The following is a 72,089-nucleotide window of genomic DNA, read 5'->3' as shown; positions in this document are numbered from 1 at the left end:
GAGAAGAAAAAGAGAGCACAAAAGAAGAAAATTCAGTTGAGAGCAAGAAAAATGAAAAAGAAGAAGAAAGCAAAAGTGAGCAAGATGAGGGAGAGAAACCATACATCCCACCTGAGCCTTACAAGCCCACCCTTCCCTACCCTCAAAGATTCATCAAGCATAAGCTAGACAAACAATTTGGCAAGTTCCTTGAAGTGCTAAAGAAGTTGTATATCAATGTGCCATTCACTGAGGCACTATCCCAAATGCCAAGTTATGCCAAGTTTTTGAAGGAGATTCTTTCCAACAAGAGAAGGCTAGAAGATTATGACACCATCAACTTGGGAGAGCAATGTAGTGCTATAATTCAAAAGAAGTTACCTCCCAAACTCAAAGATCCGGGTGTGTTTTCCATTCCTTGTCATATTGGTGATAATTGTGTGGCAAATGCCTTATGTGACCTTGGAGCTAGTGTCAGCCTAATGCCCCTTTCAATATATGAGAAGTTGAATATGGGAGAGTTGAAGCCCACAAATATGTATCTTTCATTGGCTGACCGTTCAATTAAGTATCCGGAAGGCATTCTTGAAAATGTGCCTATCAAGGTTGGGAAATTCTACATTCCGGTGGACTTTGTCATTTTAGATATGGAAGAAGACACAAAAGTTCCTATCTTATTGGGAAGACCCTTTTTGGCAACAGCTGGTGCATTAATTGATGTAAAGGGTGAGAAATTGACACTTAGAGTGGGAGATGATCAAATGATATTCAACATCAATCCAGCCATGAAAAGGAAACATGAAGAAGTTGAGTCTTGTTTGCGGGTAGACATTATTGATGAGATTGTTCAAGAGCATTTCAGAAAAAGCTATCCACAAGACCCACTTGAAAATTGCTTAGTCCATGGTGGGAGCATTGATGATGACAATCACAATATGGCTGCTTTTGCACAACACTTGGAGAGCTCTCCACCACATCCAGAAGCCACAATTTTTCAGCTTGAAGAAGTGCAAAATTTGGAGATTAAACCACCATCATTAAAGGTAGAGGATGCCCCAAAGGTAGATCTTAAACCTCTTCCTTCCAACATCAGGTATGCTTTTCTTGGACCCAATGGAACATATCCTGTTATAATTAATGCATCTTTGACTGATATTGAGAATGAAAAATTATTGAGAGTTTTGAGAGAATATAGAAGAGTTTTGGGTTATGCAATTGATGATATAAAGGGAATTAGTCCAACAGTTTGTATGCATAGGATTTTCCTTGAGCCAAATAGTAAACCTTCCATTGAACATCAAAGAAGATTAAATCCTACAATGAAGGATGTTGTGAAAAAGGAAATCCTAAAATTACTAGCTGCTGGAATTATTTACCCTATTTCCGATAAAGGAGTGGATTAGTCCTGTGCATGTTGTACCAAAAAAGGTGGGGTGACAGTTGTTAAAAATGAGAATAATGAATTGATACCCACTAGAATCAAGTATGGTTGGAGAATGTGCATAGACTATAGGAAGTTGAACAATGCTACAAGAAAAAACCATTTTCCCCTTCCTTTTATGGATCAAATGTTAGAGAGATTAGCCAAGCATTCATTCTTTTGTTACTTAGATGGATATTCTGGTTTCTTTCAAATTCCAATTCATCCTGATGACCAAGAAAAAACTACCTTTACCTGTCCCTATGGCACCTTTGCCTATCGAAGGATGCCATTCGGATTGTGTAATGCGCCTGGCACATTTCAAAGGTGCATGATGGCCATTTTTTCTGATTTTATTGAAGAAATTATGGAGGTTTTCATGGATGACTTTTCAGTATATGGAACTAATTTTGATTCATGCTTGACTAATTTGTCTAAAATCTTGCAGAGGTGTGCTGATAATGATCTGGTGTTGAATTGGGAGAAATGTCACTTAATGGTCCAAGAGGGGATCGTTTTAGGGCATTTAATCTCAAATAGGGGAATTGAAGTGGATAGAGCTAAAATAGAAATTATTGAAAAAATGCCCCCTCCAACCACTGTCAAAGGAGTGCGGAGTTTTCTTGGACATGCCGGGTTTTACCGGCGATTTATTCAGGATTTTTCTAAACTTGCTAAACCCTTAACAAATCTTTTGAATCATGATGTTAAATTTGATTTTAATCAAGATTGTATGGTTGCTTTTTGCAGGTTGAAGACGGCCTTAACAACAGCTCCTATCATGCAACCCCCGGATTGGACTTTGCCATTCAAAATCATGTGTGATGAAAGCGAATTTGCTGTTGGAGCTGTCCTTGGTCAGCGAAAAGATAGAAAACCTTATGCCATTTACTATGCAAGCCGAACCCTTGATGAAGCTCAAGTCAATTACGCTACAACTGAAAAGGAGTTCCTTGCGGTAGTATTTGCACTCAATAAATTTCGTTCTTATTTGGTCAACTCAAAGGTAATAGTTTTCACTGATCATGCAGCAATAAGGTATTTAATGAGCAAGAAAGAAGCTAAATCTAGGTTGATTAAATGGATTTTGTTACTTCAAGAATTTGATTTGGAAATAAGAGATAAAAAAGGTGTTGAGAATGTGGTGGCTGATCATCTTTCTAGGATAAAAACTGAAAATAAAGATGATGAAATTGTGCCAATTGATGAGTTTTTCATGAATGAGCAGTTGTATGTGTTGAAATCTGCACTTCCATGGTTTGCTGATATTGTGAATTTCTTGTCTTGTGGTGTCTTGCCACCTGATTTATCTTGGCAGCAAAAGAAAAGATTCTTGCATGATGTTAAATTTTATTTTTGGGAAGAACCTCTTTTGTTTAGGAGATGTAATGATGGAATAATTAGGAGATGTATACCAGAGGAAGAAATACATGATGTTATTTACCATTGTCATTCCTCTGAATATGGTGGTCATTTTAGTGTCTCAAAAACTGTTGAAAAAGTCTTGACATCAGGTTTCTATTGGCCTAATATGTTTAAACATGTGAGAGACTTTGTAAGCAAGTGTGATAGGTGCCAAAGGGTAGGCAACATTTCCAAAAGAGATGAGATGCCCCAACAATCCATATTAGAAGTTGAATTATTTGATGTGTGGGGAATTGATTTCATGGGGCCATTTCCATCTTCTTATGGGAATAAATATATCTTGGTAGGGGTGGACTATGTATCTAAATGGGTAGAAGCTATTGCTACACCTACCAATGATGCAAAAGTTGTGGTAAAATTTCTGAAAAAATTTGTTTTAACTAGATTTGGTGCCCCACGTGCCATAATCAGTGATGGTGGTAGCCATTTTTGCAACCACCAATTTGAAAAATTGATGAAAAAGTATGGGGTAAAGCATAGGATTGCCACACCATATCACCCTCAAACAAATGGCCAAGTAGAAATCACAAATAGAGAGCTTAAGCTAATCTTGGAGAAAACTGTCAACAAGTCCAGAAAAGATTGGTCCCTTAAATTAGATGACACTCTTTAGGCATATAGAACAGCCTTTAAAACCCCCATAGGAACTACACCTTATAGGTTAGTTTTTGGGAAATCATGCCATTTGCCCGTAGAGTTAGAACATAAAGCTTATTGGGCCATTAGAGCAATCAATTTTGATTTACAAGCTACTGGACACAAAAGACTTTTGCAACTTGATGAATTAGAAGAATTAAGACTTAATGCTTATGAAAATGCTAGGATCTATAAAGAAAGAACTAAAAAATGGCATGATAAGCATATCAAGAAAAAGGACTTTAAAGAAGGAGATTTGGTTCTCTTATTTAATTCAAGGTTAAAATTTTTTCCAGGAAAATTAAAATCAAGGTGGTCCGGTCCATTTAAAATTGTGAAAGTTTTACCTCATGGTGCTGTGGAAATTTTTGGTGAAAAATCGGGTAACTTCAAGGTAAATGGGCAAAGGTTGAGGCACTATTCAGTTGGTGAGCCAATTGAGAAGATAGCAACTTGCTATCTCTCTCATTCTCCATGAAATTTTGAGTGAGTATGGTCAAGCTAAAGACCTAAACTTAGCATTTTTGTGCATAACTCATAATTTTTCATTGATTCTTTATTTCTTTCATATATATATTTGTTTTGAGTTTTTTCTATACTCCTTGTTCAGAGTTTGACATTGTTCTAATTTCCTTGTGCAGATGGGATGCAATGCATTGCAAGCAAATGAGCAATAAAAATTTTTATTTTTAGCTTTAAATTTTTAGCTTTAAATTTTAGTTTTAAATTTGTTCACTTACTTTGCTGGTACATATTGCTGGATTCATTGCCCTTTTTGTTAATTTCAAGAGAAAATTTTTCCAAATCTTGTCATCTTGGTTTAACAAGGAAAATTATTTGAATGTGGATGTGTGAATAGGTGCTTTGAAAAATTATTTTTTATGAGTATTTGATGAACATAACAAATTGAACAATTAGAATTCATGTTATGAAGGTTTAATCATTTGAAATCTAATTTGTTTCAATTTTTTTAGGTGCTATGAAATTTGGTCAAATTTGGGCAGCAGTTTACACAACCCGCGACATAACCGGTTTGCTTGTGTCGTCGCTTGTGTTCGCTGGGCACAATTTTGGGCAGATTGTTACACAACCTGCGACATAACCGGTTTGCTTGTGTCACTGCTTATGTTCGCTGGGCACATTTTTGGGCAGATTGTTACACAACCTGGGACATAACCGGTTTGCTTGTGTCGTCGCTTATGTTCGCTGGGCACAATTTTGGGCAGATTGTTACACAACCTGCGACACAACCCCCCTATCCTTATGTTCTAACTTGTGTCGCCTGTTTGTTTTGCAGGATAAGAACTCCCTTCACCAGAATGGGCCAGCAGCTACCCCAAGCCCAAGCCCAAACCCAAAAGCCCACTAACCCATCTTGATGAAAAAAAAAAAAAAACAAAACAAAACAAAAAAACATTTCATGTCTTTATTTTTAGTTGCTTAATTAATTAGTATTTTGAACTTATTTAGTTAATATTTTGCTTGTGTTGTTTTTCCTTTACTTGAACCATTTACTTATTCAGTTTTTTTTAGTTCCTCATAAAATACATTTTTCTTTTATATCTTTAGTTCATTGCTCACTTGCTTTGATATGCTCCTTCGGAATTTACACTTGATGATTATATTTTTGCGCTTAACTCCCCTATTCCAAATTTTTGAGTTTAATTGATTTAATGGATTCCATTGCACTGTTTCTTTTGCAATGAGTGCAGCAGCTGTCCAAATTTTATCTAATTAAATTCGCTGCACTTCAATAAGGTAACAATTCTCATCTCAGCTTGTGTCACTTTCAACACAAGTTGTGCTATCGCTTATGCAACAGGGTAATAATTCTTTATCCACATATGAGCCCCCATTTTCTGCACATATAGCCAAATTATCCCATTCCTTGCAATTTTTTAACATTGAGGACAATGTTCATTCTGAGTATAGGGGAGAGGGTAAATTTTTTGCAAAAATTATTTTTCCTTTTTCACTTGCATATAGTGGCATACTCATTCATTACTTCATACTTGTACATATTCACATATATACACTGCATATAGCTTCATATATACTTAGTTATGCATACTTAGTTACATATAGGTTGATTATACATTTACACTCGTGCATTTCATTCATTCATTTAAAATTTTTGAATTTTTAAACCAGTCTTTGGATTCCATAAGCCACTTATTCAAGCAATCCAACTTGCCTTTAGATGGTTAGTGGAATGAAAGTTCCAGCTGGGTAGAAAGTCTTAAGCATTATTCTTTCTATTACTTAATAGCTGAAAATTAATATATTTATCTAGGTATGCAGATTCTGATTAGTTATTTTGAGTTTTGAGTGTCTGAATAAGCCTTTAAGGAAGAAAATGGTCCTTGTCGTCTCACCATTCCTAGAACAAGCATCTTAGATCTTTCAAAGCGAAATTTTTAACTTGCATTTGATAAGAATATGATTTAGGCATTCCTTCATATTTTAAACCTCACATTTAGCCTTAACCTACCTTAATTTCATTTCAACCCTTGCAAACCCCCTTGAACCTTAATTCCCTAATTTCTTTGGAACCCAAATCATTTACCTAGCCATTAAACCTAAACACTACCACCTATTTATGAGAATAATATTTTAGCAATTAAGTGCATAAAAAAATAATGATAAAAAAAAACATGGAGGATTGAAACATCTTGAAAAGTGCTAGAGTAATTGTGAAAAGTTGATAAAAAAAAAAAAGGTCACCAAAATATCCCAAAGGTAATTTTGGGTGTGACGTGAAATAGGGACGCATACAAAATAAAAAAAAAGTATAAAAAGTAGTCCCTTTGTATAATCATTGTGATAGCACTTGAGATTCATTGTGAATTTCTTTCCTCTTGATAAAAAAAATTAAAAAAATAAAAAAATTAATAAAAATAAAAAAAAATAAGAAAAAAAAGAAAAAAAAAAGAATATTGAATGCACTTTGAGTTTCATGATTAATATTATTCTCATATTTTGTTTTCCTTATTCCCTTTCTTTGTTAACCACAATTTTACTCTATTTAACCCTATTACAACCCTTAAAAAGACCTAATGATTCTTTGAAAAATGCTTGTTACATTAGTAGAGTTAGATCTTTTATGCTTGCATATGGGTTTGGCAATATAATCTTCCATACATTACTCACCATCTATTTGAGACACATTGGCTATCTATTTCATTTAGGTTTGTTTTGGCACAATTGACTCTTGTAGCTGGTTGGTATTTGTTGCTTGGGCTGATTGGTTAATTCTTAGCTATTTTGTAATTATTGAGAGTGATTGCTTCATTCTTTGTGCTTCGCTGGTGGGAACTTGGAATGTTGGTGGCTAGAGGTAAGTTGGTGGTTTGGATTAGTGATTTTTGTGTTTTCAAAGACTGATTCTATTCCCTTCCAAATGAGTTTTAATGAAATTTTTGCTTGGGGACAAGCAAGAGTTTGAGTATGGGGGAATTTGATGCATGCATTTTAGATCATCATTTAGGGATAATTTTTGCACATAATTTACCCTTGTTCATAGCTATTATTATAGATATTAGTATATATTTAGTCAATTTTACAATTTTCACACTTCTTAGTTTAATTTTTGGAATTTATTTGTTTTGTAGGTTAAATTTGGAGAAATTTGATGTATTTTGATCAGAGTAGCCATTTGGAGGAGATTAGAGTTGAATTGCAAAAATTTTTGAAGTTGAGTAAAAATGGCCGAGAGCGACACAACCTGCAGCACAACCGATTTAGCTTATGTCGCAGGTTGTGTCGAATCGTCAGATATTCAGGCAGATTGTTGCACAACCTGCAGCACAACCGAATTAGCTTATGTCGCAAGTTGTGTCGATCGTCAGATATTCAGGCCGAGAGCTACACAACCCGCGACACAACCCGCGACATAACCGATCCAGCTTATGTCATTTTTACTGGAAATGGCTGACGTGGCATTTCCGTTACTCTGGCTTTTTACCTCACTTTCTCTGGAACCTTCCCCCTTTTTACCCATTCTAGGGCAGTCCCCTCACCTATATAAAGTCTCCTTTATCATTTTCTTTCCAGGGAGAGAGCAAGGGAGGCATTTTGGGCAAGAATAGAAAGAGAGAAAGAGAGGAGCTCGTTCTGCATTTTTCCAGCAGCAGCTGCAGAACCCGTTTTCTGCACTCTCCAGCAGTAGATTCAGCTGCATATTTCTGGGTTTTTCTACTTAGATTTCCATTATTTCTTCATTTATACATTTGGGTTTGTCTTAGAACTATGAATAGTGAGTAGTTGTTTGATATTCTAGAGATGGGTTTGTAAATATTGTTTTGTATTGTGGTTTTGAACTGATTTAGCCATTTAAATGAGGATTGTTACATTTTGATTTATTGCTTGTGTGCTTGTTGCCTTGCTTGATGAATGGGTCCTCATTAAGTTAAGCTTTAATCCTTAATAGATGGACTGAAAAGTGAATATTAGGGATAGATAATCTTGCAATAAACTTCGTTTTCTTGGTGTTAGAGATAAGCTAAGAGGATTAAGGGGAACTTTCCAAAAATCAATTAGAGCTTTAATTGGGTTTTTGTTAGGTTTGAAATACCGTGAAAACAGGGTTTGATTTAATGAAAACCAACTTTGAAATGCTTGAAAAAGGTTTCAAAAATTTAAGAATTGATTTCCCTCAAAATTGCAATTCACATGTGTTTGGCTAAATTAAGGATGAACCACATGCAAACAATATTGAAAATCCAATCTCTAAAATCACTTTAATTTTTATTGAATTTAGATTTAATTCCTCCAAATTTCATAAATAGAAATTTCAAATTAAATTTTGGTAATCTAGTTTAATTAATTTTAGTTAATTGTTTTATTTAGCTTTAATTCCTCAAATACTAATTTTAATTCCAAATTTCATTTTATATCTTTAAATTTTGTTATTCTAATTAGCTTATACTTTTATTTCCAATTTAAGCACAATTCCCTGTGGGATCGATATCATTTTTTTTAAAACTATACTACTGTGACCCGTGCACTTGCGAAAATCACACACCAGTGTAAACGAACCGAGCCGAGCTTTGAATAATTCAAACTTGACTCATTATATTTTTTTCCAAGCTCGAGCTTGATGCGAGTTTTAATATTTAAGCTCGAGCTCGATTATATTTTTTTTTTCAAATTCGAGCTCGATTATATTTTTTTTTTTCAAATTCGAGTTCGATTCGAGCTTTAATATTCAAGATTGAGCTCAGCTTATTACATATATATTAAACTTAAGCTCGATTCGAGCTCGGCTCATATCAAACCCATTTATAATATAAACGAACTAAGCTCAAGTTCGACTCGTTTATAAACTCAAGCTCAAATTTGAGCTCGACTCAAACTTGTTAATATTATTATATTAAAATAAAATTTAATTTAAATAAAAGTAAATTAAAAATTAAATTAATTATAATTAAAATATATTTAATCTAAATAAAAATAAATTTAAAATAAAAAAAAAATACTAAGGAGCCCATTTGGGCTCCACATGTTGGCTTGCCAGCCAACTGAAAAAATGCATTTTAAGTTGGGGTGGGGAAGAGTTGTGGCTTCCTTATCCTTTCTATCCGATGTGGGACAAGTCCCACATAGGATTTTTGGTTTTTTTTATGTTTTTATAATTTATTAATTTTTATTTCTAAATTTTAACTTACTTTTATTTTATATAAATAATTTGCTATAATAAAAAGCCTAATAGCACAAATTTTTATCATATTTATTATTACATTTATAAATTTTTAAGGTTTAAATTCAATTAAAAATCGTATTTATATTATACACATGCTTAATCTAATTTCTTGGCTCTTAACTAAACTCAATAACATTATTATTTAATTAAAAAGATTACCATATGATACAAATTTAAGATATTATATGATATCAATATATTAATTATAATTATAATCAACTCAATTACATATGTATATATATACACACATAATCTAATCTCATGGCACCTAACTAAATTCAATAGTATTATGATTTAATTAAAAAAATTACTATGTAATATAAATACAATATATTATATGATATCAATATATTAATGACAATTATAATAAACTCAATTATACACACACACACACACACACACACATAATCTAATTTCATGGCTCTTAACTAAACTCAATAATATTATGATTTAAATTTAACATATTAACAATTTAATTTTTAGGGAATAAGTGGACAATATTAAGTATGAAAAGATTTAAGAGAGGGAAATTTTTAAAGAATGTATAAAGAGAAAGTGCTTGGAGAGAGAGAAGAATGATAATAATGGATAAATAATTTAGTATTAAAATTGAATATTAATTTTTTAAAAGTTTAAAGTTTACATAAAAGAAAACTAATCAAAGAGATTGAAAGTGAGACTACATATAGAAAGAAAGTAATAATAATTATTAAATATATTAATATTATTTTTGAAACTTAATCTTTTAAAAGTATAAAATTTTAATAGAGAAGGAAGAGAAGGACAGAGATATGTTTCATGTTTCAAATCACACTAACGCCAAAAGTATGTAATTTTAATTTTTTTGTAATTTAATATAAATAAAATAGTTCACAATAACTTTTATGTATTTATTATCTAATATTCTAAATTTATTCTCATATAAAAATAAATTTAAAAAAAAAAATAAATCTAAAGCATAAATAACTATATAATTATAAATATATTTTATATATTGTTTATATCATATTTTTAAAGAATATATTATTTTAAAATAATTATAAACAAAATAAATATATTTATAATATTATAAAATTATAATTATCTATATAAATATTTTTATAAACGAGCCTATAAACAAGCTTAATCACGAACCTGTTCAACGAGCCAAGTCACAAGCCTATATTCAACGAGCTAACTCACGAACTTATAAACGAGCCGAGCTTGAGTCGAATACTGCTGAGCTCGAGTTCAACTCATTTATTAAACGAACTTAAAATTCGAGCTCGAGTTCGGCTCGTTTAGAAATCGAGCCGAACTGAGTTGTGCTTTTATTGAGCCAAACCTCGAGTAGCTCACAAGCGATTTGATTCATTTACACCCCTAATTTTACAAACTCATTAACGTCTTATAGTTCATTAAACAAGAAATTCATATTATCATAATGCTACAATTAAATATTATAAAAATTGCGATAAAACATAATAAAAAATAAATTAAATGGAACCTTTTATAATAATTATAATAATAATAATAAATAAATAAATAAAACTAAATCTTTTAACTTTTTTCTAATTATGAATTATTAAAACAAATAAATAATAAAAGCAATCAAAGATGAATGTTAATTTTAACAAATAATTAAGGTAAAATTAAAAAAATATATATATTTGATTTTAATAAAAAAATTAATACTAACAAAAACAGTTGATGACAAGTACGCCTAAATTTAATTAATTTATTTTCTTATATATCCGTTTTATGATAATTATTTTATGATTTTACTAAAAAATAATTATTTTATTTATTACGATTTATGAAAAATTACTATTGCAGAGTTATTATTTTTTTTTTATCTTTATTTTCTTTAGTGTTAAAGGTAGGGTATACAGTTCATAAAAATTGATATTTTAAAAAATTGAATCAATTAATAAGAATTATAATTGAAAAAATCAATATTATCAAAACTGAATCAAATTGATCTAAACTTATTTTATCGTTTTTATAGGATTCTGTTTATTTTTTTTTTATTATTAACTCAATTGAAAACTGTATTAAATGGTACCAAATAAAATAATGAAACAAAAATTAATTTTATACATATAATTTTTTATATTTTTAGATATATTATGTATTTTTAATATAATTATATCTTTATATGTAATAAAATACATAATATATATAGTACATTAATGAACTATAAAAACTCTATGTAACACCCTCACTGTAATAATTCTGTACATTCTACTGTTTCGGTAACCGGTGTCGGTCTGAACAGCTAAAACGTCTGGAAAAATATTTAGACTAGAGTGAGGAGTAATAAATAATTCAAATACGAATAAGAAAATTTAGGAAAAATTTTAGAAATAAAACACAATCAAGTTAAATGAGCCGGTGCCCTAGCGATGGGTAACCTAGTGAGAAGTTGTGGTCTTCGCAGTTAGGAGCCCTAAACCCGGGAGAAAATTCATAAAATAATTTTTGAGACTCCAGAGAAGAATCATTGAGGTTTCGATGGCATTAGAATACAAAGAAAATGCTTAAGAAAATTTTTAGATCAGTACAGACGATTTTGGCTCAATAAGCCAAAGAGAGGGCATTTTGGTCATTTCGCCTTCAGAGACGATTTTTGACCAACTTGTCCAGTTAAGTAAATAATTATTATGACATAAAATGTGAATAAATATTATTAAAAATTGAATTGAAAATGAGTAGAAAAGAAAAGAAAAAGAAAATGAATTAAATGGGAAATATGACATCACATGATTTCATTAGTTAGGTTTCTACTAATCACAACTCAACAAGCCAATTAAAAAGAGTTAAATAAGGAAAAATTGGAAAGAAAAATCTGCCTTCTCCTTCTTCCCAAAAACCAGCTGGAACTCCCTCTCTCTCCTATCTCCATTGAATCTTTCCCTTCTCACTAAAATTTCCTTGTAAAAAACATCATAAAACCATAAGTTTGCTTCACAAAAACTGCTCCTTACATCTTGCACCATCCCTAGGCAGCAAAAAGAATGAGAGATTGAGAAGTTTTACTAGCTTGACAACTCTTCAAATTAAGGTTAGTGCCTAATATTTCATCTTTCTTTTTAATTTCTTGTTTAAGAACATGATTTAAGTTGAATTAGTAAGAAAAGAAATAAAAATTATGTATATATATATATATATCCCATGATTTTGGCAGCCATAGATGGGTTAGGGTTTGATGAATTCCTTTGAATTAAAAATGGCTTCATAGCTGCCCTTAACACTAATCTCATGATTAGGATAATGAAATGTAAGTTAATGCATGAATTGAAATGGTAGAGTTAGGGTTTGGGCATAAATTTGAGATTTTGTTTATGTATTGATGAAAAGAAGTTGTAATGGTCAATTAGTGACCATTTGGTCATGTTTGAGTAGGAAATTGAGTGAATGGTGCAAAGGGAATTGAGGTTAGGTATGCTGTCCAATGTACCCTGCAGGTCTGGATGTGAGTCCAGCATGTTTGGGTAGCTATAACTTGAGTTGTGTAGGTTCAATTTGTGCAAGGCCAATTGGACATTAAATTAGACACATAATGGCACAACTTTGATGAAGGAACTCTATCCAGAAACCAAACTTAGAATGCCCTAAAAATTGACCAAATCCGGGTAGCACCAATTCTGCCTGGGCAAAATGACCAAATGAACAGTGTTCATTTTTTTTGTCATAACTCAATGTAGAAAGGTCCAACTGACCTAAAATTTATATCAATAGAAAGCTTAGACAGTTTAGGACAACTTTCATGAAGGACACAACTTCAAATTTTGATCAGAACTTAATGAAATTGCCTACCAAACTCAAGACACCAAAACTGCCAGAATGGATTCTGCCAAGAAATTATGGGTACTTTCCTATCTGGCCAGTTATAGTATTTAGACCATAACTTAAGCTACAAAATTTCAAATGGAGTGATTCAAAAAGGAAATTAAATATGACACATAAATGAACAACTTTCATGAAGAGAAGTTTGTCAAATTCTTACTGTACAAATGACCAATGGAACAGTAACCTTAGTGCTTGAAATCTGAAAATTTTAAACAATCAACACTAAGCTTTGAAATGGTATTGGCAATCAATGCCAACAAAAATAAAATACAAAATGTGGTATCTTGGTGAACTTAGGCTTAATAAATCTATTATGAATTAAAAAGTCAACCTTTGAAGGGAAATGGTCAAGTGAATAGTAACCTCAATAATATTAATGCAAGGGACCAAAACTTAAATTGCAAATGATAAGTTGTATAAATAGTGTAATGAATAAATGGATCATGTTAATGTATGAATGAGATATTAGTTCTCATTATTGTAGAAAGGAAAAGTACTTTGAGTACAATGGTATAGAAGGATAATTAATGTGAATTGCGATCAAATGAATGTATAAAGTATAATTGGAATTTGTCATGAAATAATGAAGTCATAAAACATAATTTATTAACATTTAATGGTACTATGTGCCCATGTATTGCCTAGACACGTGTGTCAGATTGGATAGATTGGCATACCAATAGGGTATTATTTTAGCAGTATTGCGATAGGCTTTATACCCGCACTCATGGCTTTATGCCCATACTCATGGCTTTTTATGCCCGATTATGTGTTATCATGGCTTTTTAGCCATACTGACTGCATACGTGGTATGACGGCCCGAGGCACCGCGGTGTCCAGTGCCAACGACCTTTTGTCCAGTTTAGTCAGCCTGTCATAGGTTACCTGGGCAGTGTAAATTATTGAAATTATTTAAGCATATTAACAATTAAAAACATTAGAAAGTATTAAATAAAATGTGAAAAAGAGATTAACAATAGAAACATAACAAAAATATAATTTGCAGAATCGTAGAGAGACCTCAAATACAATACTCCTAGAATAAAATGTATATTGAATATTATTACTATAAGGCTATAAACTCAGTACTTCCAAAGAGAAACGAATTAGCATATAAGATAGTTAATACTAGAAATGTCATTTTAAATCAAATTGATACTTGAATATTTAGAATGCTTGATTCTTTCTTTATTTGTATACATTATTTTTTGTTATATTATTACACCACTAAGCAGAAATGCTTAGCGCGATGGATTTGTTTCCTTCGCGTAGGTACTGAAGGCAAAACTCAGTGGATATTAGACTGGGATTTTGAAGTCCAGATCTGCAGAAGTGTCAGAAGGGTTCAAGGTTGTCACCTCCTCAGCAATGCATGTAGATAGGGCCCATATAAGTCATTTAATGTATTTTGTATATTATAAATATTTTGTATGTTGTAATGTAAACTAAGAATTGTAAACTAAGAATTTGTAAGTAATATTTATGTGATATAAATTAATAAATTGATTAGTTCATATGTAATTAATTTGTATATCATGTAAATTGTAAATTTATTCAATTAGTTTGCAAATTATGTAAATTGATGGAAATATGAGAATTTTGATATGTGAATGGAGTATGAAGGAAAGTGGATGGAAATGAATGTGATAATTGAAATACATGGATGATATTGAAATATGATATGATTATGAGATTTTATTTTGAAAATACTGTTGAAATTTCAAGCAGGTGAATAGTGAAATACGCTAAATGATAATAGAAACAGGGGAAACTCCGCTAATTTCTCCATAGAAAAATAATTGATATTGAAAGATAATGAGAAAAAATTATTAAAAGAATGAAGTAAGATAATATAGGATGCTTCGGTACCGAGTGTGACTTGTCTTGCTCGACTACACTGTAAATGGGTGAGGGGTGTTACACTCTAATATTATATTTTTTTCTTGATTTTGATGCATGAGCAATTTATGTGCTTCAAATGTAGGAGAAATATTAGGACTTGCTAAAATATCCAAGTAATTTAATATTATTATAATGATTGATTAAATCTAATTGGCTATTATAATGTTTTATTAATATTTTTCAACAATTCTAATTATAATATAATTATAATTCTAAATTATAATAAATATATATAATTATAATTCAAAAAATCGTAAATAGTCAAATTCTATTTACAACAACACGCGCATATAGCTAAGCATAGAAAATATTAAACTCTAAGTTACTCTGTGCCATATTCTTTTATTAACAAATAAATATTTAATAAATTAATATTTTATTAAAATTCTTTTTTAACAAACTCTAATTAAAATTCTTTATATTGTTAATTATTATAAACGTTATTTGATTATTCATAATAATTATTATTTTATTTTTATTATTTAATATTGATTATTTATAATAATTATTATTATATTTATCCGCTCAAATTGATTTGTGATTGAAAATTATATTAAAAAATTATTAATGACAAAATATTCATATGTAAAATTTTAATTCTATAACTGTAATTATAGTTATAATTCTAATGTAATTATAATTTTAAATTTTAAAAGTTTAGAATTTAATATTGCACATTGATGATAAAAAAAATAATAAATCATGCATGTATTACGAAACTAAATTGTTATAAAATTATAATAATGTTAAAATTTTTTTAATTTCATTTTGATAATTTCTCTACATTGAGATTACATTGTTATCATTGGTATATTTATTTATTATATATTAATAATTAAATTTAATTACAACAGATATTTTTATAAAAATATAATCTAACTAAATATATAACAAATTTTAATTTAATAAATATTTTATAAATTTTAATATAATTTAATATTTTTATTTATAAATTTAATTAAATTAACATTAATATTATCTTAATTTAAATAATGAAATTTATTATTTAATATTTATACGTAAATTATAAAGAGAATAATTGAAAATGTATAGAGATAAATTTATCATTGTTATTATTATAAGATAGAGTTTTTAGGTAAAAATTGCTTTCAATTTTTATTATAATTTAATAATTTAAAATACTGTAATTTAAAAATTTTATAATTAATGGACTATTTATTTTTTAATTAAGTGATATTAATCTGATATAATATATTAAAAATTAGTAAAAAATTATATGTAAATAAAATTAAATTTCAAATACTAATAACGAACATAAATAATGTGCGTAGCACGTTAAATAAAAAAATAATAATATTTATAAGTTCAAATTAGCTTATAAGCTTCTATTGCTTATAAGCTAGTTTTCGTAAATTAAGTCAAATACCTTTCTAAGTTTGTTAATAAATCACTAATAGCACTTAAGTGTAAAAGTGCAAAAAAAAATGTCATAAGCCTTGAGGAGTGAAAGTTCAAAATTGTAGGTATTTTTTTCATACTTTTCCCCTTTATTTTCATAGGAGAAAATATATATGCTAATTAAAGGACAGTTCGTTAAGCAAGGATCTGAATGTTACACCACGCAGCACTCAACTGGGAAAGGTGGTGTTTATGGATTTGGAGTCATAATGTTAGTTAATAACAGTTGCAAAGTCTACAGAACATGGGAGATATATTGTGACGTTCGGCATCAGATTCTTGATCCTGCCATTGCATCAGCAGCAAAAACTAAAAGGTTTAGAAAATTTTGTAGATTTAGCAATCATGTGTGTTGAAGAATTAAGAGCCGGCATGCAGGCCTACAATGAGTGAGGTGGTCAAATAGCTTGAGAACATACTACAGCAGACTTGTCTGCACAAAATGGTATCTACTTGAGGAAGTCAAGACGGATCAAGCAAAAGGAGTTTCCGCAATGCTTTTACAGATAAGAACCTAGAGTCCAACTGGAAGTTTTCCATATTGTAGATAGAGCTTGAATCACAAGATTTTATACATTTTCTACTAGTATTAATTTGCTGCCATGTGGTATAGCTTGCGAACTTTTAGATATCGGATTTTTCTTGCCTAAATCTGATTCATCGTGAATTCAAAATATAAACATATGAGATTCATATATTTAATATATGGATTCTACTATATATTTTATATATTAGGTTAATAGTGAAACGGGTTTAAGCAAAAAATTTTTTTAGACATTATATTAAATTTAGGAAAATTCTTGCGTAAATTTAATCTATTATAAATTTAATATATATTATGCATAATAAATTTTATATATTTATATATTAAATTTATGATGAGTGTGAATAAGTTTGTCAGAGTTTATTAAAAGTTAAAGTCAAACCATTGAAAAGCCAATGAACAAAAATGTCTCTTTGTAATTTGAGCCTATGATATGATTGGTGTAACATTTGCGGGATAAAAGTGAAAATGATGTGATGTAATGCAAATTGTAGATATTTTGGCTGCAAAGAGACTGAGTATAGAGCTTAATGGATCCAGAGGATCTTGTACTGTTATATTTGATCAAACCATCATAAGATAAAGAATGCCAAGATATAATTCAACAAGAAAATAGCTTCCAATCAAGATAGAGAAAAATAAAACAAGAGAAAATGATTTCTTAACAATGATAGAGAGGAAAGCGAAGAAAGATTCAAAAGCTGTCACAGTCATCCACCACCTTCTTATCAAATTTTATATATGAAAATGCTTGGTTCAAGGCCTCTGATTGCAAGACTAAATAAATAATAACTATATGTATATATATATATATATATATATATATATATATATAAACCTGTCTCAGTTGCATGTATACTGCAGATTTTAATTGACATTCAGGGTATCAAATTTTGACCTCATCTAACAATTCAATTCGAATCTATCTGACTCAAAGCCATTCATAACTAATTTTAATACATAAACGTGAAAATATCTTAGAGAAAACTTGATTATGGAGAATAGTCATTTTGGTGTTCACACGGTAAAAATAGAGTCTCTCCACATGGTCAAAAAGATATGGCTGCTATTTTAAGCAAGAATCGGCAAACAAGTAATCTTATATAAATTTTAATAGTTGTCATTGAACTCTAAAGTTGTAATAAAACTGTTTCTAAACTTAAAAATGTAATATAAAACTCCTAAAATTTTAAAATTTTACATAGTAAAATCATTTTGACTCTTAATAATCGGTTTACAAGTAACACGCTAATGTGGATAATTTAAAGTAGCGAAAACGTGGATGATTGTTGCTATACTTTTGAAGGTAAAGTCCCTCTAATCAGGTGTTATATATCTATTGCTTTATTGTCTCATACGATTGAGATTCTTTTATGGTTTATCTATGAAGAAAATCATAGCTATTTTTATCACTTTCTATAAAGGATGAAAAATTATTCACGTTATTGTTATTTTGGATTGCATAAACCAACTAACTATTGAGGATTAGAAGGATTTTATTGTACAAAATTTTTAAGTTTAGGGGTTTTATATTAGATTTTTAAGTTCAAAGACGATTCTGTCACAATCAAGTTCAGGGACAATCCTTTAAATTTATTCGGTAATATTTGTGTTATTTTATGCGACGTGACTTGATTGGAATAAAGAGTGAGGTTTGTGATGGTAATGGAGGGCACAGACCCATCACTATAAATACTATATTTTCTATTCCTTGCATTAGATTTGTGTGAGATATTCAAAAAATACACTGAATTATTGTAACATTGTCTGTACTTTAGATTCGCATGCATGCTATAATAATTTGTCTAGAAGCTGGTAGTATTATTAGATCAAAAGTGTACAAGGACTCTATATTAAGCATTGGAAACTAAAAGAAACAAACAAACAAAGAAGTAGAGATGTCTCCTTGCTGATTATGTGCCTTCAGATTTTTCTTACGGCAGCAGTTTCAGACCAAATTCTCGACAGAAGCTATAGAATTAGAATGAGGAAACTGTTTTACAAATACATGAATTAATGAGCTAGCTCATGGATTGTGAAGTCCTTTCAATGCTTCCTTGGATAAACTGAATCCACAGGAAATTTATGGATTGTGAAGTTTACACCATAAGTGAAATTTTCTGCTGTATAACACTATGACTTGATTAGATTAGATTACATAAAAAGCTAAGATTGCTTAACAGCTACAGAAATAAACTATCCCAAATGATTCATATCCAAAATACCTTTCTTTGAATTCTCAATTCAGTCCTTCTGCATGCAAATATCTTCTGTAAGCTTTAAACTTTACTCTGCATGCTCATCTCCAATGATGCATCAACATTATATTCCTTTCAATAGCAGACGACCAATTCTCCATTCTTGGCAGTATTCCTGCTTTCATTCCATAACATGAAGTCCACAATCATACCCATTTGTCTTTTGAGGTGGATTACTCTCTAGAAAGGGGAAATTACCTAGAGGGAGTAATGAAAAAAAAAAAATACCAAAAGGGGTTACCTTAGATTTATTTACCAAAAGGGGGTGAGAAGTGTTGAGCTGGATGAGAGAGATAGGCAGACTCTAGTATGGGTAGCGACTAAGTGGAATAAAATAATTAAAAAAAATACTGAAATGAAAAAAAAATAATAAAAAATAAAGTTGTCAGCCGGACTCTACTTAGAGTAGCGACCATCTGCCACTATGACACAAAAATATTCTGTTATGGACTTATTTGTGAAAAGAAAAAAAAAGTGGCAGGGCATCAGTATGCCAACCCCCTATAAATATGTTCTGTCCCTCTCCCTTTCAATGTTCTTTCCCTTTTCCTTTCAGTGTTCTCTCCCTCTCAGTGTTCTCTCCCTGTTGAAGATTGAAGGTATGTTTTTTTTGTAGTTATATTTAGTGATAAATTTAATGTTAAAAAAAATAATATTTGTAGTAGTAAAATATTTTTAAAGTTTAATAGTGAAATAAAATATTATATTATAGTTGAAATAGCGTGGTTAAGAATTTGAATCAATAAAAATGAAAAAAATACTATTAGTAAGAATTAAATATTTTGTTGTAAAATTTAAATTAGAAAAAATTATTAGCTATAAAATATGATATTATGTATAAAGAAGGAAATAAAATATTTGAAAATAGAAAAAATATTATTATTAATTTTAATATGTATTGATAAATTTTTTGAGGGAAAAAAAGGTGAAAGTAATATAAAATGAAATTTTTTGTTATAAATAATGAATATATATTAAAAGCATAGTAAGTGGGAAAAATATATAATTTTGGCAGCTGAGTGCTACCATCGGTAGCGCCAGCTGACGTAACGTGTAGCACCAAGTTGCCATGATTAGCCCCCTCACTGATATCCCGTCACTTTTTTTTTTTTTGCTTTTTACAAATAAGTCCATAACATAATATTCTTGTGTCAGAGTGGTAGATAGTCGCTACTCTAAGTAGAGTCCGGCTGACAACTTTATTTTTTATTATTTTGTTTTTCATTTCAATCCTTCTATTTTTTTTTTATGGTTTTGTTCAACTTAGCCGCTACTCATACAAGAGTCTGCCTGTCTCTCTCCTCCAGCTCAGCACTTCTCACCCCCCATTTGGTAAATAAATCTAAGGTAACCCTCTTTTGGTTTTTTTTTTTGTCACACCTTACCCCTCTGTAAGGCGTAACATGATCCTGTGGTATATCTAATGAATTACTGAACTTCGCCTACCGATAACCCATTAAATATACTATAAGAAATTTTAAAACAATTACATTTCATTTTAGAGTTTATAACAAATAAAATCATTATTAATGAGCCTTTAAATTTGGTACATACCATGAAATTTATTTAGAATTAATTTAGCATTTTTAAAATTTTACGAAAATTTTGCGTGGTGACGGCTAAAAATGTAATAAAACAGTTCTTTTATACTTGTTTAAAAACAATTTATAAAAATATCTCATACCAAATTTGAACTCAATCAACTCATTTCATTCAACCAACACCAAGCAAAGGTATTTATCTCATATACAAATCAAAATAAATATTCATTTACAAATATGGAATTCAAAAGATAAAAAAATATTATTACAAATTCATTTGTACAACTGCTCATTGTCTTTTAGATACGCATAAACTAATTTACATCAAAATGGATTTACAAAGGGTATAAATAATATACCCAAAAATGATCCAAACTAAGCTTCACTACAGCTACTAGCAGCTCACTTTGTTGCTTTCCCTTTCTCCTTATCTGCGACAGTATAAAAAAAAGCTATCGCTTAGTATTTTACCCAATGGTGTACAACTAAATTTTTATAACACGATATAAGACATATCTTATCAAATCATAACAAAGAATTTGAAATATATTCAAATTGGCCACAATTTGTGAAACTAAAATCACAAATTTTAATAATTATAAATCATCCATTTCAATCACATTTTATCCAAAACTTTCACAATTTAAGGGTTTTGCTAACAATTCATACAGTTCATAGCATGATACAAATTTTAAATCAATGCCGTGTTGTACACCACGACAAAATCAATACGTCCTAATAACCAAAGGCTAAAGGGAAATACAAAGGCTAGCTAGCATATATGAGTACTCATCCAATATGTCCTCAACTGGTAAACCAGAGAGGGAAAAACTCAACCCCACAAGTGGGGGAGATTAAATCCAATACGTCTCACTAGACAAGCTAATGAGGAATACAATCATATTGCCATGCTAATTGTGGTTTAAAAACAACTTCAATTAATTTCCATTCAAAGAGTCACATTGCAAATCCCATAAACACATTTCACTATTCACAATCTTCAAAACATTGCAAATAATTTCTTAAATGCATAAGAGAATTCATAATTAAACCATACAAATTCATTCAACACATTAAAGTTCTCAAATGCAAAGGAAATTCATAACTCATTCATATAAAATTCATTCAAATCCATTACAATTTTAAAAACATAGAAAAGGGCTAGTTGTGCACAAACCTTAAATGAGTCTCCTCTTTCCTTGACTCACTTTTCCTTATCTTTCAATGTCTCCTTTTCTACTAAAAATACACAATTAAAGTATTTTAATACTCCTCCCAATTATCTTCAATAGCTACTCAAATAAATGCCTAATGCATCCCTAAGTAAATTTTTAAATTTCAATGTATTCTGGGTCCAGGGCAGTTCTAGACCCTGACATTGCAACCCCATTTTAACTTAGTTCTAGTCATAATTTGGTAAAATGTTCTTCATGAGAATTGTTCCTCTATGTCTTAGTTTTATTTTCCTTTTTGAATCATTCAATTTGGAGTTTGGTAGCTCTAGTTATGGTCAATTTACCAAGTACTGGTCTAGTGACCAACACTATTTCAGAGCAAGGTAGATTCTGGAACTCAACTTTGTCAAGCTAATTGGACAAGTTATAGTCATAATTTGGCTTGGTGTTCTTCATATAAATTGTTCTCCTATGTCTCATGGTTACACAGGTTTAAGAATCACTAAATTTGAAGTTGTTTAGGGTAAGTTATGGCTAATTAACCAACCTGGACTCATGAATCCTACAACTCCAAAATTCTAGGTTTCAGGTTAGCACTACAATTAATATTTAAGGGTCTTACACCCAAAATTTGAGTAATGTTTCTAAACCAAAGTTGTAGCCGTAATTCTTAGGTTTTCAGATCATTTTGGTTCATCCCATTTGGAATTTTCTAGTGAAAGTTATGTTCTAATTACTATCCTGGGGTCAAATGGCTAAAATGGTTCCAGTGTAGGAATTCCAGATTGGAAAGTCCTGATTTCTCCTAACAATTTCCCTAAGTTACTTTAGGATCTGGGTTCTGGTCAAAACACAAAAATTGTAGTTCTATGTGTTATGAGTATTTTGGCTTTGAAATCACCTAATTTGCAGTTTTGTAACCCCAGTTATGGCAATTTTGCCAAAACTGGTCGGAAAGGTAATTGTCCAGAATTTCCAGGTTCAGTCTGGCACTAAGGTAGATTTGTTGAACTAAATTTGTCTAGCAATTTGATCAATTTAGGGTCATAATTTGACTCTATGGTCTTCATAAAAATTGTTCTTCTATGTTTCAGGTTTCCATTGGTTCAAGAATCAGGTTAATTGGAGTTTCCTAGAGTGAGTTATGCCTAATTTACTGAACACTGTTCATTTGATCATTTTTTGTCAGGTCCAGAATTGAAATCCGGATTCAAGGTTCATTTAGGGCAACTTATGGTTATTTTCTAGGCAAGGTGTCTTATGAAAATTCTAGCCCTATGTCTTAAGTTTCATCTCCAATTGGCCTCACACCAATTGGAGCTATGTAACTCAAATTATACTCATTCAAACCTGCTGGACTCAAGGGTCTAGAATTCCAGCAACTCAACACACCACCAATCCCTTCTTTCCTTTGATCAATTCACATCAATTCTCAATCAAAACATACCAAATGACCATAATTAAACCTTATACACATCAATTGCATAACATACCACCAAAGCCCTAATTTCCATAAACCCTAATTTTTCCATCTTACTAATTCATGCAATTTCATGAAATTTCAATACACTAATCATGTATACAACCTTACACAAGCTAGAATTCACCATCAATTCAATCAAAACACATTAACCCTAACATCCTTCAAGTTGGCCAAATTTCACTCTTAAAGTTCATGCATGATTTTCATTTTTTTCTTAAGTTATTTTCTCCATATTCAAGCTCCATTCAACACATATGTAACAAGTTTAAGCTCATAATACTCTTACCTTTAATGGAGCTTTTCACTCTTCAATTCCCTTCAATTTTTCTTGTTTCTTCTTCTCCTAATCTTCACTTTGAGGCTTAATTAGAGGGTTTCTACTAATTTAGTAGAAAACTTATGGAAGAAAGGTGGGGAATCAAAGCTTGAATTGAGTTGTTAATGGAAGAGAGAGAGAGAGAGAACAAGGGTGGCCGGCTCGTTTTAGAAGAAGAAGATGATATTTTTGTTTTATTTTTTTTTTTACAATTTTGTCTTCTTTAAGTAAGATAATTATCCCCAAAATTTAAATAATTAAAATTTTAATTTTAATTGTGTCATCAATGTGTCATGCTTATATCATAAAGAAATTTAAAATTAGAAATTTTATTTCTTTTTCTTTTCCTTCCCTACACTTATTCATTTTTAATTCCTTTTTCAATATTTTAATCTCACACAATTTAATGGACATTTAGGTCAAAAATCACCTCTAGGAGTGAATTGACTAAAATGCCCCTCATCGGGTTATAGTCCATCTTTTAATAATGTCCGATGAGTTCTTAAGTTCCGATTCACTTATTTGTACTTGTTCCCTTTTTATTTCCATGATTTTATAATTCTCAGTAGTTTCGCAATTAACCCTCAACTAAGGATGTCATAGGGTCCCACACGAATTTAGAGTAGCAACTGAGCTCATAGTTGCTTCCCGGATTGGTCACCCATCTTCAGAACTCTAGGCTCATTTAACCTATTTGTTCTTCATTACTCCTATTTTAATCCAACTTCATTTGCTCTTTATCACTTTTATTTATGGCTCTTCTATGTGAACTAAGTATAGCTCCAGGCATTCTAGCCGTCCGGACAGACACTAGTCACCAGAACAGTAGAATGTACGGATTACTTAATTTGAGGGTGTTACATTTTTTTTTTCATTACTCCCTTTGGGTAATTTCCCCCATAAAGCAAGTTGAAGTAGCAACAGCAGCAGCAACAGAAGGAGAAGACCCACTTTGGGATTTTCCTTTTTCTTAATTCTACCACCTTTGGTTGATGATAATGGTGGTGAAATTCCCATGAATCTCTTCACAGCCTCATAAAGCTTCTGTCACACTTTACCCCTCCGTAAAGCATAACATGATCTCGTAGTATACCTAATGAATTACCGAACTTTGCCTACCGATAACCCATTAAATATACTACAAGGGATTTTAAATCAAATTCAATTCATTTTAAGGTGTAAAGTGATGTTGAATCATTATTAAAAAGTCTTTAGTTGGAGTTTAGGTTATAAGTTAAAATTTTGATTAATTCGATATTTCGCAAATTTTACAAAAATTTTGGCAGAGTGCCAGCTATAATTTAAGAAAATAATTCTTCAAAAACCTGTTAGAACACTCCCAATATATGTGTTTCAACCCCAACTCCAATATTTCAACACAACTCAATCTTAACAAACACAATTTCAAACAATTCATTATTTGAAAAATATAAAAAGGAACTTAAGCATTTCATTAATAAGAAATAACAGGTTTACATTATAAATGTTTACAGTGATCAAAAATAAAATTTCAAAATCTTTATACAACTGCTCAAGTCTGTTATACAAATACACACAGATACATATACATTAAACAAAAATCTACAAGGGTATAATCTATATATCCGGTAAGAACTCCAAAATGCTGATCACTCCAAGTCACAAGCAGCCTACTCTGCTGCTTTATCTACCTCTTTACCTGCGATAGCATAAACAAGCTATCGCTGAGCCAAAAACTTAGTGGTGCACAACAATAAATTTTAAAGTCACTAAAAATAAAATCATTCATCGATAAACAGAAATTTGAAATTTCTCACAATCATAGTTCACAAAGTTGATGTCAACATTTTTAATAACATTTTATCAAAATAAATTGTAAACCATAGTATTGCCAATCAATAACACAACTTAGGTCATGACACAAAATTTTCAATCAATACCGTATTGTACACCACGACAAAGCAATCTCAACCCTCCTAATCGAATCAATGAGGGAGGTGGCTAGCTAGCTATATGAGTACTCATCCAATCTCAACCTCAAACTGGCAAGCTAGAAAGGGAGGAACATAGTCAATCTCAACCCCATAAATGGAGGAGGAACACAATAGTATTGCTATGCCAAGTGTGATCTCGAAATCCAATTCAAAATCATACCGTTCAAACATTTCATGCAAAGCACTAAGCATTTTTCATTCCAAATTTTCATTTACAAAGTAGGCAACACACTATTTTTCAATAAATTCTAAGCCATAATAATCAAAATTAAATTCACACATTTATTCAACAAATTTCCAAGTGAAAAACAAAGGGTTAAAATTTATTGTGCACAAATCTCTTATGCTCGCCTTAACTCAATCCGCTCTACCTCCTTCCTCGAAAGGCTCTTTTTCCACTGAAACACAAAATTAAAATGTTTCAATACCTATCCAAATCATTCCTAATAATAATTCCAACAATTGAATTTTTCATCTTAAATGTACTTATAAGATCTCCTAAGTTGAGTTCTTTGTGTTTAATGTTATAGTGTTACTATTCATTTGACTAGTTATGTAAAATATTGAATTTTTCATACATAATAGGTATACCAATTTTAAACTCATGGTCATACCACATTTTGGATTCTACATTTGTTGGCATTGGTTGCCAATCTCAATTCAAAGCTCATTGGAAGAAATTCCAAAAATTCAGATTTGATCACTTGGGTTTACTGTTCCATTGGACCTTTCTACAGTGGAAATTTGGCTAAACTTCCTTCATCAAAGTTGTTCCTTAATGTGTCTAGTTTAATTTTTTTTTTGAATCACTCCATTTGGAGTTTTGTAGCTCAAGTTATATCATTTTTACCAAAATTGGCCAGATTGGTCATTTTTCAGAATTCTAGGCAAATTAGGGTTCTGGCAGTTTTGGTGAGTTAACTTTGGTTAGCAATTTGACTAGGTTATGGTCAGAATTTGGGTTTCTGTTCTTCATGAAAGTTGTTCTAATATGTCGAATCTTTCCAATCGTTTAAAAATCAGGTAATTTGGACCTCTCTACACAAAGTTATGACCATTTGAACATGTACTGTTCATTTGGTCAATTCTGCCCAGAATTAGGACACCAATTCCGGATTCAACCCAATTTTAGACTAACTTGTGGTCACTTTTTGGGCAAGGTTCCTTCATAAAAAATGTAGCATTATGACCCTAATTTCATCTTCAATTAGTCTCACACCAATTGGAGCAACACAATTCAACTTATAGCTATTTAAATGGACAAAGGTCAAGCTGTCTAGATTTCAACCAAACCACATTCACACTCACTTCAATTCCATTCATCAAATTGCACTTATATTCACCCTAATTGACCATAATTAAGCATCACAATGTCTGTAACACTCCTCACCCATCTACAGTGTAGCGGAGCAAGGTGTGCTACATTCGGTGCTGGAGCACCCTGTTTTATCTTACTTTATTCCTTTAAAAGTTTTTGTTCTTGTTATATTTTAACATTAATTATCTTTCTATGGAGAAACTAGCGGAGTTTTCCCTATTTCTATTATTTCCCTGTTTCTATTAACATTTGGCATATTTCACTATTTACCTGATTGAAATTTCAAAAATATTTTCAAAATAAAATCTCATTAGTTATTTTCATAATTATCTCATCACACATTCAATTCTTGCAACTCATTTGCATACATATCCATTCATACTCAATTTATGTATCAAAATTCTCAAACTTCATAATTTACATGATTTACAAGCTAATTTCATAAATTCACAATTTACATGATGTACAAATTAATTACAATACCATAATTTATATTACAATTAATAACTAATTATAAATACATAAAATAACTTTTGTGAGCCCTATTTACATGCATTGCTGAGGAGGTGACAACTTGAACATTTCTAACACTTCTGCAGATCCGGACTCCAAAATCCCTGTCTAATATCCACCGGGCTTTATCTTCAGTACCTGCGCGAAGGAAACAAATCCATCGCGCTAAGCATTTCTGCTTAGTGGTGCAATAATATAACAAGAAAATAATATATACAAACAAGAAAGATTGAAGTATAATTCTAAAGTATAATTTAGATCCTCGGGTATCAATTAAATTTGGTATGATATTTCTAATATCAACTATCTTATATTCTATTTTGTCCCTCTTTGGAAGTGCTGAGTTTATACAGTAATAATATTCGATATACACATTAATTCTAGGAGCATTGTATTTTTTATTCCTACAATTCTGAAAATTTCATTTGTACTACTTGATTCAGTTATGTTTCTATTGCTAATCTTTTTCCTCATTTCATTCAATACTTTCTAATATTTTTAATTACTAATGTTCTTAAATAATTTCAATAATTTACACTGGGCAGGTAACCTATGACAGGCTGACTAAACTGGATAACGGGTCGTTGGCACTGGACACTGCAGTGCCTTGGGCCATCATACCATGAGACGCAGAACGTCAACCACGTATGCAGTCAGTATAGCTAAAAAGTCATGATAACATATAATCGGGCATAAAAGCCATGAGTGCGGGCATAAAGCCATGAATACAGGCATAAAGCCTTACGTAGTACTGCTAAAACAATACCCTATTGGCATGCCAATCTATCCAATCTGATACACGTGTCTAGGCAATACATGGGCACATAAGTACCATTAAGTGTTAATATGTTTTGTTTTATTATTTCATTATTTCACGATAAATTTTAATTATAATTTATAACATTTCAATTCTATTCGTAACAGAAATATAAATTTTTAGAATACAATTTTATATAAATTATGCATTTATCATAATTTATACATTCATTTATTATATCATTTGTGTTGATCACAATTCACAATAATGGTTCTCATGTACCATTGTACTCAAAATATTCTTTTTGTTTCTCATATGCCATTAATTATGTAAGGTGTTAATTTCTAGTTACAAAAGAGGCATAAGCCCTAGTGATAATTTCGTCTTATTTTCACATTTAATAGTCCATATATATATAATTCACATTTTATATTCCCAGTTGTATTATGAATATATTATGAGGTCCAGAACTGAAAATTAAATTTTCCCTAGCAATGTAGTTGAGATACAAACTTATTTATGTATTAATTTTAATTTCTCTTTTTCCTCATGATGAGAATAAGTATTCATAATTCACCTTAATTCCTCTCTTGTACCACTTATTGGGTAGGATATTATTATTGTTCTAATTACAATGAAACATAATTCCTCATGTTAACTTCATCTCATTTATACATTTGACAATTCACTTATGCTAATTACAATTTCATATTTCCAATTGTATTACTAATGTATCATGAATTTTATTTGTAATGAGCATATAAGCCCTAACTATCTATTCCTCATGATTTAGGTGAATTATCATTCATATTTCAAGTAATCCATGAATATTTCATGGATTTCAAATTTAGCTAAATTTTCCTTCAATCCTAGTGTCACTCAAATTCACCATTCACAATTTACCTACCACATCCTATATTAATAACTACAATGATGCTTATAGTTTGATTTTCTACTTCACATAATTTAGTGGTTACTATTCATTTGACCATTTCCATTCAAATGTTAAATTTTTTATTTATAATAAATTTGTTGAGCCTAAATTCACCAAGATACCATATTTTGCATTTTATTTTTGTTGGCATTGATTGCCAAACTCAATTCCTAGCCTCCTAGGTTTTGTTTCAGTTTTTCAGAATTTCAGGTCCAAGTTTACTATTCCATTGGACCTTGCTACAGTAGAATTTTGACAAAACTTTCTCCATGAAAGTTGTTCGTTTATGTGTCTTCTTTAATTACCTTTTTGAATCACTCCATTTGGAGTTTTGTAGCTTAAGTTATGGCCTAAATACCATAACTGGCCAGATTGGTCCTTACCTAGATTTTATGGGCGAATTTGGTTCTGTCAGATTTGGTGTCCTAACTTGGATTAGCAATTTGAATGGGTTAGATTCAGAATTTTAGTTTGTGTTCTTCATAAAAGTTGTTCTAAGTTGTCTAAGCTTTCTATTGATATAAAATTTAGGTCATTTGGACATTTTTACACTGAGTTATGGCCAAATGAACAAATACTATTTATTTGGTCAATTTCCAAGACCAGCAGGTTGATTATCCAAATTTGGTCAATTTTTAGGGTATTCAAAGTTTGTTTTCTAGGCAAGGTTTCTTCATCAAAGTTGTGCCATTATGTGTCTATTTTCATGTCCAATTAGCCTTGAACTAATTGAACCTGCAACACTCAAGTTACAGCTACCCAAACTTATTGGACTCATATCCAACCCTACAAGTCCTATGAGGCAGCATACCCAACCTCAAATTCAAAGCCATAATTCACTTCAATTCCTTATCAAACATAGCCAAATGGTCACTAATTGACCATTAGGACTTCCATTCACCAACACATGAGCAAAACCCTAACTTCATGCCTTAAACCCTAATCTCAAATATCCATTCATGCACATACATCAATTCAACATACTTAATGATGTTATAAGTCTCATATTCACATTCAAAGCCACCCATAAACAATTTTAACTCATTCAAAACTCATCAAATACTTCAATCATCAAGGCTGCCAAAAATTGAAGTTGGTCCATACATGATTATTTTCTTTCAATTCCTTAAATTTCCAACTCAATTCATGCTCCCAACATGAAATCTAAAGAGAAAGTAAAGAGAAATGGCACTAACCTCTTTGAAAGCTAACCCCAAGCTTGATAAAGTTCTTGGTTTCCCTTCCTTTTTGCTTCCTAGGGGTTGTTCAAGGTGCTAGGATTAATTTTTGTGAAGACAACTAGTAAGTTTGGGGTGAGATAAGGAAGGAAATAAAGCTAAAAAATTCATCAATGGTGGAAGGCTCATGGAAGTGTCTCAGCAAGCTGAATAAGAAGAAGGAAAATCTGATTTTTTTTTCTTTGATTTTTATCTCTTTTAATTGTTTTAAGAAAGCTTATTGCATTGTGATTGGTGAAGGCGTGTTAAATGACATCATCTTATATCATAATTCCAATTTATATTCATTTTCTTTTCTTTTCTTTCCTACTCATTTTCAATTTAATTTTTAGCAATATTTATTTATATTTTATGTCATATAATTCACTTACTTAAATGGACAAGTCGGTAAAAAATCGTCTCTGAAGGCGAAATGACTAAAATGCCCTCCGTTTGGCTTAACAGATAAAAATTGTCTGTACCAATTTAAAAATTTTTCTAAGCATTTTCTTGACATTCTAATGCCATCGAAACCTCAATGACTCTTCTCTAGAGTCCCAAATATTATTTCACAGATTTTCCCTCGGGTTTAGGGTTACTAGCTGTAAAGACAGCAACTTCCCGTTAGGGTCACCTATCACCGGGATACCGACTCATTTAACTTCATTGTAATTCATTTCTAAAATTTTTCCTTAATTTTTCTTACGCTTATTTGATTTCTTTATGACTCCTCACTCTAGTTTACATATAGTTTCAGTCATTCTAGCTGTCCGGACAGATATTGGTCATCGGAACAGTAGAATGTATGGACTTGCTAAAGTGAGGGTGTTACAATGTTAATTGGTCAACAATTCCTATAAATCGCCAATTTTACACCAAAACCCTAATTTCCATCTTCAAAATTCCATAACTCATGCAATTTATTTTATTTCAACATACAAATCAAACATGCTTCATCAATTAAGCTTAATTACATATTTAATTTCATTTAAGCTTATCAAACCCTAATACCTCATGGCTGCTGAAATTTGCTTCTCAAAATTCAAACATAATTTCATCCATTTCTAATGCTAGCTCATCTTAATTAAGCTTAATTTCAAGAAATCTAAAGAAATTAGGCTTAAACATAAATTTACCTCAATTAGACCATTTTTCCAAGCTTCCTATCTTCATTATTTCTTCTATTTCTTGTTCCCAATCTTCTTACCAAGATCCAAAACAAGGTTTAATTAAGGAAACTAGGAAATTTATGGCTAAAATTAGGGTTCTAAAAGCTTAAGAGTTAGCTTCAATGATGGAAGAAAGATGAAAGTGAGAGACAAGAGAGAGAGAAACAATTCAGCCAAGAAGAAGAAGATAAGAGAAATTTCCTTTTTTTTTTAATTGGTCACTTTATGTAGTTAATTATCCCTTAATTTCAAAATTTAAAAATTATAAATTATTATTGTATCATGCTTACTTATGCATGATGTCATAATTCCCTTTATTGAATTTCTTTTCTTTTCTTTTTCCTTTCCTTTCACATACCTCTTATGTTTTTAATTATTTTTCATAATTTTAATTTCCTACATTTTAATGGATCTTTAGGCCAAGAGTCACCTCTAAGGGTGAATTGACCATTTTGCCCCTTATCGGTCTGATCAGTTTTTTCAATCGCACTAGGTTACTTCCTGAACCCTGATTCAATTATTTGAACTGGTTCTCTATTCTTTTCTGTGATTTTCACACTACCATTAGTTTTGCAATAATCCTTAGGCCTGGGGTGCCATAAGGTCCCACACGAAATCAAGGTAGCGACTGAGCTCACAGCCACTTCCCAGTTCGGTCACCCATTGTTATGACCTCGGCTCATTTAACCGATTATGCTTTGTTTTTCTTATTTCCATTTCACCTTCATGTAATTTCTATTAATTTTTATTTAGGGCTTTTCTAAATGACACAAATATAGTTCTAAACATCCTGACTATCCAAACAGACACTAGTCACTGGAACTGTAGAATGTATAGACTACTTAGTATGGGGGTGTTACAGCTTCATAGCATAAAAATGATTTACACCCGCGATGGTATCATTATCAAGATGTAAAAAAGCATTCTTGATCCAGTCATAAACAAGAAAGCTCTAGTGGGTTCAAACTTTCACTGCCACCAAGATAATCATTATCATTTACAGTAAAAAAGAACAAGCCTCTTACTCAATAAAATCTTGAAGGCCATCAGCATCTTAGGAATTTGCAAGCCAAAAAGATATAGGAGGAGGAACAAGGAGGATGTCATTTAGATAGTCACACAAGGAAAGCAAATAAGCAAAGTAAAATCCATGGCAGTATATTGGGCTTAATTTCACACATCCTCACTTCAACTCATGCATTGTTTCATTCTATACATTAATTTCAATTTGTACCTTAAAAATATTGAAATTTTAATTTAATACAATACAAAGTCCCTCTAGATTATCTTGGGTACTCCATCCAAAAATTGTTCCATACATATTAGTCATAACAAAAAATATTTTTTTGACACATGTAGAGAATGGTGTCTAATTAAATATTTTTTATTGTGCCACCTATGCATGTCCATATCAACTTCCAATCAGAATACCTAAGGATTACTTTTATAATTCAAATAGAAGTTAAAAAATGGTAATGAAACAATTGTTAAAGTTGAAAAATGGTTGGTGAAATTAAACCAGCATATTGTGAAGATTGCAATATGATGATCACAGGTAAGAAAGAGTTTGTAATACAAATTGAAGTTCAAAAACGGTGATGAAGCAACCCTTAAAGTTGAGGAACAGTGAGTAAAATTAAGTCAACATATTGTGAAGATTGCAATGTGATGAGAGTGGACTTGAAGTATAAAAAATTCTTATTGTATTCCTATCTTTTTAAATGGCAAATCGTTCATTCTCCATCCTATTAAACAATTCTCTAGTAATTGTGAATTTTAATCCCATGAACTCTATAATTTTTATAGTGCATACCTGAATTTTGCCTCATGTTCAATTATATCCCTTAATTTTAATTTGTTATTCAAAAGTCCTAGAATTTTAATTTTATTTCATAAAATCCCTCTAACTTGCTATAGTAAATTTTCAAGTTAAAAAAAAATGAAATTAACCTTTTATTTTATTCTTTCTCACACTACAAAAACATTGACTATTTCAATAATCATTTGAATCTATCATAAAAATATCAATGCCAACATAACAATCCACTCCCTAGAAAGTAGAAAGATTTACTCTTCACTAAAAAATAATGAACTGCATTTATGTAACACTTAAGGGATTTTTTTTATCTGGAAACATACCATTGCAAGTTAGAGTGACTTTTTGTAAAATAAAATTAAAGTTTGAAGACTTTAATAATACTTATTATTTTATTTTTATTATGAATAATAAGTATTATGAATTATTTTAGCCATAAATTTATTATTATTATTATTATTATTATTATTATTATTATTATTATTATTATTATTATTATATTTGTCTGCTCAAATTGATTTGTGATTGAAAATTATATTAAAAAATTATTAATGACAAAATATTCATATGTAAAATTTTAATTCTATAACTGTAATTATAGTTATAATTCTAATGTAATTATAATTTTAAATTTTAAAAGTTTAGAATTTAATATTACACAATGATGATGAAAAAAAAAATAAATCATGCATATATTATGAAACTAAATTGTTATAAAATTATAATAATGTTAATATTTTTTTAATTTCATTTTGATAATTTCTCTACATTGAGATTACATTGTTATCATTGGTATATTTATTTATTTATTTATTATATATTAATAATTAAATTTAATTACAATAGATATTTTTTATAAAAATATAATCTAACTAAATATATAACAAATTTTAATTTAATAAATATTTTATAAATTTTAATATAATTTAATATTTTTATTTATAAATTTAATTAAATTAACATTAATATTATCTTAATTTAAATAATGAAATTTAATATTTAATATTTATACGTAAATTATAAAGAGCATAATTGAAAATGTATAAAGATAAATTTATGGCTAAATTTAGGGGTGGCCACCGGATTACTCCAGGCTAAATTTCAGCCTGAATCAGTGATTTTGGTTTAACATTCCGAAGATCATAATTGGATCATAAGTTCTATTTCGGATAAGTTTTGATTCTAATTTGATTTTAGTTCAATTTTGATTTGATCGAATTTAATGGCTAATTATTTTAACTTTAAAAAAAAAATTATTTCAACACAAGATTACATCAAATTCATCAATTTTAATTTAATTTAAAATTAATTTTATTTAATATGATTTTAATTAATTTAAATTTTAAGTTAAATCAATTTAATTTCGATTCTCAATGGGAAGTGGCCGGGTCTACTCTCAATGCCTTCCGACTAGAAAACTTCAAATTTTATTATTATTATTTTTCATTAATATCTTTAAAATTAATGTTAAAACTTGGATTTCATCTTTAAATATCGAAATAATTGAATTATATTTATAATTATTATTAATCTTTTATATATTTTAGTTATAACTAGTTTTAGAAGCACATGCGTGCATACATCAAAGAATTTATAATATATTTTATTATATATTTATAATTACTAAAATTAAAATATTACTTTTAATTTTAATTTCACTAATTTTATAAATAAATAATATTTATTAATTTAAATATTATTAAAATAAAATAAAATAAAAATGTAATATATTAATATGTTTGAATGATCAAAGTCTTAATTTAGTGATATTAGAATTATTTTTAAGATTATAAAATTTCGAGTTCAAAATCCGATCAATGTTTAATAAAAAAAAATTATCTATATTTGAAAGTAAAAATGATAAGCTCATATTTCATGCAAAGCTGATATATAATATTATGTCAGACTTTTTTTTTATTTTATTTTGAAGAAAACAAATTTATTTTATTTATATTTTAATTTTTTTTAAAAGAATACATTTAGTAAGAGAATGAGATGAAAAATTATAATAATAATATTCTAAAATAGAATGAATAATTAAAATTTAATAGATAATACTTAAATATATGTAATATGAAATTGTGGGAATGTATTTTAAATTAAATAAAATAATAAAATTAAATATTTAATAATAATATAATGATAAATTTGTAATTATAAATAAAATTATGTAATTACATTTTAAAAAGTGTTATCCTCTTTATTTTTCTTCCTATAACTCTTAAATAAAATTAAAAGAGAGTTTAAAATTTAGAAGATGGAGTGTGATAAATTATATAATAGAAAGTAAATTTTAATTTTTATTATTTTAACTTTTATTAATATATTTTCTTTTAATTTTTTTTCAAATATTAACTTAATTACTTTTTAATATTAGATTGAGTTTTTTTTAAAAAATAATATATCATTCATTAAGTTTAAATTTATATTTATGTTATTATATTTAATTATAATTTATTATATTAAATAGTTTTTTAAATATTAAATAAAATTTTATTTTTGTTTTAGTTCATAAATCGATCATTTATTTATATTTTATATAAATTACAGACATAAAAGCTATTTCATAAATATTCCATTTAATAACATTTCCTTTTAAAGCATTAAAAAATAAATGATAAATTATAAAAAAATATATAATTTATCGTATATTAAATAAAAAAATTAACATATTATCAATTTTATTATAATCTCTTACATTATTTTTGTTTTATATACAATGATTTAAAGTTATTATAATATCCCACGTGGAAAGGAAGATCTCGACTGAGAACGATCCTCTGGGAGGACATGGCTCGTTGATGACTTTGTCTGAATAGAGAATAGGGCTGAACTGAGTCCAACATCAGAAAAGAATGAAGAGCATTATAAAGTATCAAACCTTTAACTTGGATAGCATGCTTTTAGGCTTCAAAGATGGGGTCTAAAAGATAAAATCGTGCGGTTCGTTAGGCCAAAGCGGACATTACTATTCAGTTTCAAGAGGGACGTTATAATTATATTATTGAAAACTCTATTGAGTAATTAAAATTCAAAATACTTATATAAATTAAAAGTATATTTATCATGTTCAATCTGTTAAAATTTAAATAAAACTCAGATTTCTTAACCAGTTGGCCATATAAATTTTTTTAATGTATACGATCATATATTTTAAAATCAATTTACAATACTAATTAAATCTACTTTTTAAGCAATTATAAAGACATATTTTTTGTACTAAAATAAAATTCAAGTGTTTTTTTTTTTAATCAAAATCAAACTCTAATCCTTACTAATTGAATTAATTCTATTATTAGATAAATAATGATATTATTAAATTATTATTGGTTTTAATAATTTTATTTTTAAAATAAATTTTAAAAAAGTTAAACAGGAAATAATGAATACAAATAAATAGAACAAATCACCAATTAGAAAATGGTTATTTAAACAAAATTAATTAGTATAAAAAATATGTAATTCACTATAAATCATGGAAATATGGTTTATTTTAATCAAAATAGTTATTTTATTTTATATGAAAAAAGATTATTTATGTTTAAATTAAAATATTAATTTTAATGTTAATAAATTAGTTTTTAAATTTAAATAATTACAGCTTTTAATAAATGAAATGAAAACAAAATTTAAAAAACGTGAATTAAAAATTTCATATCCCAAGGATTTTACATGAATTTAGACATAGTATTATTAAAATTTTTCATAAGATATTGAATTCTATTAGAATACATTAAAAATAGTAATTTATATAAAATAAAATTTATTTTTATTTTAATTATTAAATATAGTTATAAATTTTCAGTAAATGTATAAATTTTATCATATCCATTTTAATCTATTTATAAGTTTGTTTTCTAATTAATTTATACATATATATATTACAAAAAGTTTTATATATTTTTTAATTTTAACTTTTAAATTCTTAATCATATTTTTTACTCTTTCTTTTTTAATTTACATATTTTATTTAAAAAAAAATTGAAGTTATTTTTTTACTATAATAAAATTCCGCGGTATTTATATTATTTTAAGAAACTCTTTTTTAATTTAAATTTCAAGTCTTATTTTAAAAAAATAATAATTTCAAGTTCTTCACTCTAAGGTTCTAGTTTTATTCTTTTAGGAAACTACACTTTATTTTTTTAATGAGAAAATTATTTTATAGAAAAATTTTAATTTTCTCTCTTTTATCATTAATTAAATTTATTAATATTACATGATATTAAGAGTTTTATTATAACACCCCTATTTGCATAGCCTGGTATATTTTATTGTTCCGGTGACCGGTGTCGGTCTGGACAATTAAAGGGATTAAAACCACAATTAAGACACCTAGATAAGCCCTGAATGCAAATAATTAGTGATTGCCAGATAGTTAAGTATAAATAAGAAAAACAGAACATAAAAGGTTAAATGAGCCGAGAGTCACAGCGATGGGTGACCTTCCTGGGAAGTGACTACGAGGTCAGTCTTAACCCGAATTTTGAACTGGAAAATGTGACGCCGCGGTCTTTAGGACTATTGCGAACCTAGTGGAAAAGAGAAAACCACAGAAAAGAACTGATAAGTGGGTCAAATAATTAAGTCAGGGCTCTGAAAGAAATATTGAATTATTTGCAAACCGGATCAAATCAGTGAGGGGCAATTTGGTCAATTCACCCCTAGAGGTGATTCCTGACCTACTTGTCCAATAAAATCGGAAAAATGAAAATTTCGGAATGTAGAATTAAATTAAAGAACTATGGAAAATAAAGGAAAAAGAAAAAGAAATGAAAAAGGGTTTATTACATCACCTTTGTGACCTCGCCATGATGTCAAAATTAAATTTTATTTTCCCAAATATTTGATCAAGTCAAAAATTAACTTAAATACACATAAACACAAAAAAATCAAAGAAAAGAAAATCACTTCTTTTCCACCCAACTAGCCGGCCGAATACCCTCTCCCTCACCACCATGTGTGACAACCATTGATGAATGAATCAAGCTTACATAACTTGATTTTAGCCTCCCAAAATAAACCCTAAACCCTAAAAAGCTTCCAATCTAAACTAGAAAAGAAGATTGAGGGAGAAGAAGAAAGGAGAAAGTGAAAAAATTGGTGGATTGTAAATCAAAGAATTGATGTTAGTGTTCTTTCTTCATTCTCTCTTTGAATTTATGTTTAAGTAGCTAAGTTACACTTGGAATTAACAAATAAGTGAAACAAATCAAGTGTGTGGGATTCTTATGAATTTCGGCTAGCAATAGAGGGGGGTAGAATTGCATGACTTTGATGGAATTAAAGAGTTAGAGAAGTTGAATTAAGTGTATAGATGTTGATTATGTACTTTAATTTCATTAATTAAATGAATTGTGTAAATTAGGGTTTTTGAATTCTTGAAATTGGGAGAAAAATTGTAGGAAATGGTTAATTGATGGAAATGACCTTAATTGAGATTAGAAATGGTCACTTGGGACCAATTGTGATGTGTTGGAATTGGTAGAATTGAAAAGCAATTCGGATTGGTTAGGGGTCCTAATCTAGCAGCTTGACCTAGGTCCTTTTGAGGGATCAAAACTGAAATTTTACCAACCCAATTGGTGTGAGGCCAATTGGGAATGAAAATAGACACATAATTGCCCATTTTTCATTTAGAAACTATGCCCAGAAAATGACATAACATAGTGAACAATTAGGTCAAACCCGAGTGGAGTGCACTGCCACTGTACCAAAATGACTAAATGAACAACATTTGGCCATAACTTGGGCTATACAGGTCCAAATGACCTGATTTTTGTGGCATTGGAAAGGTATGACATAGCACTACAACTTTAATGAAGAACACCAATCCAAATTCTGCCCATAACCTAGCCATTTTGCTACTTAAAGTTAGTGGTCTAAAACTACTAGAACCAAATTAGGTGCCCAGAAATCTGGGTTAAACCAATCCGGTCAGCCATGTTCAAATGGCCATATTTTGGGCTACAAAACTCCGAATGGAGTGATTCAAAAAAGAAATTAAAGCTAAGACAATAAGGAACAACTTCTATGGAGAACACTTAGCTAAATTTCTACAGCAACATAATCAACGGAATAGTGCAAAATAGGACATCAAAATTAAAAATTAAAAATTGTACCTAGGAGACCTAAAAATTTAAGGGGCAACCAAAATCAACAAATTAAGCAACCAAAATATGGTATGTGAGTAAAATTGAAATTCTCATACCTATTAAGCATAAGAAAGTCAATAATTTGACTTGAATAGTATCGTGAATAGTAACCCCAAAATGCAAAATTCAAAGAATGTTGAATTAAGCATATTAAAGCTAGACATAAGTAATTGTGAATTTATTATTGAATTTATTATACGTTATGATACTGAAACACTGTAAAATTGTATATTTCAGTTGAAAAGAATACCGGGAAAGAATCCGAGACATCGAGTCAAGGCCTAGAGGCGACTCGCACAAGGTTTGTGCACAACATAAAATTTTTCTGTAAATTCTCTTGACAATTTGTTTTGATGAATAAATTGTGATTTATTTTTATTGCAAATTTGTTATTGAAATGAATATTATACTTTTGACTTAAATTGTTGGAAATTTAATTGTATGTGCTTGAATTGTCAATAAATCTTTAGTAAAATGTTAAGATAGTTTTGAAACCACAGTATCATGACCATATATCTGAATGTCTCACTAGCATGCCTAGTGGGAGGAATTAGTTTTGAATTTTGAATTTCCTCTCTGACTGAAGTGTTGAGATGTGTGCCAGTAGATGAAGAAATTGAATGGGTGCCCATAGTTTGAGCTAGCTAACCTTGAGATTCCTCATAAGCCTCCGGCTATTGAGATGAACATTGTACTAATGACATGATATAACTGTGTATTTTTATAAAATCTGTTTTGGGACTTTCGAAATGAGACTGTTTTGACTAAAATTATAAATTGTGTTTTGTATTTATTTTCATTTTCAGTACCATATTTGAATAAATGTGATTTGATTTATGCATAAAATTTTATTTTAGTATGTTGTGCACCACTGAGTCATAGTACTCAGCAATGGCTGTTTATTGCTGTCGCAGATAGAGAGACTAGTAGAGCAGCGGAGTGAGCTGCTGAGGATTTCAGAGCTACTTCTGGACCTTTTGTCAGGTATAATTTTATACCCTGATTGTACATATTTATTTTGATGTAATTGATTGTATGTACATTTGTAAATTGATCATGAGCAGTTGCACAGATTTTGTAATATATTATTTTAGATTTTCTGATATAATTTTTAGACTGATAAATGTAAATAAATTTTTCTTTAATGCAATGTGCATGAAATTAATTATTACTATTTTTGGAAATAATTGAATTGAAATTTTGAGTTGTGAAATATTGATTGAATTGTGGAGTTTGGAGGAAATTATGCTGATTTGAGTTATAACGGTGGTTGTGAGTTGATGAAGTGTTATATTGGAAGTGTTTTCTACAGGTAAAATTTTCGGTTTTCTCAAATACAGCAGACACTCTATCGAAATTTTTTCAAAATTTATGGAAAAATCAAAATGGACAAAAATTTTATCAAATCTTTAAACTTCAAGTAAATGTTTTTAATACCTGCTAGAAAAGCTCATCACTTTCAAAAAGTAAGAAAATTGTTTTAAAATTCCTTATAATGTATTTAATGGGTTATCGGTAGACGGAGTTGGTAAGTCATTAAGTATACTACGGGATCATGTTATGCCTTACAGAGGGGTAAGGTGTGACATTTATTTTAATAAATTTGTACATTTATTAAAAAAAGAGTTCAAATCCTAATAAAAATAGAAATTAAGATAATAATATTTTTCATATATAAAATATTATGTTATTATAATATTTAATTTAATATTATGAATAATATAAAAATTAAGAGTATTTCTGTCCATTAGAAAGTTCACCCATCATTTGTGTGTCTATATATGTGTGTGTGGTTTCAATGATTATTTTGTTAAAAATTAGTTTATTTTATAAAAACTTAAATTTTATAAAATTTATGTATTTTATTTCACAAATTTTATGAAAAATAATATATAAATTTTTATAAAATAATTATTTTGTAAAAACTTATTGAATTAATGAAAATAATAACACTTTATAAAAGTATAAGTACATAGTATTTCTCATAAATAATGTAATAAAATATTATTTTAAATTAATAATAATGATATTATATTTTTTTTATTACTAAAGTAAATAATTGAAGTTATAGTTATTAGTTTAATATAATGTCTTATTATATTAATTTACAAGAAATATATATTTTTATATATTTTCTTAGGTATATATGATTTTTTTTTATTTTTTTTTAATTCTATTTTATTTAATAAATTTTAATTAAAAAAAGTAAGATTTTAAATTGAAGTTTCATTTAAGGTTATATAAATAAATGAAATAAAATTTTATTAATTTCTTTTTTTTTTTAAAAAAAAAAGCCAATTAGGCTTAACACAATTAGATTTAAAAAATCAAATACATAAGAAACTAGAAAAACATAGACACGACAAGAGAGTAGAAACAAGACATTTGTATTGGTCAACGCGCCTCTAGTTGTTTAATTTCAACTAACACCTTAACAATTTCATTACTATTAAATTTAATTTTATTAATTTAAATATAAAAGATAATTTTGCCGAGGGTTTTCAATATTATTTGATTGTATAAATTATAAATTAGTTCATAAAATTTAGTAAAATTTACAATTTAGTTTCTATAATTTTAAAATCAAATAATTTTATTCCTGAAATTTGATAAAATTTACAATTTAATCCCTCCGTCTAATCGATCATTAATTACAACAAAAATAATTAAAATGCCTTTAATTCTATATTTCTAACTGAAATAATTTAATGCCTAATATTTTATATTATAAATAAAATAATCCCTTAATTTAAACTATTTTATTTATAATCCAAAATCTCATGGCTAAATTATTTAAGTCAGAAAATATATAAAATAAAGGCATTTTATTTATTTTTTTTACTATAATTAACAATAAATTAGAAGAAAAATTAAACGAAATAATTAAATTATAGGTTTTACTAAATTTTAAAAATTAAAATACTTAATTTTAAAAATATAAAAATTAAATTATAGATCTTATCAAATTTTAAAAATTAAATTATCGTTTACCTAATTGATTTTTAGGGCACAATTTTTTTTAGTAATATTAGCTCTTTATGTGTCTTTGGATGAGTGCTATTTATCAGGCGATTTATTATATTATTGGATCCCTTTTAGATGTATAACTAGCAAGGATGAAAGTATCTCGTCATTATCAATCAATCAGGATTCAACTCCGATGATAAACACTTCAAGATTATTTATTCTAAATGCATTATGCCAATGTGAAAGAATGTGTCATTAAGATCACTTATCAAAAAATTAATTCGCGAATATTAATTTAAGTGGTAAAGGAAATTCATTCAGCCAAATAGGTTTGAGGTTTAAACCAGCAATGTATCTTAAGTTTCGGTCTCAAGTCCCAATATAAGTGTGGTGGTAAAAGAGATTCATTTAGCCGGAAAAATCTTAGGTTTGAACTTCACCACTAACTTCTCGGTGTAGTGTGGCATATTTACGTTCAACTAACTTATCCGGTGGAAGTATACTAAGCTTCGACCTTGACACAAGTACAATGGGGTGCTTCAGATGTGTATAGATGTGAAAAGTGCAATGTTTCCTGTCGGTGTGTTATCAACCTAAAAAGAAACGTGTTTATATGGATGAAATGATAGAAGATCTCATGTAATGTCGGCTGCAAATTGCAAATGAACCAGTCAGAAAGAGAGAAAGAGACCGGGTATAGTCTACATTCTACAACAAAGTGGCTCCTATTCTTACCAACCATCATGATCCAGGGAAGTCTTCAACTGCAACTGCTATATTTGACCAAGCCATGATAAGAAAAATAAAGGATACAAAGACAACTCAACAAGAAAACATCTTCCAAAAGAAAGAGAAGATTCAAATGAGAGCAAATGATTTCTTAAAGCATTGTATAATAAGGAAGCAGAGGCAGAAATGTTCAAAATTCCAGTGTTAATATTCTCTTATGTGAAAGACTGTGAAAGGAAACTACAAATATAATATATACACATAAACCTGTCTCAGTTGTCTTCTGCATTTTCTAATTAACATTCGCCACTTCCTTGTTGAACTTTTATCCAAGAGAAACTTCATTTTGGGGTTGAAATTGTAAAACATAGAATATTTCCAGATGTTTTGAACATGTCACAGAGGTATGGCTGCCCTTTTTAAGCAGGAATTGGCACCCAGGTGGTGCTTGTCTAGAATCTGGGTAGTATTGGATGGTCAGAGGTACTAGGATTCTGTATTAAGCTTTGGAAACTGAAAGAAAGTAGTGAGGTCTCTACAAATGGATCTAGGAAAACAGATTTTCTTGCTGATTATGTGCCTTCAAGTTTTCCTTATAGCAGCAGTTACAGATCCTCAAGACTGTAAGTCACTTTTAACTATCATTTTAACATCCAAACTTATTGGGGTCAACTCCATTTTTGCAATTAATGGGTTCCATCAATTCATTATGGAGAAAGCCAAAATTTTCTATCTTCAAATGCTGCACAGAATAATAGTTTGAGATCACGAAGGAACTTATATGAAGTACATAAAATATGAGCTCATGAATTTGCATGCACAATCCAGAATTAATGGAAAGCCTTGCAGCTACTAAACCTCTTAACTGCGTATTGATAATACCTTGCATGAATTTCAAATCAAGCTCAGTGTAAATATACTTACAAATTCATCAAATTCCTGAGCAACATTTATCTGCCTGCACCCATGTGTTCTGTATTGAGAATTCATTTTAAGTGTTTAACCTATTTCTGATACCTGATGCAGTCGCTGCTCTGTCTGCTGTCAAGATTAACTGGCAGAACACACCACCCAATTGGATCGGCATTGATCCTTGTGGGGGCAGTTGGGAAGGAATACAATGCTCCAATTCACGTATCACATCCATGTAACACACTTGTTCTCCTTTTCTCATTCATTAGCCTGATTTCCTCTTTATCAAGTGCTTATGGCTAAACTGAACACTTGCCATTTTAAGAGTCTTGTCAGGCATGGGTTTGACGGGAACACTGACAGCAGACATTGGAAATTTACCCAAGCTACAAAATCTGTAGGTTCTCTACTTCTCCTCGCTTTTCTCATCCCCATACATCAATAGGTTCTTGATAATTCGCTTAAAAAGTTCTTTCTAGTTACACTTCTCCGATGTTCTTTTGCCATTACAATATAATCATAGTAGACTACACAGCTCAGCAGGCTTGACAATGGTGAGAGGAGCAAATATGGACTCCTGTTACCAACTTACCATGGATTCTCACAATCAATCTGCAATAGAAGAGATTTATGCATTGCAATATTTCTATGCGCGTGTATGTACATACCCAGATATGAAATGCTAGAAATATTATGTACAGGTATATGCAAACAAGCACATACTATTTATCACAGCATCCAAGAACCAGCTATTATGCATTAGAAACCATCAGGTGGAAGAACTCCTAGCATTTTGCAATGAACACCAGTAACACTTGAATAACCTACCAGAGCATGTGAAGCATTTCAAAGATGAATATTTATATAATGATACGATGCCCTGATTATCAGTTTCCACATGTAGGGATTTATCTCAAAATATGGGTTTGACAGGAACTCTTCCACCAGCAATTGGAAATTTGAAGAACCTTGTATACCTGTAAGAAAATTGTTATTCTTCCAACTTATGGAGGAACAACCTCATGCTTCACTGCCTAATTTTCTTTTTCATGCCAGATCCCTGGTTGGTTGCAGTTTTTTTGGTCCAATTCCCAACACAATAGGATCTCTAACACAGCTTATCTCATTGTAAGGACTTCTACTATGGTATTCATCTTGCTATTATTTATGGAGGTCACAAAATTGCAGACATGTAATGAGAAGCAATTCTGCCAACTCAAGATGTCTTTTGATTAATTGGAACACAAAATCTAAAAAATTCTTTTTTTTTTCAGATGATCTATGCAAATTCATAGATAAAACTTGAACCTACATTGCACCTGTGGATTTTTCATATTTTTAGAACCCCTCTTTTTTCAATTCTTTGCAGATCTTTAGCTTCTAACAAATTCAATGGCGAAATACCACCTTCTATTGGCAATCTGTTGAATCTGTATTGGCTGGATATAACCGACAATAAGCTCACAGGAACAATTCCAGTCTCTAATGAGACTTCACCTGGTTTGGATTTGCTAGTAAATACAGGACACTTGTATGTAACCAAGTATATTCGGTCATATCTTAATTTTATAGTCCTCTATTTTCTCCAACATAATGATTGGCGACTTGATCATTATTTGCAGTCATCTTGGACAAAATCAGCTCACAGGCACAATTCCACCCAAATTATTCAGCTCAAACATGACATTGATACATGTGTAAGTTCTACCGATCAGCTATACACAGGATCAAATTGCTAATCTGCATGTAGATAGCTGAAAAATACAAATGTGACTATCTCACAATGAATGTGCCATTTTCTTACTTCATAAACAGCCTACAAATGTAAGAAAATAGCAAATTTCACAACTGCTATGTTCTTGAAGATATAGAAACTACATATTTAGTACTCGTTGTCAGATTGCATTTTTTGCTATCCCTTGAACTTCTGTATCAGAAAGGCTTAGGACTGAAGAAGTAGAACTAGAACTAAGTCCTTGGACTGCAAAGCACAGGTGCTTGGATTTCAGTCATTAGCTTCCATTTAATAAGAACATACTAAAGTTAGGGCCACATCTAGATTAAATGAAGGGGCTGCCAGTTCTGGTTGTCCAACTTTAGCCAAAGACATTTTTTATGATTAAGTCACTTCACAACCTTATATCCCTAACTGTTTAACAAAAGAGGGAAGTGAGAAGCCGTAAGGAATAAGGACAAAGATAAAGAAGTTGCAATTACTAGGTTCTACATCCTCACAAATTTCAGAAGCATCATCTTAGTAATGAATTATGAAGAAGAATAAAGTTGTGTAAACTTGACCATGAACAAATCTCTAACTGCATAGTAGAATCTACAGAATTAGAATTGAGGAGACCACTTCAGCATTCATGAACTAAAAATTTGCCTTCCTGGGTTGCTGGGCTTTATTCTTCTTTCCAGAAGCATCCTCCTATGTGTATCTTCTGCGAAAAAATAATTTATGCCACAGGTCCAAGGGTAGCCTGCAGAAAAGTTTTCTATATTCAGGAGGTTACCTAGCATTCCAACTGAGCTAATTTAAAGCAATGCCCGTCAAAGAGTTACCAAGATTAAACTTCTCAATTCTCATGATTCAGTGTTTACTTTTGCTCGCATTCTTTAAAATAATAATAATAATAATAATAATAATAATAATAATTCTTCATGCTTTAGATGGCATAAAGCATATTCCAGAGGGAGAGGAGAAGGTTAGAGTTTATGAAATTTAGAAAGAAACATCATGCAGATAAGACCACAAGATACGATGTTCTATGATGGCAGGCAAAGTATTACCCTGAAATCTAAAAAACTGAAAATATATAACACTAGTATTTCTAAAGACTAGGTATATTTTCCTGCAGAGTAAGGCACATTTGGAAATTAATGAGCTAAGCTTTATTTACTTTTCAATACATCCTAAGTATCTTTAGTTTGCATTCCTAATCCAGAATAGCCTTCTTCTGAAAAGGAGAAAATTATGGAATTAAGTGAAATAGTGTTCAAGGATGCAAACTTGTTGCTTCATCCATCAGAGGAATAAGGATCATTTAGTTGATGTTTCTTATCTTATGACTTTGAGCAGGCTTTTAGACAGCAATCAACTAAGTGGCAGCATCCCATCCTCCCTAGAACTGGTACGATCATTGGAACTGATGTGAGTACTCCTAATAACATAACTGTTTCAGGTTGTGCCCTTTCTGCACCACAGCTATCAGTAACTTTGAATTTTTTTTTTTTTCTTTTTGTTTTCTGGCAACAGACGCTTGGATAGGAACTCATTAAATGGACCCGTTCGGCTGAACTTCACAGGCCTAACAAATCTGTCCCAGCTGTAAGAACACAAATAGAAGTTTCTACTAAAATAAAAGTTTCTCTGCTAGCTCCTAAGAATTTTAGGTTATCCACTATTGGTTCCATGCTTTCTCAATAATAATTTCAGTTAATTGTTCTCAGATACTTGTCTAACAATAAACTGACTGGCCCCATGCCCGACCTTAGTGGTATGAACCTAGTCGCATATGTGTAAGTAGCCCTGTTTCAGCAAGATCATCTGCAAACACTAAATACCTAAAGTGCATTATGATAAAAAGATGAGTTTTGCAGCTCTTTTTATCATATGCCGGAACACTTGTGTGACAATACTAAGCATTTTTATTTATTGACCCATATTTGTTTTGCAGGGACATGAGCAATAATAGTTTTGATGCATCATCTATTCCACCATGGTTTTCAAGCTTACAATCCTTGACATCATTGTATATTTCTCCTTCCCTCTGCCACACACATAGGCACACAGCCACACACGCTAACTCAATCCAGCATAGCAATATGAGACGGCATACAGAACAATAAGTATAAAATTGTTTACTAATATAATAAGCAAAAATTTTACTGGCAGAATAATGGAGCGCACACAACTTCAAGGCCAAATACCAGACAGTATCTTTAGTGTTGCCCAAATACAATCAGTGTAAGTATCAACGTGTTCTCTTGTAGCACGACATTCCAATCATTGAATCATAAGGAAAGCAACTGAAAAACTGCAAAATTTTTCTACATGGTAAACTGAGAGCTGATTAGTATGATTTATGGCAACAGTGTATTGAGCAACAACGAGCTAAATGGCACCTTGGACATTGGCAACAACTATGGCGCACAGTTGGAAGTCATTGATTTGCAGAATAATTCCATTACTGAGTTTGCACAAGGTTCAGGATACAGCAAAACACTTATGTAAGTAACATTCTTTGAAATGTTTTGCCTTTTTATTCCCAAAACTACCCATAGGAACTTGCTGTTTTATTGGCCTTTGTATGCTAATGTACAGATCATGTATTACAATTATGTCATTTTTGTAATCTATAAAATTTTCTTCAGGCTAAAGGGTAATCCATTTTGTGCAAAGATAGGATCAACAGAAAACTACTGCTCACTTCTGCAACAGCCAAATACTTCATACTCTACGCCTCCAAACAATTGTGTCCAACATGACTGCAATTCAAATCAAATTAGCAGTCCCAATTGTAAATGTGCATATCCAATCACAGGAACCATGCACTTCAGATCTATTTCCTTCTCAGACTTGGGAAATGCAAGCTACTACATTTCTCTACAAGCCTCAATGATGGATGCCTTTCAATTTGATCAGTTTCCTGTGGATTCAATTGCTCTAAGTGACCCAATCATGGATGAGTATGATTACCTAGACTTGAGGATAGAAGTCTTTCCATCTAATAGTGACAGTTTTAACAGAACAGGATTTTCTATGATTACATCTCAGCTGAACAACCTAACATTTTTCAAGCGTCCAAGTTCTTTCGGACCATTCTATTTCACTCTTGATAACAATGATTATTTTTCAGGTAAACTATATTATGCATGAACTAAACTAGTGTTTGTTCACATTGATTTTACAGTCTCCGAAACATAACAGAATATGCCAATTCTAAGAAACTACTCTACAGTACTATTAAGATTCAAGAGTTTCAAGTCCAAACAACTGAGATTCAAAACACTCCAAATTCTTGTACACATAAAATTAGCCCTCAGAAATTTTTGACCATCTAGCTCAATGTAATTCATGAATGCTGTGCAGGACCAAACAAATCATCAAATAAAGGAATCATCATTGGAGCAGCCATTGGTAGTTCTATACTAGTGCTGCTATTACTTGTGGCCGGAATTTATGCATTCAAACAAAGAAGAAAAGCTGATACAGCTACTGAGGCAGCTATCCGTCTAAGAGATCCATTTGGTAATGAAAAACCAAGATTTCCCAACTTTATGATAGGGAACCCCATGAAATTGCTCACTATTCCTTTTTTGTACACATGCAGCATCCTGGGACCGAAATGAAAGTGCTGGAAGCCGTCCACAAATAAATGGAGTGAGATGTTTCACCTTTGAAGAGCTTAAAAAATGCACTAACAATTTTTCAGATGGCAACATTATTGGAATTGGGGGATATGGGAAGGTAAGTTAATATATTGGCATGGATTTTTTTTTTTTTTTTTTATCTTCCTAATTCTTTCTGGGAAGTAGTAAAAGGGAAACAGATGGTTTACATAGATTAAGACAGGGGCTCACAATTCTGGAGAGGATCTGCAAGGCCTGGTGAGGGAACTATGAGGTCCTTCCCACACATATATTCTTCACTTAGCCAAGATTTTCAAATGGTTGATTTTCACTTCACTTCTCACTCAAACCCAACAACATAATGGCACAAGATATTTAAATTTTCATAAAAAAAAAAAGTTTATAATTAGCAAAATAAGCACCGAAAAAATATATTTTAAAAGCCAAACTAGTTTTTGAGGGTGTAGTTAGTTTACTAAAAGATCACCTGCTATTACTTCTTGGATGTATGGCATCTTTTTCAGAACCTTATAAACAATATCAATACTAAGGCACTGCTGATAAATTTGTTTCTGTTCTGTCACGTTAAGGTATGTAGTGGCAATAGCAACAACACGTTAAGGTAAGTTAAGTAGAACGAATATAGAATACATGCATTGCAAGTTCAGTGAAGGCCAAACTGGTGATAGGGAAGGAGTTTGTTTGGATGGAGTGGTACTGTTCCAAAGTAATCACTTTAAATATCTCGGCTCAGTCCTTCAAGTAGATGGGGGATGTGAGGAGGATGTTAGTCATAGGATTAAAGCCGGATGGTTGAAGTGGAGACGTGCCACGGGAATTTTATGTGATCGCAAGATTCTCAATAAGTTGAAAGGAAAATATTACTGTACAGCCATACGACCGGCCATGTTATATGGTAGTGAGTGTTGGACACTGAAGGAGTCGTATGCGTCTAAGATAAGAGTTGCAGAGATGAGAATGTTAAGGTGGATGAGTGGCCATACTAGACTAAATAAAGTCCGTAATGAGAGTATTAGAGAAAAGGTAGGAGTGGTGCCAATTGAGGATAAGTTGAGAGAAGGGAGATTGAGGTGGTTTGCTCATATAAAGCGTAGACATATGGAGACTCTAGTTAGACAAGTAGAGCACATTAGATTAGAGGATAGAAAAAAAAAAGGGGTAGACCTAAATTGACTTGGATGAGAGTAGTACAACATGACCTAGAAGCATTACACATTTCTGAGGATTTAACCCAAAATCATTTAGAGTGGAGAAAGCAAATCCATATAACCGACCCCAAATTTTTGGGATAAAGGCTTAGTTGAATTGAATTAAGTTGAGTTGAGGATCAGAATATTTGAGCACTACCACTGTCAGACAGAAGGACTAGTAATCATATTTAAAATGATAGCATGTTCTTCTATTTTTATTTAATATGTTGTTGAGCAAAATTCTTTCTCATCCAATTTTTGGCATCCAATTTGCAACGTGTCCTCAGGTTTATCGAGGAATTCTTATTGGTGGGAAACTAGTTGCTATAAAAAGAGCTCAACAAGGGTCATTGCAGGGTAATGTTGAGTTCAAAACTGAGATTGAGCTTCTATCAAGGGTTCATCACAAGAATCTAGTCAGCCTACTGGGTTTCTGTTATGAGCTAGATGAACAGATGCTGGTCTATGAGCATATTTCAAATGGTTCTCTAAAGGATAGCATTTCAGGTATCTTCAAAACAGCTCTTAAAATGAATATCAGTACTTGTTGAGACTCAGTTTCTGAATTCACAAAAGGTAAATCAAATGGCTATCCTAACTGAATGAGTATCATAATAATCATCAATATAAGAGAATAGTTTTACAACTTAAATCAAACCATGCCTCATGTGCATTAAACCTCAACTAATAATGAGCCTATCAAGCCAACTAGAGTTCTACTCCAGCTTTGCTTAAAATGTTAATGAGCTCCTGTATAAGATAGAGTTGCTTAGTTTGTCAATTGTCACGCAATCAATTGTGAAAGAAGTAGTTTGCAACCCTAGTTAACTCTCTTCAATTTAGGATCTCCTACCATACTGGGGACTTCCTCATTAACCCCTCATTCCTTCCACTACACCAGATCATAAAACTGCAGACCAGATGAATTTATATTAGGTACGAAACCAATCCCAGTAAAAACAAAATAAAACTGAAAATAAGGCACCTGGCCAGTGACAAATTTTTAAAAGACATTTTATTCCATGTGCAAAAGGCCACATCAGAATCAAAGGACTCCTTTTATCTGGAGCATTACAAATTTTAATGCAATTCCCAGTTTTTCATTTGACAATCAACTAATGAATTATGCAGGTAAGTCAGGTATCCAGTTAAGTTGGGCAAGGAGACTTCGAATAGCCCTTGACTCAGCCAGAGGTCTCGCTTATTTGCATGAGCTTGCCAACCCACCCATCATCCACAGAGACATTAAGTCAACTAACATTCTATTGGATGATCAATTAACTGCAAAAGTAGCTGACTTTGGTCTATCAAAGCTTTTGGACCACACTGAGGGTCATGTTAGTACTCAGGTCAAAGGCACAATGGTTAGTACATCATCTTTCCAATAAGTTCTTTTTTTTTTTTTTTTTCCTTTTCATTATTCTTAAGGAAGAAAATATGAAAATAGAGAATCAAGGTCCAGATTATTTGAGATATGACTAAATTCTATTTGCTCAAAAAAAAACATCTAATATTATGTAACTATATCAACAACCCTCAATGGGAGAATGAGAAGAATCTCCAACAAGAACAGTTACAAAAATTTAATAAAAGAAGCAAACAAATCCCTAATACATAAAAGATAAAAATATATGTTTTTATTGATGAAAATCCACTGTATTTGTCCAGTGCCCACCCTCCAATTTGCAGAAAAAAAGATATAATAAAAGTTACATTTAATGGCATGGGATAGTAATAATTTCACATAGTAATGCATACATAGGAAAGGTTTTTAGAACATTTTTCCAAACTCTTCAGACACTAATGGAGTCTTGGTAACTATTTTATAATAATAGTGTTAGGAATATTAACAAAATAGAACGAGATTTGTGAAAGACAAATATCATTTCTTTTTCACCACTCTGTGGATAGTTCCGGACCTAACCCTGAGAAGGCACCACAAGAATGCACAATCCTATTTCCAGAAGCCTAAGGAGTTTCCATTATCTAGATGATCATTGCAGAAAAATAACCTGGTATCCTGCAGCAAGGCGCATGAAGGAAGACATTGGATCAAAGGCAAAGAAAAAAGAAAAACAATGTCTAGAATGACAAGATTATCTTGTCAAACAAATCCAACTGCATGTCTTTAAAACATATTAAGAATTGAATATTTTATTAAATCCATGTAGGATAAAGGCCAGAGTTTAATGAAGATTCCAATAAGCAAAATGTGGAATTTCATTGAGAGTAGATTCTCATTATTGGTGCAGGGCTATATGGATCCTGAATATTTCATGACCCAGCAGTTAACTGATAAAAGCGATGTTTATAGTTTTGGAGTGGTAATGTTGGAATTAGTTACTGGCAGAAATCCAATACACCATGGAAGACATATTGTGACAGTGGTCAGGATGGCAATGGATAAGACAAAAGATTTATACAACCTCCATGAGATCCTTGATCCTGCCATTAGCGTGAGCAACACATTGAAAGGTTTAGAAAAGTTTGTAGATCTGGCAATCAGGTGTGTTGAAGAATGGAGAGCCAACAGGCCTGCAATGGGAGAGGTGGTCAAAGAGATAGAGAACATAGCAGAGCAGGCTGGTCTGGACTATGATGTTGAAATGCTATCTACTTCTGCAAGTCATTATGATTCAAACAAAGGAAGTCTCTACCTCCCTGACAACAAAAAGTTCTTTGAGTACAGTGGAAGTTTTCCACATTCTGAGATAGAACTTCAATAATAAAGTGCTTTACATTTGATGTCCTATACTTAGTAGTAATTGGCTGGCACCCCATGTTTACCTTGGATCAAACATGCCAATTTTGTTACAACTTTTTGTGATATCTGTAAAATAGCAGGGCGCTTTGAATTATATTATCATCCTTTGATTTCCCCATAAAGACTTGTCTAAATGTAGATATTTCAGCCATTTGATTATTTCCTTAACCACACACACAAAAATGCTTCTTTGTATGGTAGTCCTTTATAATTTTTATGGCATTCTTGTTAATTGTTCTGAGTGATTTAAAGCCAAGATTTCTTTCAAGACTGCTATCTTATTTTATGATCATTATGTTTCACTGATTTTTGGTTTCTGTAATTTCCTGTCAATTTCACAAAGAAATTATTCAACATTAAGACCTGAAGTGGACTGGAGGTTATTATCAATACTTTTGATCAGTTCTTTGTTACTAGCACCTACCACCTTGTCCATATTCAGGTTTGTGACAAATCCACTATAAATCTGCTCACCAGAAAAATTTTCAGCTCAATAATAGAGGCATTCAGAAACAGTAGTCCAAATTAATCAATTTTCATTCTAACTGCCTAAACTTTTTGGAATTTCCCATTTGGATGCATAGTTTTTTTTTTTTTTGTTTTTTCTTTAAACAAAACGAAAAACTTGCAACTAAGTGGCTTTTCATATGGATAAAAATAACATAAAATTTGTCTTTATTTTTCATAGAAGAAGACATATTGGCTACTTTAATGGATGGAAAAATATATATATATATATCATTTGTTCATTGGTTCAATGGACAAGTCACAAGTAGATTTTTGAACTATCTAATCCTCCTTTTTTTTCTCCATTGAGTATGTCAAACGCAAGACAGGACAACTTTTTGTCTAGTTTGTCTTGTCTCTTGTCCCATATTGTCTGGTCCATTGCATTGCTTGAGCCCTTATATACCCCTGCATGTTGACTGTTTTTCTCACTCTCGTTGTCTCTTTATTTTTGAATCCTAAATCTCAATTCTTTTATGCGATGATGTTTTAAGTTGGTTAAATTTTCAATGAAGGAACAATTTTATTTTCATTTTAGACCAAAAATAAATTCCTAATAAATAAAAACATTTCATAATTTACAAAGAGAGAAAGTGAGAGAAATAGAAGACACTGGGGAGAAGGGAGGGAAGGGATGGAGAGTCATGTCTCACTCATGTGACGCATATTTTATTTTCTAATTAAAATAATTCATATGTGCACTTAAATGGAAAATTAAGCAACAGTATGTAATATTTAATCAATCACAACACTTCAAATAACCAGAAAAGTGCTAATAAACTTGATTGTAAATTTTTTATAAGTTTAAACATTCAATTGCACCAGCAAAAAAGGGGGTAGGGAGAAATTCAGGCACTTAATAGAAAATTATAAAAATTTTAGGCACCAAAAGTGCTATTATCTTAAACTCATGCCCTACAAAATGGGTATTCTGATTCTCAACCGAATTCGTTAAGTCCCAAAATTGACTCAGTGGCCATCTTGTTCAAACTTGGTTACTATAGTTTTGTTTCTTGTCCATACATTCAAATCTAAATAGATCACTACACCAGACAGTGCAAACTACAGTTTGAAATTGTGGGTATGAAAAGGGTAATAGAAAATAACATGGCACACGATGCATATTCAGTCTGAACAAAAAGGAAAACAACGCATGAAATATATCAGAGAACACTAGATTGTTAGAATTCCAGAACTGCCAGCATATTTGAATAATCATGAAATGAAATTAGTGTCCCCAATGCACTTTTACAAGTAAATCATAAACAATAAGAATAAAGTTTCACTCATTTCTCGTTTTAACTTAAGTCATGACCACTCCCTATCACTGTCAAGATACTCTACTCCTTTTGATTTTGCGACTTCCTTCATTTTTCATATTACTGGCAGTAATAAGTTTATAATCAGAGCAAGGCATTTGACTTAGCTTCCCAAACCTTTGCTCATAGAAGTGCCATAATTCTGCCCTGATAACAAAGAGAATGAAGTGAGAAAATTAATTTACTTAGATCAATTGAAGAATTATGAAGACTAGTTGAAAAAGCGTGAGGGCTACTGCATAATGTACCAGTAGGCTAAGAATTGGAAGGGTGCATATTTTCCGTATATCTTTTCAACATCCCTTTGAACTGTTTGAATTGTAGAATCTTTGGCATGGACCTGCACTGACAACTCTCAGACCTTGGAAGCACGTGTCAACAGTTAACAAAGCATGAGAACAAAAAAAGGGAAAAAAAATACCTGTTTTAGATGCCTCACTGTTTCAGAATCAGTAGGAATAACATGATAAAATCCCATGCACATAAGCACATTTGCACGCGTGAATGGACCAAACCCATCAATTTCTCTGAGCTGATCAGCCAATTTACTATAGCTGGATATGCTCCCTCCATTGCAAACTTCTTCAAGTTCCTCCATTGGAATCCTCCCTTCAACAATATCCTGGGAAAGTTTTATTATTCGACCTGCTCTATAGCCAAGACCACAGCGCTTTGCCAGAAATCTATCATCAAGGATTGCTAGTTCCGTTGGACTTGGAAAATTACAAATTGGTTGGTGTGCAAAATGCTGTGTCATCTTATGAGATTGAAGAACAGAAGTTTCAAAGGAACTGGTTTCGAAAACTTTATTTGCTGCCTCACATGATTTGTAATTGCCAGAGGAATCACCTTCTATACAACGAAGAGAGAAGTTTGGTCTTAAATTTGCTATCTTCATTTGCGCATCATCCATTGTCAAGCAAGTATCAGCTTCCAAATCCATATCCGTACCCAGAAACTTATTTGTTAAATTTGTGGATACTTTGGAAGCTCTGAGCTTCCTCTTGGACTCTTTTCCAGCAGGTGTTTTAGGACTGAAATTGTTTGTATCAGTTTGTTGATTCTTGGTACTTGCATTCACACTGCATGATTGAAACTGCAGTTCCAGTTGAAGCTTACAGAGAGCTCTGGCCATGCTTAGAGTCCTTGACCATCTGCCAAGAGCAATAAGATATTTAAACAAGAGAAACCCAAAAATTAAACATTATACAATAAAACAAGTTGAAAATATCCTCCTTGCGACAATATGTCAAACAGCATAAAGGCATCAGAAGAGGGAGGTTACTGGCAATTGCAAAGGAGAATGCACTTGACCATGTCTTCAAACAAAGTAGGAGACCTAAACACTCTTCCACCGAAACCTTTAATCCAATCACACTCTTCCTCTCCCAATGCAGCTGCAATCTTTCTAAACTCTCTAGCATTCCATTCATCCATATCCGACAATCTGAGCATCCTCACCACCTGACCCACAATCGACGCTCGATGTTGTGGGGAGAGAGAGCGAACACCGTGGACGCGCACAAGGAGAGAATGAGGAAGATCGGAGGGATGGGAGATAGAGACCATGAGGGAATGAAAAGGATGATGGAGATGCAAAGGGCGAGAGAAGGTGCGAGAGAGAGAGTCCCAGTGATTGGGAGACATCATGAAGAACCCATGGCTGCATATTGTTTTCTCTAAATCAAACGTCTCTGCTGCATCTCCCAGTGGAATCTCTATCGCTACTACGCCTTCTTCTTCCACTTCTTCCCTTTGTCCCATCCCTCCAACCAAATTTTTAATTCCCTGTGGTTGTGGACTGCGAAGCGCGAGTGTAAAAGCAATAGCGTTCGTCCTGGGTAAATTGCAATTCCCATACCTGAGTTTTGAAGTGTGTTTCATTTATACCCTTAAAATTCAAAAATTTCCATGAAAATCCTTTTAAATTTATTTTCTTTCCACAGAAATCCTTCTAACAAAATTCCAATCTCATTTAAAGATTATGGTGAAATTTGTAAATCACACGTTAAGAGAAACAATTGATAGGACTCAAACTATAATCCTAACAAAAATTCATTAAATCTCACAAACTGATAGCTAAGAAATAACACTCGTGATGATAGAGATAGCTATGATTAGATGATGATGTCAAGATGTAATGATAATGGTGAATTGGTGGTAAAAGTGATAATAATTAAATAGTGACAGTGGTAAGAAAGAGTAATAATGATTGATTATTTGGGCTTTATTTGGATTATTCTCTCTATTTCATTAGGGGGAATGGCTAGATGGCTTTATGGTCGATTTTATTAAAGATTTTGCAGAGGCCCACTCTTGGGCATGTCATGGCCAGTCATGTTCATAATTCCTTTTGCGGATGGTGATCTTTGTTGGGGTTATGGTGGGATGGGCATGGAAGCCTAGGCCAAATTGGGTAGAATGATGTTGGATTCTTCACTTACCAAGGACTCTACAAACAGAATAGCATCACCGGTATCATCCTCGATCCATTCCTTAAATTCGTTGAAGATTCAGTTGCCCAATTTCATCACTTGGGTTGTCGACTATGGGTTTCAAAAGGACTCTTTTCTCTCTCTCTCTCTCTCTCTATATATATATATATAATCACTCATACTTGATTAAGGTTTAAATATCTTTAAAATAAAGTAAAATAATTATATGTTATTAATTTTTTTTACATTAAAATAAATCAAAGGAATTAAGATAAATTAAGCATAAATCTTTTAGATATTAACCTAAATAGAATTAAAAAAATAATGTATGTAAAAATAATATTGTTATATGATAAAATAAATAAATAATTAATTATAAATATTTATAAAAATATTAAATATTTTTAGAATTAATATTTTATTTTAAATAAATAAGAGATAAATGAAGATTTAAAATTTTAAATTGACTATAAAATTGAGGGATGATTTTGATAAACCTATATAAGCTAAGAGACGATTAGTGAAACTTAATTATAAATTAACTTGAAAATCATAATGGAAAGTCATAGGAATTTTAGTGATACTAAAATTAAAGTTTAAATATTTTTATGATACAACTACTTAAATTGAGAGACTATGAATGAAATTAACTCAAAAGAGATTAGGGGGAAAGAAAGATTACGTGGGAGGAAAGGGAATTTTTTTTTTTTTAAATTATAAAAATCCACTTGGAAATGTCACATTATTTTTTCAATGATTATCGACTAGAGTTTCTCAAAATTGTCACGACCCAACCTATAGGCCGGACCGGCATAAAGCCCCCAAGGCCTATAGTAAACCTTACTATTCCCAAACTCATGACCAGGCCCATAATTTAAGCCCAACATGTATATAAAAATAATTTTAAATTAAAATATTATAATTTTATTTCGGGCAAACTTAACCCAATAATTATTAGAAACTCATATTAGGGGAGCCCAGCTCAATCCAGTTACATCATTTACAAATTGTTTAAGTATCATACAAATCTTTACTTATTAACCTCAAGAAGGTAAATTAACACAATTTCCATATAGGGTCTATACTACTGCTAATACATACGGAGTTCTAAATTACAAATTTAGAGAATAATAATACAATTAAGTAATTATTGATAACCTGCGAGAAAAGAAGCAGGTTATTCTGAAAAATGTCTCCTCCTGTAGCCTAAAAAAATAAGGTGAACAGGAGTGAGCGTTCGACTCAGAGAGTAAAATACCAATTTTAACCACAATTTCTATAGGTATCTAAAGCTAATGTATCCTAAGGAATGGAATGCAACATCATCATAAATTTCATACAAATCACATCATAATAGTGAAAAGGCAATTTGGAGCACTCACCCACCCAACACTGTTCAAACAGTACATATATGGAAGCTGATCCCCCATACAGCTCTCTTAATCCAACTTCTGCCAGCGAGTGTCTCTTAAGCCGGACTTTCGCTTAATAAACCAAATGTGGGGTCCCAGCAAGTGTCTCTCAAGCTGTGTCTACCCGTTCCGTCTATATCCAATACCATACCACACGCATGCCAACGCACGCACACTGCTCCAAATTACCATAAACAACATCCATAGCACTTCATCAATTATGAATGCAATATAAAAAAGTGCCTTGTGTTTAACTACATAGATACATATTTATAAGTGATGCATGGGTATGCTTGAACATATAATAATATCGAAATTATAATTAAAATTAATATTTTACTCACAGTACACCAGTTACTACTGTAGAGGTTGGGTGAAGGAAGATGGTTGACCCTGATCACCTACATAATTTTATTGTGAATTTATTAGTGCTAATTCAAATAAAAAATAAATTTAAAAAGGCAAACACATCCTAATATATACCGAAAATTCGGTAGAGTCTCCCCTATAACTAAGACCTACCCAACCTGCAAAAGGGTTCAAAAGACACTTCTATATTCACAAGTCTCCCAACCACAACTCAATTACATCACATGACCCCTCCTGGGTCCATCCAAACAGTTAACCATCACAATATTAAAAATTATATTTTAATCCCTAAAATTAACTTTTTTGCAAAAACCACTTAAATGAGCTCTAAAAATTCAAAAATTTTGCTTTGTGGTCCTTAGCAATATTATAAGACTATTGCAAAAGGAATTATAATTTTCTGACAACCCACAATTATTTTATGGATTTTTAATCTAAACCCGAAACTAAATAATTAAGAAATCTTAGGGTTCGGGCTTACCTACGCCAATTATGATACCGAAAACGTATCCGGGATGTTTAAAAATGGTGAGGTAGCCTATAATCTTGACTCGGTTCTAAAGTAGCCTCGGCCGCCTGTCTGCCCGGCTTGAAAATGCAAACCTGATCGACAGTCGAATTTTCGGCAATCGAGTGTACCTACGTGAAGCCCATAACAAGGGGGTTAGTACAAAAATTTTTATAGAATTTTCTAAGCTCATTTAATACCCGAAAAAATACTGTGAAATTCTGTGGAACCCACCAGAAAATGGTGTCGAAAAAATTTCAAATTAGTGTCGTTGCGAAGCCCTCGACGAGTGGAGCATGCTGGTGGTCTCATATTTTTTTATAGGATTTACGGTTTGAAAGAGATCTAGCCCAAAAGTTAAAATAGGCTAAAACTTCTGAAGCTTGATTCGCACAAATCAGGATACAATACCGCGCAAACTTGGTATCTATATAATGTCCATGAAGAGAGGAATATTTTGATACCAAGAACGCTAAAAATGGTGATTGGAGGAAGAAGTTATGGCTAGAAAACAAAAATGAAGAAAAAAAATTAAAAAGGAGAGAGTGAGAGAGAGAGAGAGAAAGTGTTGGGGGGGGGGGGGGAGACACACACGGTAATCACAGCTTTTTAAAGCTGTTTTTTTTTATTATAATATTAAACTTTCAAAATATTTAATATTAAAATACTATAACCCACAATATACTATAATATAATTATCTTTTTATATATATATTTTTTCATTTTATTTATTTATTTATAAATTTAAAAATTCGAGTTGTTATATTCTTCCCCCCTTAAGAAAAATTCGTCCTCGAATTTTCGAATAAACAAGGGATAAAGAAAGAGGGCTATTGGGATAGGTGTGAGCATTTACTCCTCCAGCTAAGCAAAGGTGGTTAAAATGCTTTATTCTTCAAACTCTTTGTATACTATAGATCACATTTCTCTACTCTCTGATTTTTACTGTAGTGTCCTAGCTATTATCTCTTATCTCTTAACTATTCATTAACCATTTTTCTGATATCTCAAGTATTCATTATACCTCTCTGTACTTGACTTGATGTTTCATAACTTCAATCAACCTTGGTGTTTACTTCTCTTTCAACGTGCCCCAACATGTCTCTTAGTGGCTTTAGTTCTCATTCCTTCATTTCAACAATTTCTGCTTTCCAAGGACATGACGTATGTTCCTTATCCTATAGTATCATATGAGATACTTTCATGTAACACCTGTCATAGGCATCTCATTCGAAATTTCTACTTGTTTTCTGACCTCAATGGCCAATACTTATACATCTTCTCACTCCCATTATACTTCAAATATTTAATCTCCTTTGTGTATTACTAAGGTCCTTAGACTAGCTCCTATCCATCTTATGCAACTAGTCATGTAGAGTTCCATTAAAATGCTAAGTGTACCAACACCAGCTATGCTTCTTCTGCACTCTGATATGGTATCCTGCAGCACTAGCCTTTATTCCCCTTTATTACCAATCTCTGTGGTGTAAGGATATGACTCATATTGTCTATTTTACAACGTCTCATGAAACACACTTCTGAAACAACTACTTTGCATGCACCTTACCCAAGATCATTGCTAATTTTGTTGGCCATTGAAGCTTTAGCTAGATCCTCCCATACTTATAACATTTTTACCTTCCTAATTCCATGATACTGCAAGCTTCTAACTTACTTTGTGTCACTCCTACCTATTTTAGGCAATTAGTTGTGTAGAGTTCCACCCAGTCAATACTACTTATCACAGCCTACTCATTTCCTGAAAAGAGAGTTCCTTGACTTCTACTTGAAACTTCTTACTATCTGACGTGCTTTTGGACACATTGATACTTAAATCGAGGCTCCATTATTCGTTTAGTCTATCATCTCACCATAACTTGTTTTAAACATCTCTTAGTGTGTCCCTAGCATACTTGTTCCTTCTTATTCTCATCATTGTAACCAGCTCTACTAAGCTTTTCTCCTATCCTTTAGATCTTATCCACTTCCTTTTCCTGTTTCTGCTATTGTTGATATCTTTCTAATCTACTGTACTTATTCTTTAACCTTTTCCTCTCTCATTCTTATACTTTTTCCTTCAAGGATGTCCATCCCATCATCAACTTCAATCTTCTTTTTATTTCTTAGTCCTATCTTGATTACTAGTTCCATTACTTCTGGAATTTTAATCTTACAATTGGTTCCTACCAACACGTCCTTCACATCATGTGACACTCGTAATTGACTATAGAAAATTCTCCTTGTATTTCCTTTTCTAACTTGACCATCAAAACATTATCATTCTCTACTACCCTTTGTAGGAAATTGCTCATCATGATTAGATAGAAGCCCTATAAACTATAAGTTCCATTTGAACTAACATGGCTGTGGGAAATGTGTGCTATGCCTTAACTCCAGATGAGATACTTCACATGTTCATTGTCCTTAATATAACCACATATACTGCCCACAGCTCTCCAAACTTCAGCCTTAAATTTACCCATCAGCAACAATTTCATCCACTGAAACTTGTCCACAAATAATACTTCCTCCAGCTTATAGTTCAGATGGGTTGCAAGCCCTGGTAACTAGCTCGATTTAACTCCTGTCACCTCTCTGATCATTCTTTCATACTTAACATTAGGTACACCATTATCGTCATTTTCGCCTCAAAAGATTGGATATGTACTAACGCCCATCAAATTTTCAATTAATTGGGTCACTTTGACACGACCTCTCTTCTTAACATAATCTCCTAGAATCGAAACACGAGCTAATTTGAAAAGAAGGAGAAATGTTCTCCCACCATTTATGGTATACCATTGTTTGATAAACAAGATTTAGCTCATACCCCTTAGTCTCCCTTTTTAGTTTCATTATTTCTTTGTAATTATTGTGCTTTATTACAGGATATCAGTTGTATCTACCATTTGTTATACTGTTGTCCTGCCTGACATATCATCTTAAAATTTACTATTTTCTTTTTACTCTCCATTTATCTTCCATACTTATAATTATTTGTCCAATGCTCTTTATACTTGGTTATATTCTAGAAGATAAAAGCACTCACAGATTCTTTCAGATCTACTCCAATCTTACCAACAATCACTCCTCTAATCCATGTACTTCTCAATATCTTATAATTACACCTATACCTATCTTGTCCTATTCTGACCTTTACTTGCGTTCTGCTATATATTATCATACTATTATTTATTTATTTATTTATTTATTATTACTTTTTTTTTTACATAATTATCCTATCAATCACACTGAAAATATCTGTCTAACTCCAATTTTAAACTCTAGGTCTCATCATTCTAAATTTTAACATCAAGTCTTTGTGACATTATCCCTCATCTTGCATATTTAAATCCCTTACGTTGACTTTTATCCAGCTTACTCCTACTGATCTTGCTTCTTTATCTGACAATACAATTCAAGTTACCACAGCACGCTCAACAGCTACTACCTACTTTGGTCGCACACCTCACCTAATTTCCATTATACTGTCAACAACCAAAAGGGTTCTTATGTCATTGCCCCATTATCCTATCTTGGGGGTAGAAAACAGATAAGGTCTAATCCAGATCCTGTAACTCTAAGCTCTAGGTTCAGGCTCCTAACACTACATCAATTATGACCTGCTCTAAGTCCTGTACTTCTGGGTTCCATAACTTGACAATGTCCTTCGTAACGCCATCCTTTTCTACGCTCTCTATCCTTATTTTTTTTTTGTTTATCTCATTTACCCTTCCTAGAACCACATTCACCTCCTCGGTATCTTGGCTCTATTCTTCTTAATCTTATCCTAATCTGTTTTTCCAGTTTATTCTTTAGCCAACTCTTTTTATCTTACCCAAATCCGAACTTTCACTCTTTCATTCTTTAGCTCTATTTTCTTTTTGAACCTGATTGTCATGTTAGAAACTTATACCTTTACACTATCCCTACCACGTCATCTATACCTCAATGTTACTCAGAATTGATTCTCTAACTACCCTAGCTAAACTTCTACTGGCATTCAGGCTATCTCTCCTGCTGCATTTGAACCGCACTCCATATATATATATATATATATATATATATTCTATGATTTATCGATGCTAACTTTTGTCCTTTTTCTTTTACTTTATTTGGAGTATACTTTTGTCTTAAGCATTAAGAAGCTAAGGATGAACTTAGGGAATAGCAGTCATACTTCTCCTGCGTGATCTCTGTTCTTACCCTTTTGGACTACATACTACCCCCTACTACCTTAGGGAGGGGATCTGTAGCAACTCTAATTTCTCATATCCATTTAATTAGCTAAAACTTAAAATACTAGGTATCCAAACCCGTCATTCAATTTAAAGGCTTACATACATCTTGATCTTACATCTTATGATTCCTACATGGAACTTGTACCCTCTCCAGAACACCTGAGCTAACAACTCTCTATCTCACGCAACAGTCCCATCTGGGACACTATTCCATAAGTCATCATTATCAGTAATAACCTTCTATCCCTTCTGAAAAGATAGGACTATACCCTAACTTACTGCAATAAAGGTACTACATTTACCACCTTGCCAAAACCATGTCAAATTAATGACTCTCTTATCATATCATAGCTCTGTAAATCATCAATTCATAGTTTCGACCTTCTCTAGGTAGTAGGGTTGTACTTTACACCTTGCTGATACACACAAGGTATACTATTCTCACTAAGCTCTAAGTAAAACATTTGTCATACTGCAAAAACCATTCAAAATTTCATACCGAAGACCAGATGGTCTCACTCTATAGATGTCACCTTTACTTTGCAACTAATCCGCAACCTCTGGTCTGATGGCAACTCTTGATGTAACTCTAGCTCATGCTAGGGTAACCGAGTCACTGACTCTAGTTATCACCCAACTGTGACCTTTCAATATTCTAACTCTAGACCCCTAACCAGGAGTTCTCAACTCCTCTGCAGATATAGAACTCTGTTCTGGCATAACTGTACCAAAACAGAGGCCATCCGCAAACACCCTCATTATGAAGCACCACGGGGATGCATGCAGCTCTACACAATAATCTCATGTCGGTACTGTAATCTGCAGCTTACAGAGCAGACATCGAGAACATTGTATAGTTGCTACGATACGTCCTGACAGACTAGGTCTCCCAATCTCTTATCTCTCTTGAATCTACTGATATCATAAACTTACTCTGACTGGGTCATCCATTGATGACTGCCAGCAGTGGTATCCTCACCCTTATCTAGGGCAACTGCACCATCAAAACTCACCTTTATGTACTCGTGCCTAGCACCAGATAGGCACAACACTTAGACCCATACAGATAGGAACATAGCATTTCTTGAAGTACATATTTCCATGACAGACCTAAACACATCTGCTAAATCTATTTCACGTCTCTATGTACTCCACAAAAATCAAGATACTAACTAAAGCACTCTTATATTACCCGGGGTATAATGCAGAAGCTAGAAACAAGGAATTACATAAGAAGACGAAACAGAATCCTATACTCTGCGTGTGACAACTCTAGGTGCACACTTTCCCATGAATCTAAAGCCTAAGCTCTGATACCACATTTGTCACGACCCAACCTATGGGCCAGATCGGCACTAGGACCTGGGCCGGCATAAAGCCCCCAAGGCCCGTAGTAAGCCTTACAGTTCCCAAACCCATGACCAGGCCCATAATTTAGGCCCAACATGCATATAAAAATAATTTTAAATTAAAATATTATAATTTTATTTCAGGCCAACTTAACCCAATAATTATCTGAAACTCATATTAGGGGAGCCCAACTCAACTCAGATACATCATTATAAATTATTTAAGTATCATATAAATCTTTATTTATTAACCTCAAGAAGGTAAATTAACACAATTTCCAAACATGGTCTATACTACTGCTAACACATGTGGAGTTCTAAATTATAAATTTAGAGAATAATAATACAATTAAGTAACTAATGATAACCTACGAGAAAAAAAGCAGGTTATTCTAAAAAAGGTCTCTTCCTGTAGCTTGGAAAAATAAGGTGAACAGGAGTGAGCGTTCGACTCAGAGAGTAAAATACCAATTTTAACCACAATTTCTATAGCTATCTAAAGCTAATGCATCCTAAGGAATGGAATGCAACATCATCATAAATTTCATACAAATCACATCATAACAGTGAAAAGGCAATTTGGAGCACTCACTAATCCAACACTGTTCAAATAGTACATATATAGGAGTTGATCCCCTATACAGCTCTCTTAATCCAACCTCTGCCAGCGAGTGTCTCTCAAGCTGAACTTTCGCTTAATAAACCAAATGCGGGGTCCCAGTGAGTGTCTTTTAAGCCGTGTCTACCTCAACTTATCCATAAAGGACCGGGTCCCAGCGAGTGTCTCTCAAGCCATGTCTACCCGTTCTGTCCATATCCAATACCATACCACACGCACGCGTTGCACGCACATTGCTCCAAATTACCACAAACAATATCCATGGCACTTCATCAATTATGAATGCAATATAAAACGTGCCTAGTGTTTAACTACATAGATACATATTTATAAGTGATGCATGGGCATGCTTGAACATATAATAATATCGAAATTATAATTAAAATTAATATTTTACTTACAGTACACCAGTTACTACTGTAGAGGTTGGGTGAAGGAAGATGGTTGACCTTGATCACCTACATAATTTTATTGTGAATTTATTAGTGCTAATTCAAATAAAAAATAAATTTAAAGAGGTAAACACATCCTAATATATGTCGAAAATTCGGCAGAGTCTCCCCTATACCTAAGACCTACCCAACCTGTAAAAGGGTTCAAAAGACACTTCTATATTCACAAGTCTCCCAACCACAACTCAATCACATCACATGGCCCCTCCTGGGCCCATCCAAACAGTCAACCATCACAATCTTAAAAATTACATTTTAATCCCTGAAATTAACCTTTTTGCAAAAACCACTTAAACGAGCTCTAAAAATTCTAAAACTTTGCCCTATGGTCCTTAGCAATATTATAAGGCTATTGCAAAAGGAATTATAATTTTCTGACTACCCATAATTATTTTATGGATTTTTAATCTAAACCCGAAACTAAATAATTAAGAAATCTTAGGGTTCGAGCTTACCTACGCTAATTCTGATACTGAAAACGTATCCAGGACATCTGAAATGGTGGGATAGCCTATAATCTTGACTTGGTTCTGAAGTAGCCTCGGTCGCCTGTCTGCCCAGCCCGAAAATGCAGACCCGATCGACAGTCGAATTTCTGGCAATCGAATGTACCTACGCGAAGCCCATAACACGGGGGTTAGTACAAAAATTTTTACGAAATTTTCTAAGCTCATTTAATACCTGGAAAAATACTGCGAAATTCCGCGGAACCCACCAGAAAACGATATCGAACAAATTTCAAATTAGTGTCGTTGCGAAGCCCTCGACGAGTGGAGCATGCTGGTGGTCTTAGATTTTTTATAGGATTTACGGTTTGAAAGAGATCTAGCCCAGAAGTTAAAATGGGCTAAAACTTCTGAAGCTTGATTCGCACAAACCAGGAAACAATACCGCGCAAACTTGGTATCTATACAATGCCCATGAAGAGAGGAACATTTTGATACCAAGAACGCTAAAAACGGTGATCGGAGGAAGAAGTTATGGCTAGAAAATGAAAATGAAGAAAAAAAATTAAAAAGGAGAGAGAGAGAGAGAGAGAGAGAGAGAGAGAGAAAGTGTTGGGGGGAGGGGGAGACGCACGGTAATCACAGCTTTTTAAAGCTGTTTTTTTTATTATAATATTAAACTTTCAAAATATTTAATATTAAAATACTATAACCCACAATATACTATAATATAATTATCTTTATATATATATATATATATTTTTTTTTTCATTTTATTTATTTATTTATAAATTTAAAAATTCGAGTTGTTACAAAAATACTATTATATTGTAATGTAATAATATAATATATTTACAATATGATTTAAAAGAATATCCCCATAATAATAAATATACTCAAATAATTAATAAGTAATTAATATTTTAGCTCCTAAAGAATTGAATTACCTTTAAAATTGGGATATATAAAAGTAGTAGTAAAATTTTCAAGGAATATTCTTATAATTAGAATCACAAATGCTGAGAATATATATATATATATATATATATATATATATATATATATATATATATATATATACTTGTAATAACAATATATAAAAATTTCATATAGATAGGAAAGAAACAAAAGAAAGTAACAAAGAATGAAGAGAGATAAATAGTTGCAGCATGCAATTGGGTCTTGAACTTGATATGCATAAACAGTTGTGAAAGTTTCTTTGTGCTAAGATATTGTGTAGAAATCATTTATTTTTCTGCCATTAGATTACTCAGCGGATCCACCAGAGCTGATCATTCAAGTTAAGGATGTGTCGTGTTTAAATAGATTTTTATAATTAAATCTTTTTCAGTCTCCTACCATGTAATCTCTTTCTCAGTCTAGTGATGCAATCTTCTTTTAAATGAGGGAAGGCTTCTACAGTTCAATACCAGAACATATCACTAATCTCATTTAAAAATTATAGTAAAATTTATAAATTATTTATCAAGAGAAATAATTAATAAGACTCAAACTATCATTATATTTCTATATTTAATTGTATAATAAAAATATAAATAATATAATATAATGATAATTTTAATATTTAATTTATTAATATTATTATAATAAATAATAATAATTATAGTAATCGGTGGTAGAGATATAATAGTAATTAAGTGATAAAATTGGTGGTGATAAATAATAACAGTGATAATGGAGAGTTAGTGGTAGAGATAATAGTGGTTACTGATGTGATGTTTCGTGAGGGGAAATGGCCAGATTGCTTTATGGTCAATTTTATTAAACGTTTTGAATAGGCCCACTCTTGGGCATGTCATGGCCAGTCATGTTCATAACCTTTTGTGGAATGTGATCATTGTTGGGGTTATGGTGGGATGGGCATGGAAGCCCAAATGGGCCAAATTGGGTAGAATGATGTTGGATTCTTCGCTTACCAAGGACTCTACAAACATAATAGCATCACCGATGTCATCCTCGATCCATTCCTTAAATTCATTGAAGATTCAGTTGCCCAATTTCATCAATTGGGTTGTCGACGATGGGATCCAAAAGTACTCTTCTTCTGCAACCATTAAGGAGTGACAAGGTGCAATCATTTAACTTATATATATGGGAAAAATATAATTAAGTACCCTATAGTTTATGCATTTTATTAAAAGGAGTTTGAGTTCTGTTTTTTTTTTTTTTTTTTTTACAAATAAAGGCTTATGGTTTAACACCGTTAGCACTTAAGGAATAAAGTGACTAACGGTGTTAGATTTTTGCTGATATGATAGGTATTTGCTAACATGACGATGACATGACAAAATGCGGCATCCCATTAACGCCACATCAGCGATAAAGTCAGTTCCACATCAGTAATATTATTATTATTATTATTATTTATTTTAGAACCTAAGTGTAAAATGTTGAAAGCATATGTCCCTTAAGTGTCAAAATCTAAAACCAAATGTACCTTAAGTGCCAAAAAAAGAAAAGTTCTGTCCTCAAATGCTAAAAGTTTAAAAGTACATAATATTCAAGTGTATTTTAACTTTGATTTACAAATAAGTATCTATATTTTGATAAATAAGTCTATAAATATTATAATTATTATAATCCATTTGCTCTTGTCTCTCCCTCTCACTCTGTTTCTCTCTGTCCATGTCTTTCGCTATTTCTCTTACTATTTAGGTCTCTCTCCCTCTATCCATCTCTTTCTCTCCCTCTCTTTCTATTTGTCTCTCTCCATCCCTATCTCCCTCTCTCCAATTCTGTCTCCCTTTATTTGTCTCTTTCACCCTTTCTCTCTTCCTGTTTTGGTTTCTCTCCATCTCTATCTCCCTCACACCATCTTTGAGAGGGAGATAGAGACAGAGGCAAAAGGATTAGAAATAATTATAATATTTAAAGATTAATTTGTAAATCAAAGCATAAAGTACACTTAAGTATCATATAATTTTAAACTTTTAGCATTCAGGACCTGAGCTTTCCTTTTTTGGCACTAAAGGGACATGTGGTTTTAGCAATTGACACTTAAGGTATATGTGCTTTTAACCTTTTGCACTTAAGTCTCAAAATAATAATAATAATAATAATAATAATAATAATAATAATAATAATAATAATAAAATTGCTGACGTGGTGCCACGTTAATGCAGGATAAATTTTAACAACTGTCCTTGAACTTATCTAGTTGTAATATTACAGTCCCTCAACTTAAAAATGTAACATAAAACCCCATCAACTTTCAAATTTTACACAGTAAAATCCCTCTAATCTCCAATTACTAGTTTTTCAGTTAGACGCTGACCTAAACAGTTTCAGCATGGATCTTAGTTAGTATTTCTCTTTTCTTTCTCAAGCCATGTGTAAATTGAATCCTTCTTCTCTTTATAGACAGAATAATTTTTTATGTATAAAGAGAATAATTTTACACTTTGCATAAGAGAAGAGAGAGAAATGTTGACTAAGCGCCGTGCAGGAGCTATTCACATCAGTTTCTAAATAAAAAATCAGTAATTGAAAGTCAGAGGGATTTTACTGTGCAAAATTTGAAAGTTTAGGGGGTTTTATGTTACATTTTAAAGTTAAAAGACTATAGTGTTACAACTATATAAGTTCATGGATAGTTGTTATAATTTATCCCGTCGGTACCATGTCTTGCCACATCATCGCCACATCAGCGCATACCTGCCACATCAGCAAAAATCTAGGTTAAATTCAATAACTGTCCCTGAACTTATATGGTTGTAACACTACAGTCTTTCAACTTTAAAATGTAACATAAAACCCCCTAAATTTTTAAATTTTATACAGTAAAATCTCTTTGACTTTCAATTATTGATTTTCCAGCAAAAAACTAATGTGAACAGCTTACATGTGGCGCTTAGTCAATATTTCTCTCTCCTCTCTTATGCAAAGTGTAAAATAAAATTATTCTGTCTGCAGAGAGGAGAAGGATTCAATTTACAAATGACTTGAGAAAAAAAAGAAAAATATTGACTAAGCTCTATGCTAGAACTGTCCAGATCAGTATCTAACTGACCGGTAATTGGATATTAGAGGTATTTTATTGTGCAAAATTTAAAAATTGAAGGGGTTTTATGTTACATTTTTAAGTTGAGAGACTGTAATGTTACAATTAGATAAGTTTAAGGACGATTGTCAAAATTTATCCCAAAAATCTAATACCATTAGTCACTATGTCCCTTAAGTATTAACGGTGTTAAACCATAGGCCCTTATGTGCAAAAAAGAAAACTTTAAGCCTCTTTTAATAAAATGCGTAAACCATAGGGTACTTAAGTATACTTTTCCCAAAAAAAAATTAAATATTCATACTTAATTAAGATTTACATGTCTTTAAAATAAAGTAAAATAATTATATGTTACTAATTTTTTGTCTTACATTAAAATAAATCAAAGAAATTAAGATAAATTAGAAATAAATCTTTTGGATATTAATCTAAAATAGAATTAAAAATAATATATGTAAAAATAATATTGTTATATGATAAATTGAATAATTAATTAATTGTAAATATTTATAAAAATATTAAATTATTTCTAAAAGTATGATTTTATTTTAAATAAATCGAAAATAAAAAAAGATTTAAAATTATAAATTGATTATAAAAGTGAGGGATGATTATGATAAACCTATTTAAGTTGAGAGACGATTAGTGAAACTTAGCCATAAATTAACCTATAAACTATAATAGCAAGCCATAGGGATTTTAATGATACTAAAATTGAAGTTTAATTATTTTTATGATACAAATTGAAATTGAATGACGAATTGCTAATGTAACTATTTAAGTTGAGAGATTATAAGTAAAATTAACTCGAAAGAAATGAGAGGGAAAGAGAGATTACGTGAGAGGAAAGGGAAAATATTTTTAATTATAAAAATTCACTTGGAAACATCACATTATTTTTTCAATAATTATTAATTATATTTTTCTCAAAATATTATTTTATTATAATGTAATAATATAATATATTTCCTATATGATTTAAAAGAATATATCC

At 31.3% G+C, this 72,089-nt stretch overlaps 2 protein-coding genes across 5 annotated transcripts; one reads left to right on the top strand and one right to left on the bottom strand.

Moving 5' to 3' along the window:
* Positions 1–43,358: 43,358 nt before the first annotated feature.
* LOC110657565 (leucine-rich repeat receptor protein kinase HPCA1-like) lies at positions 43,359–53,668 on the top strand. Of its 3 annotated transcripts, none has more exons than XM_058131921.1 (19): positions 43,360–43,801; positions 44,205–44,325; positions 44,416–44,487; positions 44,995–45,069; positions 45,147–45,218; positions 45,460–45,621; positions 45,713–45,787; positions 47,170–47,241; positions 47,347–47,418; positions 47,541–47,609; positions 47,768–47,842; positions 47,986–48,057; positions 48,186–48,320; positions 48,465–48,949; positions 49,183–49,341; positions 49,424–49,560; positions 50,941–51,160; positions 51,785–52,017; positions 52,906–53,668. In XM_058131921.1, the coding sequence occupies exons 1-19, from the start codon at positions 43,720–43,722 to the stop codon at positions 53,377–53,379; spliced, it is 2,862 nt and encodes a 953-aa protein (XP_057987904.1). In that variant the 5' UTR covers positions 43,360–43,719; the 3' UTR covers positions 53,380–53,668. The 3 variants fall into 3 exon arrangements, with proteins under 3 accessions (XP_057987905.1, XP_057987904.1, XP_057987906.1); XM_058131923.1 differs by having other exon boundaries at positions 43,798–43,801; positions 44,427–44,487; XM_058131922.1 differs by lacking the exon at positions 47,541–47,609 and having other exon boundaries at positions 43,359–43,801.
* A 1,434-nt stretch (positions 53,669–55,102) lies between these two features.
* LOC110657541 (uncharacterized) lies at positions 55,103–57,178 on the bottom strand. Of its 2 annotated transcripts, none has more exons than XM_021814779.2 (4): positions 56,529–57,178; positions 55,665–56,397; positions 55,492–55,583; positions 55,103–55,390 (listed from the first exon to the last, which is right to left on the bottom strand). In XM_021814779.2, the coding sequence occupies exons 1-4, from the start codon at positions 57,125–57,127 to the stop codon at positions 55,255–55,257; spliced, it is 1,560 nt and encodes a 519-aa protein (XP_021670471.1). In that variant the 5' UTR covers positions 57,128–57,178; the 3' UTR covers positions 55,103–55,254. The 2 variants fall into 2 exon arrangements, with proteins under 2 accessions (XP_021670471.1, XP_057987903.1); XM_058131920.1 differs by having other exon boundaries at positions 55,184–55,385; positions 56,529–57,142.
* Positions 57,179–72,089: the final 14,911 nt, after the last annotated feature.

This window comes from Hevea brasiliensis, chromosome 13, assembly GCF_030052815.1.
Source record: "Hevea brasiliensis isolate MT/VB/25A 57/8 chromosome 13, ASM3005281v1, whole genome shotgun sequence".
NCBI classification, from domain to species: Eukaryota; Viridiplantae; Streptophyta; class Magnoliopsida; order Malpighiales; family Euphorbiaceae; genus Hevea; species Hevea brasiliensis.
The sequence above is the reverse complement of the archived record's forward strand: the minus strand, read 5'-3'. Positions and strand labels throughout refer to the sequence as shown.

Bases quoted from the DNA above. Each gene is read 5' to 3' on its own strand.
- LOC110657565 (XM_058131921.1), top strand. From the start codon at position 43,720: ATGGATCTAGGAAAACAGATTTTCTTGCTGATTATGTGCCTTCAAGTT. The intron at 49,342-49,423 runs GTAATGAAAAAC...GTACACATGCAG, and splicing joins CCGTCTAAGAGATCCATTTG to CATCCTGGGACCGAAATGAA. The intron at 52,018-52,905 runs GTTAGTACATCA...TTATTGGTGCAG, and splicing joins CTCAGGTCAAAGGCACAATG to GGCTATATGGATCCTGAATA.
- LOC110657541 (XM_021814779.2), bottom strand. From the start codon at position 57,127: ATGAAACACACTTCAAAACTCAGGTATGGGAATTGCAATTTACCCAGG. The intron at 55,584-55,664 runs GTATTTTTTTTC...TTGTCAGTGCAG, and splicing joins CAGTGAGGCATCTAAAACAG to GTCCATGCCAAAGATTCTAC. The intron at 55,391-55,491 runs GTACATTATGCA...CTTTGTTATCAG, and splicing joins TTCCAATTCTTAGCCTACTG to GGCAGAATTATGGCACTTCT.